Source organism: Amblyomma maculatum, chromosome 5 (assembly GCF_055883805.1).
Source record: "Amblyomma maculatum isolate TAMU_Amacu chromosome 5, ASM5588380v1, whole genome shotgun sequence".
Lineage (NCBI taxonomy): Eukaryota > Metazoa > Arthropoda > Arachnida > Ixodida > Ixodidae > Amblyomma > Amblyomma maculatum.
Window position 1 is genome coordinate 109847783 of NC_139348.1, and position 72089 is coordinate 109919871.

The 72089-nt window shown below is 45.0% G+C and overlaps 1 protein-coding gene across 1 annotated transcript; it reads right to left on the minus strand.

The window, feature by feature from the left end:
• Positions 1 to 7527: 7527 nt before the first annotated feature.
• Positions 7528 to 27533, minus strand: LOC146189232 (transcription factor MafF-like). Its single transcript, XM_084604130.1, has 3 exons — positions 27333 to 27533; positions 18855 to 19057; positions 7528 to 8415 (listed from the first exon to the last, which is right to left on the minus strand). Exons 1-3 carry the CDS (start codon positions 27519 to 27521, stop codon positions 8214 to 8216), a joined length of 594 nt encoding a protein of 197 aa, XP_084460256.1. The 5' UTR covers positions 27522 to 27533; the 3' UTR covers positions 7528 to 8213.
• Between the last annotated feature and the right edge of the window lie 44556 nt (positions 27534 to 72089).

Sequence of the window (72089 nt, forward strand, 5' to 3'; positions counted from 1 at the left end):
AAAAAGCTATGACATTCGTGCAGTATATTTTCAAGTATTACCCATTGTGTCGCTTATGTGCAGCTGACTATTTAGTATTCGGTCAGCTTGGGTGCAGTCTGTTTCTTGTATAAATGTTCTTCCATTACTGTTCGTGTTCATTAAAAAGTTGAGTTACCCTCCCTCCGTTCGTCGTCCATCGCTTTCACGTCTGCAGCCCGTCCGCCTCCAAACCAATGTGCACCTCAAGGAACCGCCGCGGAGGAAAGCTTGAAATTCACTGGTGCTTCGCTTTATTGAGAGTATACATTTAAAACTGCCTAAGGTAATATGTAAGGGATTGCAGGGCACGTTACCACGGGAAAGATACGTGCCTGCATTGAAATGTTATATTTTAAATTGTTCTCTACATTTCCCCGCACCACAGCAGGATGTTTATTTGGAAAGAAGGTATTCCCTTCTGAAAAAAAGAAAAAAGAAAAAGGCCGATAAAGGTCAGTAGACTGTCCCCTGAAAGTCAAGAGCAATGATAATAACCCACCGGTCGAAAATTCGGACCCCTAATTTATCGGACATGTTTGAGTATGCGGACGTTTTCGCAGCACTACGACGCAACGCGACAGATTGCTCAACTTTTTGTATTTCATTCAAATTCGCCGCGGCAGCGCCAATAGCCAAGGCTCCATATAATATGTATATTGTGTAAAGAAGACGAAGAAGAAACAACGCTGCGGCATCGCCATCACCATCGCTGGTCTCCGGCACCCATCTCTCTCGCGCTGAAGCTGTGCCCTGCGGCTGGTATTCCGATCCTGCTGTGCCCGAATTACTGCCAGCGATAGACGTTCCAATCGACTATTAAATCCACATTTCACTTGGTGGAGGTCAAGCTGTGGTTCCCTGTACCCATCTCGCCCTGGAACTTCGCAGCAGAACGTTGACTACCCCAATGACGGAGCCTACTTCATCGCACCTACATCCGCCAGTCACCTGCACATGTGCCCTTCGTCAACGGGACCCCGCTACCTTCAGTGGAAGCAGCGATGACGACGTCGACGATTGGCTGTCCACTTACGAACGGGTCAGCCCTCACAATAACTGGGACGACAATCGTAAGCTCAATAATGTCATCTTTTACTTGAGCGACGTCGCTAATCTGTGGTTTCGAAACCACGAGTCGGACTTTACAACCTGGGCGCATTTCAAGACCAAATTTTCTGATGTCTTTGGCCGCCCCACCGTCCGAAAACTCCGCGCGGAACAGCGTCTTCGATCGCGACTACAGCTGCCCGGTGAAACGTTCACCAGTTACATTGAGGACATTGTTGATTTGCGTCGCCGCGTTGACCCGACCATGACCGAGGCCGTTAAAATACGTCATGTCCTCACAGGAGTTGATGACGGCGCTTTCAACATGCTCGTCGCCAAAGGCCCCACTACGGTCAAGGAAATATACGACCTCTGTCAAAGCTACGACGAACTCCACAAGGAGCGTGTTTTGATTCGCCAGTCTCAAGGATCACTTGCTGAACTAGCCGCGGAGAGGGAGTCATCTAGCCTCTCTGAAGACATCAAGGCTTTTGTACGTCAGGAGGTCGCGCGACAACTGTCTCTGCAGCCATATATTAAGGATTCGACACCAACTGGCCTTGTTCCGGAGCTTCGCCGCGCAATCCAGCAACATGTATCTGAAGTCGTCCCTAATCCTCCTCCTCAATCAGCTCCAGTCGCACCCTAAATGCCATTCCTCACGCCCACAATTTCATCTCCCGGCGTTGCGCCACTGAGCTACGCTCCAGCATTTGCGCCGGCTCCTCCTCAGGTATTGCGTCGCACGTATGCCGAAGTTACTTCAAGTCCACCTCCTGAGCCAGCATATGCCTATGCTTCGCCCCCTATCCGTTCGGCACCAACAGCTTTTGCCCCCTCCTTTTGTCAGACACTATCTCCGTGGCGCACTTCAGACAACAGGCCTATTTGCTACCACTGCGGCATCCCTGGACACACTACACGCTACTGCCGGCGCCGAATAAATATGGCCTTTGCTGCACGGCCTGTGCCACCTTATTTGACCACCCAGTTCCCCGTTCCATCGGGTCCTCCAACAGCATCCCCCGATCCTCCGGACTTCCTGTCTCGTCGTTCGCCATCACCACGTCGCCGCTCCATTTCGCCAATGCGCCGACGACCCCGCTACTCAGCCGGAAAACTAACCGCCGCAGTTCGCGAGGCCCGAACTGCGTATTCGACAGAATTTCAAAGTCCTCGTCTTAATCCCGCGAATGTTACTGCCGTCATCGTTGAAGGTGTTTATACTCTTGCGCTCGTCGACACCGGTGCCGCTGTATCAGTTATCAGCCAAAAACTCTGCCGCTCCCTCCGAAAAGTGACTACGCCCCTCGAGGGACTATCGCTTCGTACCGCATCCGCTAACAGTATACAGCCGACAGCTGTCTGCACTGCTCGCGTCGTCATTGCTGCAGCCTTGTACATCATCGAATTCGTCGTTCTCCCCACATGTTCTCATGACGTCATTCTCGGCTGGGATTTCCTGTCCCAGCATCATGCTATCACTGACTGCGCCAATCCTCAAGTAGAGCTCATTGAACCAATTGATGCACCATCTGATGCCCTGCTCCACGAGTCATGTCCTCGTTTTGCGGCCAAACTCCTCATAGCTCATGACACAACCATCCCACCCGTTAGCGCTGTTCTGGTTCCCCTCACTGCCCCTTTTACCACCGCCGCGACAGTCCTCTTTGTGCCCTCTAACGTTGTCGGCCGCCGCCGCCACTTACCGCTGCCGTTTGCAGTCCTTGACATGAACAACGGCGCTTGCACACTTCTGGTAGCCAATCCTCTTGCGTCTCCCGTTATGTTGATCGAAGGGGAGTGCCTCGGCCGCATCGAGCCCGTGGACCTTCTGTTCGCCTTTGATGATGTGTCAGTCCCTGTTTGCCAAGTTGACGCCTTGACTCTAACTCGTGTGGCTTCAGATCCGCTACAGCGGGACCTTTTTGACCATTCTGTGGACAGCGCTCTAGAGCCGCGCCACCGCGAGCAACTTCTTGACCTTCTACACCAATTCCGCTCCTCCTTCGACATCCCGCAATCTTCCTTGGGCCGCACGACGACTGTTTATCACCTCATTGACACTGGCGCTCACCCACCTCTCCATCAGCGGCCGTATCGGGTGTCCCCGACTGAGCGCCGTGTTATTGCCCAACAAGTCGATGACATGCTGCAACGCGGAGTAATTAGAGAATCATGTAGTCCATGGTCGTCTCCTGTGGTCCTAGTTAAGAAGAAGGATGGCTCCATACGATTTTGTGTTGATTATCACCGCCTCAACAGAATTACTCGTCGTGATGTGTATCCCCTCCCACGAATCGACGATGCCCTAGACTGCTTGCAAGGCGCAGAATTCTTTTCCTCACTCGATTTGCGCTCTGGATATTGGCAGGTGCCCATGGCAGAGGAGCATCGCGCTAAGACCGCCTTTATTACTCCACACGGACTATACGAATTTAATGTTATGCCGTTCGGACTCTAACGCCCCAGCCATATTTGAAAGAATGATGGACACTGTACTACGTGGCCTGAAATGGAACATCTGTTTATGCTACCTCGATGATATCGTCGTCTTTTCAACCGACTTCCCGACCCACTTGACTCGACTTCGCCAGGTCTTCACCTGCCTAACCCGCGCCGGTCTTCAACTGAACCTCAAAAAGTGCCGCTTCGGTGCCCGCCAGCTCACAATACTCAGACATGTTGTGTGCAAAGAAGGTCATCAACTCAGACTTCAAGGGGGCCGAAATTGTGATCAAATAAAGCGAAATTCCAGCTAGAAAAGATCCTATTACAAGCAGAGCTAACATTCCCCATCGGTTCGTTCAGCGCGCGCAAGAGCGCAATTACGGGTTCGTATAATTTGGGAGTGCCCACAATCCCCAGGGATTGGACAAAATATAATAAGTAGAGAAGCCTGGGACACCCTGCTGCGAAGCGCGGGCCCTGCGATGGATGGATGGATGGAATATAGGAGCGTCCCCTTTGAAACGGGGTGGTAGCAGCTGCTATCATGCTCATTTTTCTCCCTATATCTTAATTATTGTTTTACATTGGTTAACTATACCATCATTCTATTTATTAAATTTTTGTTTCTACATTACTAACATTGTCACTTTTATGCTTTTAAGCCGCCAATCTTCATGTCGTTTTTTGCTAGCTTCCACCGCCGGTTTATTCCCCCGGCCACTGGTATCTCTAAACACCAGAGCTTCAGGAAGAGTGACTGCGCCTGCATCGACTTCCGGATGGATACCATTACATTCGAGTATAATATGGTCAATTGTTTCACTGGAGTTACCACATACAGCACATGCGTCATCTTCATTGTTACATTTCTTTTTGTAGCTGCGTGTTCTAAGGCACCCTGCGATCCAGCTACTCACCGTCCATCTGGCGGAAGAAGCCGCAACAAGCCAAGGGCTACCTGCCAGCCTCTAATCTGCGGGCGCACGACTCCCTCTCTTCCCCGGCACGCGTGCTGGGGGCGGGGAAAAGGACGCCCATTTCCAATGGAAATAAAAGCTGTCTAACCAACCAACCAACGAGCTCATACCGTTGTCGGACATCGTCCGCTACCAGAACTTGTACTATCCAGTTCGTAGAACTCCCCTGTGCCGAGTACTTTTTCCTGGATGCAGAAAAGTAACAATTCTGCCTTCAAGGAGCCAATCAGCATGAAAAAGTTATTCACTTGAGGAAAAAAAAAATATCTACAACAATTTTGTAGCGAGCTACAATGGCCACAGTTTTGCCATTTCGCTGTGTCTGTCCGTTCCTGTCTGAAGGGCGAAGAAAGAATAATAATAACAAGTCATGGGAGGTGGTAGCTGGCAGTTGACACGGCCGAGCACTAACTGGACGTAGGGCTTCCAGACATTACGTTTGGCAGGAGCTGCTAACACGGGCCTCTCCTTTAATATGGGAGAGTAATATCCCAATCAGCCTGCCAAAACCCTAGAATTCACGTTATTAATAGGCCACGCAGGTACGGTCATACGGCTCAGTAAAAGCGGGGCTTTATATGATGGCTGGTAGCTTACGCTATCGCGTCATTGCGAAGGTGGGAGTGAAAACAGAGAGAAAGAGGTGCCGTAGTGGAGGGCTTCGGACCACCGCGCGATAGAGGTTTTCGCCTCATCGCACTTTAGTGGTCAAAAGTGCTCCCTACGACATAAAACTGAAACCATAGAGCATACTATGTGCAAAAGCCATATCTTTACTTTCAAGCCGAACCTAAACGTAGCCATGCAGACAGCTCTTGCGTAACTCCAAGTTTAACCGCAAGCTAAACCACAGTTCATTTTGTCGCCGCTTCATTAAGTGCTTTGCTTTGAGCACGCTCTCGGGAATGTCGTAGGATTATTCCAAAAGTGCGAGCACTTCTGTGGTCATTTGCGCAGTGCGACGCAGTAGCTGGACACGGTACCTCTTCAGTTACGGCCCAGCCACATTAGTGAGGATGCTTCATCGCATGGACTGTAAGGACTATGCGGTGAAGCATCTTCAAAACGCGCGGGACCCTTCCACTGTGAGTTCGCTCAGCGAACCCGCAATGGAAGGTTCGCCTTCGCGGTTGTTCTTCGTCTAAGCCCTTGCATTCGACCTGTCGACGGCAGTACAGCCATCGCCGCCTGTCGTGTGTGTACACTGCACGTCGACAGGGTGTCTAGCGAACCTCTTTTTTCAAAATCCCCGACTTTTCCAGGTTTTTCCTGATTATTTCAGTTGAAATTCCCCGACGAGCGAAGAGGCTAAAAAATGTAGTTGCTGATGATAACGAGCATAAAAGAATAATTCACAATGAAAAGTTTGTTATTAATCATAATCTGCAATTTAAAATAGTGAAAAGGCTGTCATTAGTATTATTGGTCGTTAAGAACGCCACAAGTTTGATGAAAATTAAAACTGCATTGAAGCCAGCCCAAGAGCTTGTGAGCCCATCATTGAGAGTCGCCCACCCCACAATCAGCTGAGCCAATCCAATCCAAACCAATATGGCTGCATGTGCATTTGGCAGCACAGCTCACCAATCACTTTCGCGCTGGCCTCTGGCGGCGCGGTTATTCCTGCGCTTTGTAGAGTAATCTCACGCAGCGCTTCCGCATATTTTATTAAGCATCCACCTCAGTTCTATTATGGCAGCTCAGCCATGCGCTGGCGTCAAAGTAATATATCGCGCCGCAGCTAAAAAAAAAAAAAGAAATCTGCATGGATAACATACTTGCTGTGCACCAGCTTGAAATGAAAATGCACTGCAGAATATATCGTGCTATTTTCCCTGAGTTCGCGAAGCTCTGCTGGTTTCCCTGACATTTGACTGATTTTTTCTGACGCATATTTATCTGGCAATTCCCGGTTTTCCCGGTTGCTAGACGCTAGACACCCTGGTTGAGGCAGTCAAGCACCAGAATGCGCATAAACCTTTTTACCACTTCTTCCACCATGATAGTGGCAATTGGAAGTTTGTTATTTGTTCTATAAAATTTGATTTTTCGGACAGTTTCATGCTTTCTAGCGAGTCCGAAAAATTCATCAATTGTAAATGCCTCTCCTTATACTCAGCACAGTTGTCCTGATTGTCCCTATCCATGTCAAGCCCTAGACTAGGCAACAGTTTTCCTTAACAATGAAGGGAATGCAACAGGCACGCTGCATTCGTAGCTGTCCCATTGTAAAGGTGGGCCTGGCTGCCTAGTGCGTTGCTCTTTCAGCAGTTTCCCTACTCCGTAGCTGCTGAATTAAGTGAACTTAATGCAGGGTCTTCTAACTAGCAAATTAACTGCAATCAAGGAATGAAGAGGCCTAACCGGCTCACTTATTCAGCGCTTCACTTCCCCTTGAAGTGTCACGTCACGCGAAGCGGACTATAGTGAATTCGCTACATCGGAGCCAGGGTTTGTGAGGTGTTTTGATGTCTGAAAATCCCCCCCAAATTTTCTCAGCACTGCATCCCCCATTCCTTCTTGCCTTTTTTCTGCTCATGCTATTTGGGTTGGTTTTGCCTATGGGGTTTAGCACCTCAAAGCAACTCAAGCTATGGCAGACGCTATAGTGGAAGGCGCTGGAAATTTCGACCACCTGGGGACCTCTAATATGCACTGACATAGCACCGCACAAGGGCAGCTGCCATGGCTGGTATTCCATCCTTCATCCTTGAGCACAGTAGTCGAGCACCCTAACCCCTGCACCACCATGACGGGGTGCTCATCCAAGTGTTTCATACCTTAAAACCTGGACACATATACCTATGTATGCAACTACACATAATATTAAATTGCTGTGATGACAGTTTACAGCGAGCTGAAACTGTCCCAGTTTTATGCCATGATGTTGGCACGTTGCAATCTACCATGACCTTAATAAAGCAGCTCAGCAAAAGCTAAAATGAGAACAAGAATGTTGCCCTTGCTACCAACCACAAGCTGCCATGCAATTGCGTTTGGACACAAGCTTCACAAGAAAGGAATCAAGGAGCATGATCTAATGTACTTTATTTGCGAATAGATGGTGACAACATGCAATGCCTTCTCAACATCAGACTAAATAAAATATATGAGTGTGTACGTACAGTGACTATAATGTTCACAAAGCATGTACTATAAACATTAGGCACAATGTGTCAAGTTCATTATACCGAGCATCTTTACAACCAGCCCAATTCTCATACACCCACTACCAAATGTCATTTCCGGAGATTGAGTGAAGAAATTGAAAGAGCATAACATTCTGCTGAATAGGCAGAGCTATTAAGGCACATTGATTTCTGAACAGATAACGGCATCCCGTGTAGCAAAAAGCATGCGATAAACCCAACTCATATATAAATACATGTCATGCCGTGTAGAAGATGGGCATAGTTGCAGTTCGCCTTGCTATGATTATCACTTGAGTTTAAGTTACTTCATGGAGTAAAGAGTTACGAAATGCAAACTAAAATCACAAGCTAAGTTTCATACAAAGCTCCTCTTTATGCAAGGCTTGAATTTTCTTTACTTCCACAGCCCCGAAAAGCCAAATGTAACGTACATGTTCCAAGCATTATTAGAAAAGAAGCTTCGTTCGAGCCTAGCTTGTCCTTTTACCCAATAAATCTTGACATTCATTCCTGAAATGTCATGCATATTTTAAGAATGATGCTCGTTCTGGCGAATATTTGTCAGCTAGAAGCCACTGTTCAGGTCATCGGGCAGGCGCACACCATTCTTTCGGGCATACTCCAGCATAGTTGAGTATTTCGAGCGGAGGTCATCCACTTCACCTTCGAGAGCCTTGTTCTCTTCCTCAAGCCGAGAGATCTCTTGGATTACAATGGCTCGTTCCCCTTCCAAGTCGTCCTTCTGCTCCAGTCTCTTGTTTCGACAGCTGAAACAGTTCATATGCACAGTCAAATTGTGTGAATAAGCCCACCCTTCAGAAACCCAACTTCAAATGCTGTCACCACATCAGTTAGCAAAAAAAGAAAAAAAAGACACATTGCCCTAAAAGAACTTGTCTGCTGCACGATTGGGTAACAAGGCATAATATGACCCTGAAAAAATTTGCTTGCGGGCTTCCTTCAATGTTGTTATCTTGCTAAACCACAGAGCCTTCCTTGTCCATGCACTAATACCTTTAAGCACTGCAGGATTTCTTGAATAAAATAACAAATGCATAAATGAATAAATAAATAACTAAATAAATAAATACCATTCAACCCCTCACAGCAAACCATTTTAGTTCTTCGCCAACAAGTGTCACAGGAGCCAATTGAATGTCACTTTCCCTGACTTACAATTGCATTTACAGCCATTACTGAAGCGTCACATGACAAATTTTAGTGACACTTAATATGGAATGCACTAGCCTTGGAGCATGCTTCATATCATGTCATGGCTCTATGCTGATACTTCAGCAATTATAATGGATGTGCTCGAATGTGAGGATGTTGGCATGCTGAAGACCACATCATAAATGTGTTGCTAAAAAGCAATTTATTTTAACAGTGCAACAAGCCTGATAATCCAAACCAATGTACTCAGGTACTTTGTTTGACAGGGTGCCAGATATACTCTATGCTTGTCTCAACTTAGGCTGTGCAAAATACTGTTCACTGTTAGAGAAGAAGGCCACTTTTCTAAGGAAGCATGAGCTCCTTTTAAAAAAAGTGGAATTCTTCGATTGACCAATCTCACGCAGCTGCCAGAAAATTCACTTCTGAGAGGAAGTGGCACCGTGGTTAGATGGGCTGGTGGCCAATGGAACCTGCCAACCAACCGTGATTGTGTTCATGGTGGATGGCGATATAACCATAGTAACACAGTGCAATGCGGGGGATGCCAATGTTACGTCGGTTACATTGTTCACCGATTCACTGCGTGCAGCAGCGTGTCGCTGCAACATGCACGGATGGAGGGAACAGGCTCCTTGGATGCGAGGGAAACAGCACAATGTTATCATGGCCAGTCAAAGACTGAAGAACAAATAGCTGCGCACACTTGGGGATGACGCAACAGTGTGGACTTTGGTGGGCTATGAAGTGTACATGTGAGCTTCGAGAGGTTTTCAAAACCACGCACATGCTTTGAAGTTTTCCATTTCCCACCATATCGAAAGAATTTCACTACTGCTGTTACTTAAATGACATCCTGCGTCTTGGATTTTCATGCCTGTCAGCAAAGTACAGTATGATCGCAGAACTGTACCTCAGCTGTGGCCCCCTGAGTGGGTTATCTACTATGAGCATATATTTGGTGCACTTTGAAACCACGAATACTGAGCGTCAATGTTTTGCTATGCATGGCAGTGCCTTGTTCGGAGAAAAGAGGATCCTGTATGGTTGAGACGACACCCAAGTATAGCCGGTTGCCTGTCGCAACGCATGCATAACCTCGATAAGAATACATCAGTTGGCTGAATGTTTTCTCGTGGAAGCAACAGTACAGCTAATAAAAATTTAGCTGCATACATCTGATTTGAATTCACTACAGCGCATGCCATCTGTGCTAGGCGTGCAGAACAAGCACTCGCATGAAGGTGACAGTCTGGCCTTGCCTGCCAGCATGCATGGCATGGTGACCCACACTGGGAAGACTTTCTCTTTAATGTATCAAGTGAGAGATGATAGTGCATGCATGCAGTGTTTCTAAAATTCTAAAATATTAGAGCATTTTCCAAAGCATGTCCGCTTTACCACTGCGCACAAAAATGAAAGACCACATGCTTTTCTTACAGCAGGCTCCACACACCGACGATGTGCATGCGTTAGTACACATGTCTGAGCACGTACTAGAAGCTCAAATGCATGGCCATGCTCTCCTCGAACAGCATCGTAAAATAAGTCGATACTATGCACTTGACAGATAAAATATATTTTGCAAATCCAGATTGAATGGGTGCCGTATGAAAGATACATCTGCACTTGTAAATGGGAAGAAGAGATATGCTGCCAAATGCATACAAAATAAGTAAACAGCGACAGTTGAAAATGACACTGGAGATTATGTGAACCGTGGACCAGCCAAAACAAGCATCTCGGGATTGAACAAAATGTAACATCAAGCACCATGGTCCTTCTAGTCCACATAAAAATGGCCGCGCACACTCCCCACTTTCATATCACCTCTCCGTCACCTGCTAGCCCAAGCACACCCCATCGCAGCCGGCACAAAATCATCCCAGCGAGTCTAGCCGCTGGGGGCAGCCTGGAACAGCCCAGCCTAAAGACACTGGAAAATTTCAAAGTATTGCATTTCTTTTGCACACACCACAGGCCCGCCTACTGGCTGATGCGGGTCACATGACTTCACGCCACCATATCCCTTTCAAGCATGTAAGTGGAATATGTGTCTGTGTGGATATTCTTTTTTCGACTGTTTGTTGAAGTGTCCACGTGAGAAATTGTAAGGAAGCATGCCTCGCTGCCATGACTTTGGGTGTCACAACAGGACTGAGTCAGAAAAGGTGTTTTCTCTGTTCCTGAACGGAAAAAATTATAGTACCTACAAAGGCTGTCAATGCGGGTTCAATGAAATATTCGCGCCATTAAAGAACACCTGCTTGTGCGAGACATGCTGCATCACTGGTTTCACATTTTGCTCGTTTATCTACAAAATAAGCACTGACAATAATGTGTGCATGGTGCGTGTAATCGGAACAGGTGTTTACAACGCACTGTGCCGCACGCACGGGAGCACACTGCATCCATTTTTCTACCCTCACATTAAGTGAAATATCTAGCCATCCGGTAACAGATACACCTACATTTAGTTGTGCAATGAAAATACTCACTCTTCTCGTGTATGCGTGCGGGCACGTGCTTGCGTGTCAATTGAAGTGTGTCCACATCAATACCTTTTCGTATTTTTATTGTTAAGTGAATGTATCTAAAATTTCTCTGCACATATTTATTACCTCTCTATTTTTAGCTAGACCAGTTGCAAAACATGCAAATCAGCTTTCCTGTAGAGTAGAAATTCCTGCATAATGATGGCAGAGACTTACCGTATTTACTCGAATGTAACGCGAGTTTTTTTTCAAGATTTTTGGCTTTCAAAGTCTACCCCCGCGTTACAATCGAATAATGTGATTCGGTTGGCTAAAGCAGCGCCAGCGTGCAGCCATGTTGAATCCGTCACCACATGGTTTTGGTTTCCGCAGTTTTACAATGCTATGTTGGCAGCATGGGTACCAGGGAAGCCATATCACCAAAATCCCAATCCATCCAAAGTCAAAATGTTGCGCCCTTTCTCGTGGGCTCAGAATCACGTTGTCCCCTTGATCATGCGCTTGTCACATTTTCGCAGTGGATTAGCGTGGTTGCTTCTGTTGTTATCACATTTCGCACGATGGCAACACGCTGTGCACAGTACGACGCTCGTCTCAAAAAGGCTATTGTGATAGCAGAAGAAATCGAAAATTCTGCGGCAGCTCGACGGGTAGACATTACTAATCTACCTTACGCTGGTGGCGTATGCAGCGGGAGGTAATTTTTAAATCTGAGCCTGACAGCAAAGGCTTGCGAATCGTTCGGGAGGACAAGAGTGAAAAGGAAGACTGGGTTTCCAAGAACTTAGCCTCTGATGACGACGGATGAGCATTTTTGATTAGACTGCAATGACCATAATGTCTATTAAAGGTACTTTTTTAAGCTCTTATCTTGTTTTACATTCATGGTTTTATTTTTTTCCATTGGGCAGTATGGGAAGTCGCCCTCCGCGTTACATTCACGGTTGCGTTACATTCGAGTAAATACGGTACTTTAGAGCAATAGTTGGGAGCAGTGCTGGCCAACTGCCTGTCAGGCAGACATGCACGCACTGTTTCTGGCCATACCTTCCTAGCCTCCATTGTGTCAGTGCTTCCTCCTTGCGTCAGAAATGGCCAAAAATCTGTTCTCGCAAAATGGCTTTTGTGAGTGGAAAACATGTGTGAAGCTGCGAAGATTCATGCAATGCACCTAACTATTTTCCCCAAGTCAGATTTTGCCGTCATTGTGCATGAATTTGTACCTCACAGGAAAGCTTATTTGTAGGTTTTGCAACTGGCCTGCTGCTGTTCACAGCAGATCGATGCAGATCAGTATATAATCTTCCATCGACTAGAATAACTCGCCCAACAGAATTCTCACACATCAAAGCACTTTAATATTTTGCTGCCATACTGTTTTTTGACAGTAGATAATGAGCGAGGTTCTACGGCGAAAAAAATCCATTAGTGGCGCTATCTGAGAAATTAAAAGTGCAATATTCCCAATCAATAGATCAAAGAGACGATGTAGCAAACATTATGTTCTTTTTTTTTTTCACAATAAGAATGGGGCAAACAAGCGCCTTACTTTCCCCTCCCTTAGTGACGGTACTGCAAAGGAATGAAGTTCACGCAAACAGATGCGTTCACAGCAATAAAGTTAGCGATGACACCACTGTTGTGCTGTTCTGAATAAACGTCTAAAAATCTACCAGTTCTGCTGATCTTAAACACATTTTCTAAGTCTATGAAAGCAGCCACCCACTGTTAGCCCGATGGCCGTGTCCAGCTGTCTGAAAGGAAAATGGCACCCGCAGGCACCTTTGCGGTACTCTGAAGTTTCTAGTGACTCTAGCCCAGCCAAAGAAAAATGAACACGTTTTGGCAGCAACTGGAAGTGGCCAAAGTGACTCAGGAAAAAACGAACAGCCTCAAGTGACCTGCGGGTTGCCAGGGGTAGATAATCTGTTACCTGTGGATACCTGCAAATACTGTTAAAAAGTTTAACAATTTAAAGAATTTTGATCCCAGATTGAGTGTCTGGTTGACATCAAACAAGAATTAGGAATTTTATTTATCTCTCCCAATAGACTGTGCTTACAGAGTAACACTTTATGAGGCAAAATGCAGTCGCTGAAAGGGATGCTACATATACTTGTGAGAAAGGAATTTAGACAACATCGCTCAGGCATGCTAAAACAAAACAAAACAAAAAAGATATTACTGTATTTACACATATAAAATGCTACAACAAATATAACACGGGAGGGAAGTTTAACACCACAGCAAAATGAAAATGAAAAACTAAAGTGATTTGCACCTGGTCAAGCTAATGACAGCCGCAAGCACAAAAGAACCGTCACAAGAAAAATACAGAGGGAACTAAATCATAACTATTCTCTGAGAGGCAAAATGCATGCAAAATCAACGAGAGCAGCAAATCCTCCAATGCATTAATGGCTGTCATAACCGCTGTGAAACCTTTGCTTCATGTTCTGTGCTGCCCAGAACTGTGCCTGTTCAGCCTTATTTCCTAACTCTACTCTCGTCAACTCCAGGATTGACTTCTTTTTCACGATGGCCTGTGACAGCTTCTTTTCACGTTCGTGACCACTCTAGACTTTCCCCGTGACGTCCCACTGCGTCACGGTCATCTAAAAGCTGGCTTCTCCTAGCAGCTCGCGAGTTCTGTGGTGAGGTCACAGGAGTTTTCTCCAAAAAAAAAAAAATTGCTTTAAATTTGTTGCTGCTTAGTTTTGAATATAACGTGAAATGTGCTTGAGAACCGACACAGTGAGGTCAAAAACCTTGTGTAATACCCATGCAATTTTGCGCACTCTTGATCCAACAAAGCAGAGACATTGGCTTGGCATGTTCAGACCACAACAACAGCAGTTCATTATCTACAAAATGGGGGCTGCTGGAACTTTATAAAATGCTCTTGAATCCCTGCTCTACTTGGTTTTTGAACCTGGTCATATTCTCGTTCATTATTCTCTACAATCAGGCAAAATTAATTGTCAACCCTAATACCAGAAAGTTATCATCAGAACAAAACTTCTTTTCCACAAACTATACCACGCTGGGACATGCTTCCCAAGGCTGCTTCTACACCTAACTCTGCCTGTGTTTCAGCCTTAATCATGTTTCTCATTACTTGGGTTTAACGACTCCTATGGGAGCTTAAAACGAAGTTCTAGCAAATACCATTCTAAGGCAGTCATCTAACTAACAGTATAGACTTATTGATGTGTTGACAGCAACCTTAAATTTACTGGCACGCACCAGCGTATTGGCATGTCAGATGCAAGGCAGTTGACTGTAGCATCACAATATAGGTCGACATTATTGATCGCATGGCTTTCTCTAATGGCCATTGCCAATTCATTATTCAACTGTTCCCAAATATAGTTGTATTCTTTCGAGCCACTGTATTCTTGCATCTCAATTCTTGTAGATGTCTAGCCTATTTCCACTCTTAATTTTTTTTTATAAAGTAGCGTTTGCAATATTGCATAGGAAATCTATATTGGTAGTGAAATAAATGGATAAAATAAAATTAGTGCTTCATGAACATATACATGAAGTCAACTTTGGTGCTTTTCCTTGGTTTTGCACCAGGAGGCAGAAGGTTGCACAGAACCAAATGCCTCATTCAAAATAGCAGTTTTCAATATGTGCTGGCATTTTTTAGCTTACAAAAGCTCTGTTTAAAAAAAAAATGTGGGTTTCTGTCTTTAGATTGTCAGAATCTATCAGTACAAACAAACTATTTTGCCAGTAAAGCATATGACAAAGTTCAAACTCTGGCCCCTGGACCAATGTGGTTATTGCAAATATTATGACCATGTAGACATCTCATCAAAAATGAAACAGTGCCAAAAACGACCAATACACCATCAAAAAAGAAAGAAAAGAGCCCGAACAAGTATAACACTAGGATATGCTCCTTTATACTGAGCTCCGCTGTTCTTAAAATTGGTAAACTGGTTTATACAAAAGGAAAGTTACAGTATATGCCACACTTCCCTGTGGACACATTGTCAGCACTGTAAGGGAAGGGAAGAAGCTGGAAGTGAAAGAAAAAGAGAGAGTAAGAGATGCCTTTTGTAGCTCAACTTTGTTTTTAGCATATTTATCCATGAGTTCAAATTATCATCCACGAGTTCAAATTATCATGTAACCAATGAATATTTTTACACGTTCTTGTGAATGACAAGCAGCTAGTATGAACGTTCTACTGTTACGAATATGCCAACAACCAAACAGCCCAGAATGATGTGGATACCACTTGAATGCATGGAGTGCAGTACTTGATATGCAGTGATTTTCTGATGTAAAAGCATCAAGTGATTGTGCAATTGTTTTTAGGAAAGTATTTACAAGCTCTTCCGGATAATGTTTTCTACGATAATGTAGTGGTTTCACAGCTAGGGCTGCTCATGGTAGATAAGCAAAGTAAAGATGTGTATTGCAGAAAATTTTGCTGAGGAGGTCAGATACTAGTGCTCATACAAGTCCCACGTCAGCTAAGAACCAACAAACTGTTTGTACAGCCAACTGCACAGTACAGTTAGGTAAGCAAAAACTTTACGAAAGCTCCACAGTGGTCATGAAAATTCAATACAGGGGAAAAAGAGCACACCATGAAATGAAACCACAGATGCAAGCAAACAACTCAAAAGTGCCAACTCAATCCGAGAGCAAAGCAAAGCAATCCAACCCGGCCATCTTTCATGCTTAAAAAAAAAATCATGTTTGCTACAGTACTTTCTTGTTTATTTTACAATGGGAAAACAGAGCTTCTGAAACCCTCTTCTTTTTCATACAGAAGACACCACTATAGCAAAATGACACATAGTGAAAACACGGTTACAGTTAAAATGAAACTGCCCCATTTACATTTTCATAGATGGCTGCACATTTTTTTTTCTTTTTACAGTAAGGACCACTTTTAATGGGTTATAATAAATAGCATCTGGCCATGATGACCTATCCTGTACAAAACCATGAAACCAAGGCATGCACACAGTCTGTAACCATGGCACAAAAACACACACCGAAAAGAGCAATTACAAGGCCAGCAGATAAAGCAGACAATAAAATGGCGCTCTTTGAGATGGCGCGGCCACCAGGCTAGAGAGCCGCGAGCAGAAGCAAATATTTAGAATTTGGAGTCATAAGGCAAGGTGCTTGGTACTCATGAAAAAAAATAAAAAAAGCGAAAGGTAGACGGTGCGGGCCATTGAGAAAAGGAAGGCCGCAAAAGGGAAACGGGGAACGGTAAAATGAGGAGTGGACAGTTGCAGCATTGGCAAGTGCAAAGCATCAAGCACAGCTGGCAAGGAGTGGAGAAAAGGCACACGACGTGGGAGGGTTTGCAGCACTTTATTGTGCCGCGCGAATTTCTTAACACATTGCTCCGTAAATGACACTATAGGGCCGCAGAAGATGACACGTGCTGTTACAACGGCTCCATTATTACACGGAGTCAAGCTTACTCTTTGTGTTTGTGAATGGCAACATTACATTGATGCAAATGCAGCATTCCTATGGGACAGTGAAAACCATCAAAAAAATGACAAAACGCAAACTAAAAGCTGAAAATTACCCACAGTACCTAATGAGATGACTATAGCATCTGTGCTTTCTCATTTCTAAGCAACCAAAAAGCATGCTAGAAAGTGGTAAGTAGCAAAATTATCTGACTCAAGGCATCCAGCAACAAACATCCTTAACAACTGATGCACTAAAGGCACTGATAAAGTAAAGATCCTCACTAGCATGAGCAACCTTAGTATATAGGGATCTAACTGTATGCACTATGTTTTCCCACAGTATTTGTCAAGATATAAATGATTATACATACCCACTAAAAATAAGGTGGTTATGTAAACTATTTTGTGAGAACAGATTGATGCCTTCTTAAAAATCGGAAAACAAAATAAAGAAGACGGATTTTCAAACTGCAAAGACAGCTGTATCTAACTGGTGCTAAAAAGAAAATCTGAGCACCAATTATACCACACAACCATTCCTCAGACGTTCAATTTTTCAATTTCAGACCCCCACCCACTTCCGCCCTTCACAACACATTATCCCATTAGCTGACAATAGCAGGCCTCCCCCTCTTCGCTTTGGCAGATGTACTGCTTGATAATGAAGGAATGCTAATGGTAAGGTACAATTTGGAGCAATTCATGGCACGCTTTGCAGCAATTTAGGAGCAGTCTGGAGCATGTAGCTTATAATTTCCAAATGTCTTATGATGGCAAACAACGCTGAAAAGGTTTAAGTGTGATGCAATGGCATCCAACACAATTAGGTTTACCATCATTCCCAAAAGTGTCACATCTGTTGGGTTTTCAATTCTAAGTTTCGTGCTGCATAACTGCTGCATAAGTTTTGTTCTGCATTCTTTATAAATTACGCCGCACAATGTCTACTTAAAGAGCCTATACTCTGCATATTCTTTGTAGCACAATAGCTAAAATGGTTGGTTTGTGGGGTTTAACGTCCCAAAGCAGCTCAGGCTATGAGAGACGCCGTAGTGGAGGACTCCGGAAATTTCGACCACCTGGGGTTCTTTAACGTGCACTGACATCGCACAGCACACGGGCGCCTTGCTTTTCGCCTCCATCGAAAAGCTGCCGCCGAGGCCGGGATTCGATCCCGCGTCTTTGGGAACAAATAGCTAAAATGAATGCACCAATATGTGACTACCCACAGCTCTTCAGAAAGTTTGAAAAGTGTTATTCAATCTCCCCAACATTAAAACATTACTAGTTTTTCCCCTACATCAGCCTGTTGTGTCAACTTTTTTCACACACCTGCACTTGCCTCACCCAGAAGCAATTAATCAGACACCATTACATCCTTGTAAGCCGGACCATACCCGATTATAATCCCTGTGCTGACTGGAGCATCATCTTCACCAATTCTTCCCAGAGTACACACGACGTCTACACTAGCCCTGAGTGATGTACAGCACTTCATTTTATTTTTAATTAAAGGAGCATGAAGTCCCCATGCTACATAAATAGCGTTACTAGTAAAGCATAAATGCAGCAACTTCATGCAGTTGCACCAATTTATAACACCAGCTTAGTATAAATGAGGTCAATCCAGCAGCCAAAATGCACATTACGGTGGTAGCACTGTCTCGAACAAAGTGATCATCCATAGGCAGGCAACATTGGCTAAGCCCCTGTGCCCAACAATGTTACGGCACTGTCTCTAATAAAGTGAATTTCCACAGACGCGGCAATAGGACAAGGCACTGTGGCCAATAATGCATGCTGCTACGCATATCCGTCCACAAATATTTCATCAGTTTGTTTTTGTCTCATCTTCTATAGCTCTAATGATTTGGATTTGCCGGGAAAGAAAAATTTATTCGAAATATGCAGAGTTAAGTTTGATGACAGCTTTTTCAGCCCATTCGACGTTACCAGTGCCAACAATTCAGAGAAAAACTGGCTGATTCCAAACTGCTACCATTCCAAAATGGTTTTTTTGAATGACAAAACACCCTTGCTTTTCCTTACCACGAATGGACTAAACAAAGTGGCACATACCTGGCAGCATAGCCACGATTCTTGAGTGTCCTCCTTCTCTGCTTCATCTTGACGATCTCGGAGCGGGTCAGCCCGGATGCTTTCAGCTGCCGGTTCAAGTCGCGTACGGACAAGTGAACCAGCTCCTCATCTGACATGCTGATTTTGCTGCTGATGGCCAGGGGTAGGTCTTCGAGCACCTCGGGTGGCGCCGACAAGTGCAGCTGGAAGGAAACAGGTCAGTGAGCTTTGTTCCCTTTGTTGCTCCCACCCATGCCATAAAACAAATGCTTCTCAAATTAGGTTGTGAATTCCTAGTGCAAGGTTTCTCAAATGGGATCCTGAGGGATCTGTAAAGCAATTTTTGGGGGTCCGCAAAACCCACGCCCATACGTGCAAAAACAATGGTCGCGCAATAGCTGTGGCTAGGCTAGACAGCTTTGCAGGGTTAAAGGCACGGAGATTCAAAGCTAAATTTAGTTTCTTAACACGAAAGAAACGGGAGAGGAGTGCAGAAACTGAGAGCGCACGTGACAAAGAAAAAGATAGATCTAGGGCATTTGTTGATGTCAGCATCGGTGAACATCGAGCTCTGGCTGCACTTTGGATAGGGCTGCAATGTAAAGTGTCTCAGATGCCTGACGAGTGAGCAGCGCGGTGTTGAGAGGAATCGAATCTCTTCTAGTGGCATACATACTCATGAACCAGCGTACACACAGGGGGAACAGGCTCCTGAGCATGCGCCTAGTGTGAGTGTATAAATTTTGTTACGTGTGCATTAAACGTCACTTGAAGTCTAGCGTGCTGTCCCGTCGGTACCTATTTGTCGCTGCCCTTTGTGTTTTTCCATGCTTGTTGCAATGTCGCAGTCATTAACGAATACACACCAACTAGCCCAACTGTCTTCCAAGAGTATACTCGTGACGACACGTTGCCTCTTCCCCACATCTTCTGCAGGCTGTGGTGCACTGGCTTATCAACTGTGCGTTTTTAGAGGCCAGGTAAGCCTTGACTTAATTCCAATTCCATGAACTGGGGACAAATTACTTGCGAATCACATCACAAAAGCTCACAAGCCTGCCACTCAACCCTCGCTTCTAATGGTCAGGAGGTTCGCCAGGTTGAATATTCCAATTGGAGCGGGCTAGCCGATCAGTTTGCAACAGATTCTGCGATGTGATCAGAGCGCAATCCAGTCCCTGCTTTCACAAGTGTGAAAGCCGTCCGCACAAGATTGCTCCCTCCCCCCTTTCCCCAGTTTTGAGGCCTTTCTTGGATGATGATGAAAACATCACATGCGCGAGATCTCATTCCGAGAACTGTTCGTGAGATTTGTCCACAAGATTCTGCAATATGTGTCCGCATTGTCTAACATTGACTGTATTTTTCAATAAGCAAAAATTATAAATATTAAAGCTAAGAGGCGTCCGTGTACTGTGCGATGTCAACATCTCACAGCCACTCACTCACACACTTATAACCACCCATTAAAAATGACATTTGTTAATGTGAGTGAATGGATATGAGTGCACAAACCTATGATGCTGCATAATCATCTAATAACCACATAATCACACAATATGGATAGACAGACTGCACACACACACACGCACACCCTAAGCATTCAGACCCAACCAGATAACTACTTATACCAGTCTCCTAAAATTTGTCTGGTCATACAAACAATTCTCAGGCCTGGTGGCCAAGTTTTGATTGAGGTGAATCGTAAGGTGCCTATACATTGCATAATGTTAGCACACGTTATAGAACTCCAGGTGGTAGAAACTATCGAGAGTAATCCGGTAACAGGTCCCTCATGGCTTGCGTTGCTTTTTTTCATTCAAGTGTACAAACCTATAAACCAAACTGAAACGCGGCGGCACATTCAGCGATGCCTTCTCTCAGCTCACTGTGTTTATCCAGCAGTATGTGTGCTATCATCCATTCAAAATAACCCACAACTGCTCACATCTACTGATAACCACTCTCTCAGACTCACATCCACTCACACTTGTCCCCACTCACCCACATTCATGTCCACTCACACTCACAGCCACCATTCCAGCTCACGTCTACTTACTCAAACTGAGAATTATGAGTGATTGGATATGAGTGCACTCATGAGTGAGTGCGTCGAGTAATGATTATAAGTCCCTTTAGTCCTAAAGTTCTGTATGTATACTGACTGGTATAATCAGTTCACAAACAGAGAATGGCAGAAAATATTATAAAGTAGAACCTCTTTATAGTAAAGTCACTAGGACTGGCGAAAACCTTTACTATATCAGGGTCTTCAATATCTCAGATGCTGGTGATGACATGGTCCTGAAGATGTTGTCTGATAATTAAATGGCTACTTACTCGACATCTTACTGCTAAATGAAAAAGCTCTAAAATACTTTCCATCTCTTTTGATGTCTCTTCGTGCCATTTTTCTTTCTTCAGTTATAACCTTTTTTGCTTGCATCTTGCGGAAGTACCTCTTAAGCATGAGGGCAATGTGGCTATGAAAGCAACCCAGTTTGATTTCATGTGAAAACCAAAGCTTTGCATAAGCACGGAGTCATCCTCCACTGTTTCTGTCTTCTAACAAGCAATAGATGAGAAATGCGAGCGACAGTCAACCGCACATGCCGTGCCTCCACTTCTTTCCACTACTGCCTAATGCTGCACAGTGCTGTGAATGTTTGGCTGCTTCTTCCCTTCCCTTTTTCTTGCTGCACTTTTACTCTCTTATACTTTTCAAACGAACTGGCCGCCTTCTTTAATTATTTGTAGACAGCTTTACCTTTTTTTTTCCTACGCACTGCACGCTTTCCCTCATGACTCCAAGGCCTACATACAGTTGGCTTCTCCTGAGTACTGCTAAGTCAGGTAGTAAAGCCATTTAAAAACACTTGGTGTTGTAATCTTTCTTTCTTTCTTTTTTTTTTTCTTTTCAAGAAAAGAGGTTTGCCTCATGACCCTAGGTAGCGCACGTGCGGCGGTGTCATTTCGTGAGAAGTCATCGCCGCGACCAGACGCACTTTCAGTTCAGTTCAGTCGTGTCCGACTCTTCGTGACCCTATGGACCATGTGCACTTTACTATAACCAATTTTTAACAATAATGTATTTACTATAAAGGGGAAAGAATGCACACTCATCTATGGAAGATGAACTGGGACTTCAGTTTTACTTTACTATATCCGAGCTGTTACTATATCAGAGTACTATAGCAGGTTGCCACTGAGTTATACATGTCAAAGCATGCAAAAGGCAAATGATTGAGGTTAATTTCAAGCACTTAGCAGGTCTTAATGGGTGGACGAAAGTTTCAGGAAAAATGTTGGATCAGAAATGACATCGAGACAATGAATAAAAAAATGTCGTTTTTCATAAGATCTCAACCAAACTGAAATTTTGTGCAAAAAAATGGTTAACGTCTTTTAATAGTACTAAAGCTTATTCGATCCCTTTCCATTGCAGGCAATTGTACACTCCACCTAAATATGTTCTTTTTGGTTCAGAAGTGTGTGTCCATTTCTTCCTGTAAGTACTTGGGCATTACACTGCCTCAAAATTTAACATGATATAGATTCATATCATGAACATCTAATGAGACTAACCGTACAATCGAACTTATACACCAGAATGTGTTTTGCCATGCCACCTATCAAATCATTAGCCTACCTAACCTTTGTCCGTCCTTAACTGGAACATGCATCTTTACTACACCACACCAGCCTCACCTCTCTTTAATTTAAAATATATATATATATATATATATATTACTTTGTGTCTAATTATCTTTCCCCTAAAACAGATTACATTACTAATTTCTGTGATTATCCAAGTAAACATTAAAAAAAAAAAAAAAAAAAGACAAAATACCATCCCCAACGCTTTCCTTGGCATCGCCGACTGTTGGCTTCTTTCCTTCTTGTATTACAACGAGCACCCTCATTTCCCCTTAATTGATCTGCATATATATATATATATATATATATATATATATATATATACATATATATAAAACCATGCCATTTGATCCATTTATTCAAAATATTCATATTATAGTAGCGTGTCTACTTAGAAAACCAGGGCTAACTTACCTAGCCTCGAAATGCAAATCAAAATTGCTCAATTGTGCCTTTTTCATATGTTTTGCCATTCATATTTAGAAGCATCAGTCATATGCTTCTGTTGAATCAACCCTCTCCCCCACCTCCCCCCCCCCCCCCCCCAAAGCTTATTAAACCACTGCCACAAGAACTAACACTCATTCCAGGTCATTTTACACCATGACATCTAAACACTGGTATGATATACCACAGGATGCAATGCATCACATCAACGCCATTTTTTTAAAGAATGAAATCAAAAACATCTTCAACTGTCATGCCTACCCCTGTGTAATGCCCTATACCAAGGGCCTTTATGGTGTTGAATAATAATAACGATAATAAAAAGCTAGCCTACAGCACCTGATAACCAAACCCTAATTATACATTAAACAAGGATTCCAAGAGTGTAAAAAGGCAAAAAAATACGAAATAAAGGTGTCCCCACCAAAGGCCCAATTTCACACTGATAGGAAAATAATTTTACTTCATACGGTTGAGGATGGTGTGGGTTATCTCACACCATCACCTACTTTCAGCCAGCAATCACACAGACCCCGATGCTCCCAATGTAATCACTCTCATCAGTTTGAAACTGCATGAGGAAAAATATTCCATTTTTCTATCTCTAGAGACATCTCCAAATCCATGTCCCAGATGCATGCGTTTCAGATCTGGTGGGGAAATCATGTGGCTTCCGACAGTGTGGCGAGGAAGGTGCGACACATACCAAGGCATATCTAATAGGGGCAAGAAAGGTGGCGTGGAAATGCTGGACACTTACAAAACAGGCTAAGAGGTGAAAATGGCCAATTTTTAACAATGGACTACGCCACTTTAACATTCTGTTGTTTAAACCAAGCAGAGGTCTACTCTTAGCTACAAACACTTCCTGTGCTGCTGAACAAATGTAAACACAGCCAAGAAAAGCCAGGCCACCAAATTTTACTGAGAACGACAACTGCGTGAATCTGGACTTCAGCACCCACTGAAACCACCACCTCTGCTTCTCGACTTCTTTAGGGCAAATAAATGGCTTCAGACATGCCACGCAATGTCTTGTGTGGCCCAGCCTAAAAATACAGTTCTGCTGCTGCTTTTAATGCACTGCATTTGAATAGTTCAAAGGCTCTGGAGGAGAAACAGTTTATAAAGTGAGAAAATAAGTAGGAGATCCACATTATAACCAAACTTCTAAGCATACAGAAGGTTATAAAAGCAAAAAAAAAAAAAACAAATATTATTGCAATGACAGCATTAACAGAAGATAAAAAAACTGCAAGAAAATAGACGTGAGGAGGCAATATCTCATGCTTATGGAATCAGCAGTCAAGCAAATGTTTGCCATTCGGAATGTGGACAAGGTGCAAAAGCTGGCATCCACGGGTAAAAATATAGAGGAAAAAATAAGTTCATTATGACTACTGGTGCTGATTTGGATTTATCGACACTACAAAGATGGAGGCTTAAGACGTATGCAACAATATGCTCTCAAAAATTTGTCGCTGATATAATGCGAACGGTGTAAGTTTCATGTGACAACTGTAGAAATTAGTGCAGAGCAATACAGATAAGGCAAGAATTGGCAAGGTTTCTCTGCTTATCCAGAAGGAAGACAGCAGTCGATTATCAAGTTAGGTGAAATCTGTCAAAGATAAGTACAATGAGCTTAGCACTTGATTCTGCAGTTATGAATGATTTCAATCTTGCCAATGAGATACTGTTGCTGTGGGTTCCAGATGCGGCAACGCTTTCTAGACTAAGGTGGATGAGTAATGAACAGACAAGCATTTGGCAGAAATTTCAAAACAAAGCCAAGCCATTGCAGCTGACACAGGTTAACATTCACAGACCATGAATGAGCATAATTTAAAGGGCAACTCCAAGGCCTTTTCGTATTGTATTCTCTGAAGTGCCTCATCTACAGCAGAAGCCATTGTTCTATATAATAAGTAGAGCTATTTTAAGACGGCAAACTTAAACCGAACATGGAAACAATGTTCCATTTGATGTAGCGATGATGTTGCAAATATTATTAGAAAAACCCTCAAACAATCACTGAATGTCAAAACCAACAACTGGAATGACTGAGTTAAAGAAAAGCCAAAGGCTACCTAACAGAAGCCAGGAAGATTTATTTTCAGGAAGGCAGTTGGCAAAAATGTGAGATTAATATTTGTGACATTGCAAATGCAGTGTTCTCGCAAAATCCCCAGAACAGATGCCAAGGAAATGGGAAAGTCTAAAACTGATTTGTGCAGATATTAAAGACCGCATTGCTATCAAACATGATAGAAATATTCCAGATAGAGAGAGAAGAAACCCAAATTAAAATATTCATTAGAATATGCAAATCTAAAAAAAATACCTAAGTTGCCCTTTAATTAAATCCCGAGGCACTTGCACGTGTTAGCCAACTGTAATAAAAAGCCCCAATACATATAAAACTGGAGACAAGTTCAAAATTAGATGTCATGGCAACTCGAGCAATTATTATTTCCCACCAGTCTGATACTTATGAGTTTGGCAGCAAATATACTGCATATATAAACACCACACTCTAGGGGCAAACGTGAAATAAGGCACAAAATCGCTGACCTCTATCTTGTCTTTTCATGCAGTACCCTTTTATTTGCATTTTTTAACAATCAAACTAAGCTTCCAGCCCTTTTTCATCAACCAAAAGAGTCAACTTTCACTTCAAATTCCTAAGCTCACAGCAGTCACCGAGCCTTGCAAACAGTAAACTGTGCAAACCCCACACTATGTTTAAGATACTGGAGAACTAAATCCTTATGTGCCAAAGCTATACTTAGACAAGAATGCACTCAGCAGAGGACTCCAAATTAATTCTGACTGCCTCGATATAATAGCAAGCTTGTAAGTCTGAGTACAGAGGAGCTACATCCCTTCATCGGGATTTGGCTGCCCTTAAATGTTGTTTGCAGTAAACAACTGTTTCTCGAAGATCAAGGAAACACATTTTTAAGTCAGAAGCACAAAGTCATAGCCACTGTGCTACAGACGTTAAAAATTCAGACTAAACAAAAATCAGGTGAATTCACTGTAGTTTTCTTTGGACAAATTTTGAAACTACTCTGGTTATCCATAATAAATTAAGAATAATGATCTGGCTCATAAATTTACGATTCCTCTTTAAAGAATGCAAAAATGACAGCATACAAAAAGAACAATACAGTACATCAAAAGGTGCTCTAGTCTGACTTTTTCAGAGCCGTGTATACATGAATCTTAGCCATTCAGCTGGCATTCTCTTAAGCATAAATATTACATCTGTTATCCACGGTGCTGCAAAGATACTGCGGCCAGTGACTGAAGATAGATCATCAGGGTGAAGTTCAGGGCATACAAGACACTGCTACAGAATGCAATGCTTTTATTTGACGTTAAATGGAATGGCGCCGAGGTCACATGTCAATTCAGCACTTGCACTAGAAATACATTGTATAATATCAAAGCAGCGTAAAGAAATTTCAGAAATGGTTGATGATAGGCAAACTTATTTTGTGCAGACTTTACCTCGCCTCGCACAAAGAAGGTTCTGTGTGTGCTGTACATTATGCCGTCGAAGCTGTTTCCATCAGCTGACTTGCTACGCGGAGCAATCACAAACATTGCAGGCCTACACGAAAAGACTTCAAGAACGAACGATCTGAACTATTACGAACGCAATTTGTTTAGTGCTGTACTCGCCTATCCAGAAGAAACAAGTGATGCTAAAACAGAAACTAGCACAATTATTACGGAACAGCATGGGGGAAATGAGGCCACGCACAATGTGACTACTGCCCGAGTAATCAAAATTTTGCTTCGATCGTTCGTTTTCCTTCTATGTGAGCTCGAGTTTAATTAAAGCATAATACACCTGGGGCAACCGGGTAGTTTGAAGTCGACACACGAGAATATCTGCGCAACTAGAAAACGGAAAACCACCACGCATGGCATTTTAAGGACGCAATTTTGCATTGCTGCAGGAGTTTAACAGCCCTTGTAAGCGAGATCACGTAGTGAGTGTAGGTGACGACCTGGTTTTAATTAACTATAAGACGTCGAAAATGCAAGGTATGCGAGAGAATTATTGAGACGAAACGGCAAATACAAATGCGTCCAGTGACATGTCAGGAAATGGCCCGGTGTGCCAGCCGAGCAGCTTTTCGCGTCAGGGGTCAATGACAAGCTGTAGCCTTCGGCAGCGACCGACTGCAGTTTTGTAGCGACCCCATAGCGTTGAAAGAATTCGCGACGTATTTCGCGTAACGCATAAATGAAACGACATTACCTGCTGATCACAGTATCCCATCATCATCTTACAAAAACAATCCAAAGGCGAGCTACGCGCAGTGCCGTCAGTCCACAACGATGGCTTGTGCAAGTTACCTTGTCGGCGCGACTGGGCGCATCCTTCGTCTTTACTTTCAGCGTTCTTTTCTTCATGCCTGGGTTGTCGCGACGGCGGGTCGTTCCAGTCCCGTTATCACAGATCTGCTGAGTCAGCCTCGTGAGAGTAAGAGAGCGTCTACTTCCAAGCACAGCTGAGAGATCCGAAACAGCAGCGCGCGCTGCCATCTTAACCTCTCCTAGGAGCCAGCCGCGACTTCAATCTTCTTTAGCAGAGCTAACAAGAGATGGCGCTAGTAACAAGCTAAAAAAAATGCAACTTTGTTGCTTAGATAAGCGGGAAATTTTGAAAATGATAAGAACACGAAGATATGTAAGAAGCAAGAAAATCTTTTTTTTTTTTGTGCGTGTATAGCTGCAGTTAACCGAGAAGTCAGGAAGGCATTAACAAGCAGTAAATTAAATCTGGCGTTTCCGAAATAGTAGCCCTCTTTTCCGTTATCGCATTCGGTCAGTTACTTGTGCAAAGCAGAATCTCAATTTAGGCGGAGATAACGAGGGCGATCATTCCTTCTTCCAAGTGAGCAGTTTTTCACGATAAAACAATACTAAATGTGCCTATAAAATTCGTGTATGGTGGGCATGTACAAGGCTATGAATATAGTGTATGATATATAACTATTTACCAGCCTACCAGAGCCCCAGATAAATTTATACTTCTGTATATAGATTACATTGGAAATGAAATTATCTTAAATATAATAGTGAACCCCATTTCTGATAGGAAAAAAAATGGAGAAATGACAGATTCAAATGAGAGCATCCAGAGCACCCACATACCTAACCTCAAGCTGTAGGCCAATAGTTTGACCATATTTCTTCGGCTCTCATAAGACATAAGAAGCTGCTTGTGTATATCATTCTGCTCCTGACTCAAACTTACATATTTTGGTCTCTTAGCGATGTAACAAACAATCAAGCCGAAGTGATATTCACTAACATATTGCGCAGAGAACACGCCTTAATTTTTGAGCCCGTGCCTCGAGAGACGTTAACCATTGACCCGTTCTCTATTGACGAAGGAATGTTGCCAAACCGGACACACACCCCCCGCCAAACTAAAAAAAAAAAAAAAAGCGATTTATTGCTAAAAATACTAAAATCACGTCAGCTGCTTCCGCTGCAAAGTTATGTTTATCGGCCACACCCTGTACATAGAAAAGAAACAAAGGACGCAGCGTCGTTGCTGCTGTCTGTAAGGGGTTGCCGGAGTCGTTTTTCTTTCAGCTCGGAGGAGAGTGCCTCGCCACGCGAAGGGCGCACGCGGTGGTGACAGGAACGCCCATATTGATCTCGAAGCCTGTGCGAAGACCGCCGCCATCACTCTTATTATGTACGGCATGCTTGTAGCAGACGACGACCGGGAGGACTTCTGATGAAGCCAAGGCACGCAAGCCACGCGAGACGGCACGAAAAGCAGGCCTCTTCATTCCTCTACAATTGTATGGTGCTAGCTTCCGCCGCAAGGTGTCGACAGGTGCACACCGTCCCCGAGAACGAGGTTTCTGTTTCACCTTTTTTCCTTGTTCATTTACGTTCTGACAACGGTTTCTCCGGTCGTTATCGGGGCGTTGCTTTCACGGAAAGACGAGAGAAACTTTAAATCTTTCACGAGTTGCGTTTCTTGAAACTTGGACGCGGAGTAAGAGGAAGCCGCTGAAGGCGCGCTTGATTTCATATGAAACAGTTCATGTCAGCGTTCAACACCATAAAATACTATAACAGTGCAATAAATTGAAGCTCCGTTGCTGCCCCGTAAGCTTGCGACCCACTCGTTAAGCAAGAAAAGCTCGTTTCTTGCACTGTGGGAATAAATACAATTTTCAGGCAGTAAAGGGCAAAAATTTGCATGGTCATAAACTTATATACCCAGAGATAAAAAAAAAATGGCTTTGCGAAATTCGTTGTTATCTGATATGCAAGAGAAGATGATTCTGAAGGTGATGGGGAACAAAGGGGATGGGGAAGGTGATGAATGAGCCATGAAAACATTTTGTGTGACAACATGGGGCCCCATCTTTATGGCAGTGATCAATAGGTGTCAATATGTTCTGTAGTGAGCGTTCATATAGATTCCTAATTTCTTTTTCCGGCGCTATCCGTCCATATTTGACAGAAATAGGGACTGGATGAAACGTTTAAAACGCACCAATAGTTACAATCGCCTCGTTGTGCACTAACCTGGTCTTTGCACATACAGCAGTGACAACTTATAACGAACTTAAACAAATTTCGTTAATTGTACCAGGCTTTAGTAGTAAGTCGACTTGCCCTATTCGAACCAAAAAATGCTGCATGCGATGTTCGATTAGTAAAGTGGAAATTATTTCATTAAAATATATCTTGTGAACGCCTGTTTTACAAAGTAGACATTATCAAATCAGATTCTAAGCTCTCCAGCTCGCATATGCTACTGCCCGGGAAACTTTCTGGGGGCCAGGTGCTTAAGGAGCGTGATACCAGCGATCGGAATCTAAGCATTCACATCGTCACGTGGTATGCCACCAACCACGTCTTCAATTCTCGGCAAGGAAGCAAAGGCGAGCTGCCAGAGCCCATGCTGGCGCAGGATGTACTACACATGTTTGCAGTCTGCGCTATGCCTTCACGCAGTAGCAGCGCAGAAGCTTCAGATCCGAATGAGGTACTGGAGGATGACACACGCCATGGACCTGAGCAAGGCATAGGATTTCAGGACTTCAAGCCTGAAATCGATGAGAATGTTTGATCGCTGATCTTGTGCAGCAGTTTTCCTTTTAACGCTACCCTGTAGCTGTTGCAGCGGTGGCGTAGCGGTAGAACATCCCCCTCGCATGCAAGAGGACCGGGGCTCAAATCCCGGTGCCGCGCAATTCTCCACCGGATAAAAAAAAAAAAAGAAAAAAATCCGCGTGTCGATGGAATTGCATAAACAGGTTTGGGGTGCGACCTGATGCCGGTGAACACCTCCGGCAACGCGCTCCCTCACCAGAACAGGAGTTGGCCACCCTGGTGCAGTAATTGGCCGCAACCTCCTATGATAAGCTCCATAAAACCCCGTCCCTCAGTCACCAGCGGCTACGGAACAACTGACCACGGCGGCGGTCAGACCTGTGACGCAGCAGGGGGTGCTAAGAAAGCCTGGCTCCGCTGGACAGGCCGCCATTGGAAACTGACCTTGGCAACGTTTAATGCTAGAACCCTAGCTAGTGAAGCTAGTTTAGCAGTACTCTTAGAGGAACTAGAGGGCGTGAAAGGGGATGTCATAGGGCTTAGTGAGGCTAGGAGGCCGAATGAGGCATATACTATACTGAAGGATGGGCATGTACTGTGTTATCGAGGTTTACCAGAGAGGCGCCAACTAGGAGTAGGTTTCCTTGTCAATAAGTATATAGCGGGCAATATAGATGAATTCTATAGTATTACTGAGAGGGTTGCAGGCATCGTAATTAGGCTTAATAAGCGGTATAAACTGAAGGTTGTACAGGCCTATGCACCTACATGTAGTTATGATGACCAGGCAGTTGAAAGCTTCTATGAAGATGTAGAATCGGCAATGCGAAAAGTAAAGACGCAGTATACAGTACTAATGGGCGACTTCAATGCCAAGGTAGGGAAAAAACAGGCAGGAGACCAGGCAGTAGGTGACTATGGCATTGGTTCTAGGAATAGCAGGGGGGAGTTACTAGTTGAGTTTGCAGAGCGCAATAACTTAAGAATCATGAATACCTTCTTCAGCAAACGGAAGAACCGGAAATGGACATGGAAAAGTCCTAACGGGGAGACTAATTGGGCATAGGCAAAAACCAGATGTATGCGATAAGGGACAAGGCGGGCAACGTCATCACTAATATGGAAAAGATAGTCAAAGTAGCCGAGGAGTTCTATACAGATCTCTACAGTAGCCAAAGTAGTCAGGACCGTAATGAGATTAGCGGTAAGGAAAAACAGTCAGACGTTCCACCAGTGACGAAGGACGAGGTCAAAAAAGCACTAGAAACTATGAAAAGGGGGAAATCAGCTGGAGAGGATCAGATAACTACAGATTTGCTCAAGGACGGGGGGGATATCGTGCTAGAAAAACTGGCCACCCTGTATACGCAGTGCCTAGTGTCATCGACGGTACCGGAACCATGGAAGAATGCAAACATTATCCTCATTGACAAGAAAGGGGACTCTAAGGACCTTAAAAATTACAGACCAATCAGCTTACTGTCTGTTACGTATAAGGTATTTACTAAGGTAATCGCGAATAGAATCAGGACAACCTTAGACTGCAATCAAGCAAAGGATCAAGCAGGGTTTCGGAAACGGTACTCTACTATCGATCATATCCATACCATCAACCAGGTGATAGAAAAATGTTCGGAATATAAGGAGCCCTTATGCATAGCATTCACTGATTACGAAAAAGCATTTGTCTAAGTTGAAACCTCGGCGGTGATGCAGACATTGCGAAATCAGGGGGTAGACGAGCCGTACGTGAAAGTGCTGGAAGATATATACAGTGGCTGCACAGCAACCATAGTTCTGCATAAAGAAAGTAACAAAATTCCCATAAAGAAAGGTGTTAGGCAAGGAGACACAATCTCCCCAGTACTATATCACAGCTTGTTTAGAGGAAGTATTCAGAGAGTTGGAATGGGAACAGTTAGGGATAAGGGTAGATGGAGAATACCTCAGTAATCTGCGATTTGCTGATGACATTGCCTTGCTAAGCAACTCGGGGGATGAACTGCAAATAATGATTGATGACCTAGACAGGAAAAGTTGAAAGGTAGGCTTGAAAATAAATATGCAGAAGACTAAGGTAATGTTCAACAGCCTCGGGAAGGAACAGCAGTTTACATTAGGTAGCGAAATACTGGAAGTAGTAGGCGAATATGTCTACTTAGGACAGGTAGTAACTGCAGATCCGGACCACGAAAAGGAAATAACAAGAAGAATAAGATTGGGATGGAGCGCATTTGGCAAGCACTCGCAGATTATGAGTAGCAGCTTACCGGTATCGCTCAAGAGGAAAGTATACAACAGTTGCACCTTGCCTGTACTCACCTATGGGGCTGAAACGTGGAGGCTAACCAAGAGAGTTCTACTTAAGTTGAGGACAACCCAGAGGGCTATGGAACGAAAAATGGTAGGGGTAACATTAAGAGATAGAAAGCGTGCAGAGTGGGTCAGAGAAATAACTCAAGTTACCTACATTCTAGTAGAAATTAAGGAGAAGAAATGGACATGGGCAGGACATGTAGTGCGAAGAGAGGATAACCGATGGTCGCTGAGGGTAACAAACTGGATTCCAATTGAAGGAAAGCGTAGCAGGGGGCGGCAGAAAGTTAGGTGGGCGGATAAGATTAAGAAGTTCGCAGGGGTCAAGTGGATGCAGCTAGCACAGAACCGGGTTAAGTGGAGAAATATGGGAGAGGCCTTCGCCCTGCAGTGGGTATAATCAGGCTGATGATGATGATGATGATGATGATGATGATGATGATGATGATGTAGCTCGCTCAATCTGGAAGCTTTGTCCAGAAGCTCACACACCGATTGGCCTTGAGGCATATCATGTGCGCTTCGCCATCTGTTAACTGAAATTTCAATACTGCATTTTTTTTTTGTTTCATGGGTGTCGACACTTTATTTGAAAGTGGTTACAGGGCGTGGGAATATTTCCCTTAAGAAGGTGCTCGCATTCGCGGTAAGCGCGCGTCTTTTGACTGCGGCGGAGAGTCTGCGGTTTCCCCGTTCTTTACAACCGAGTAGGGCGGCCCCAATTGTTTCCTTTTTCAGAGACGCAGTTCAATGCCCCAATATGTATTCTGATGGTAGCACCACTATTGTTTGTAATAAGCGAGTGCTCGTTATAAGTGCCACCGCTATAAGTGACAGTAAGAAGAAAAAAAAAGATTAAGTGAACAGCTTTTTTTCAACCTACGTCTAAATCAAATCCATCAAACGATAAAAAATGTCTGTCTTGAAAGATAAAAGGGACAAGGTTCGTTTAAGCGAAATATTTTGAGCTGAAAGATCTGAATATTAGTAAGAACATTGGCGTATTACTAGTACGGCTATTTATTTTTGTCTGAATTTTAACGACCTGGCATTCTTTCTGTTTTAGTAAAATGTGTATATGTGTCTCGAAGCTTCGTTATGATAAATTGCTGAAAAATGTTTAGCCATTTTCTGAAGTTGACTGCATGAAGGCGCTGCTGCGCTACTGTTTTGTGAACGTATAAGACTCCGATTGAAGCACATTTTGCAAACAACACCTCCCCAGCAACTTGGAAAGCAATCGCATGATGTTCCTCTTCCGTAAACATATTTCATTACCTCACAGTTATGCAAAGTCCTTAAAAGTTATATGTCACTAAATATGTTCTAGTAGAATGCTTTCGTAAGCCAGAATGGAAGGTTTGACGAGTTGGTGATGGTTTTCTTGCCACCTAGCGGTAAAAAGACAGTGCAGTGCGCTAAACAGTGAGTAAGGCCACACGAGCCTCTACTACATGGTCCAGGAATACACATAGTACCCTCCAGTTTCCAGTCACCTACACATTAGGAGTCTCATGAGAAAACTGGAGATACGCATGGCCGGACACCACCTTCTGCTGGTCTGCCGTCTGCAGAAGATCAAAGCCAGTCCTGGTCTACTGTGATAACAATCGTACCAACCTCGCTGTTAGAAAAAATAAAATAAAGAAAGCTAGCGAAGTTTTCTTTCCTCCCGTAACGGCTAGCTGAAGAAGAAGAGCGGAAAAACAGGTCTCCGTTTTTTGAGTGCCAAAGTCGGATATAACACAACAACGATATAGTCCCTCGAAGGAAGCCCCTCAGACAAAAGCGTCTACCGCGATGTCCATGACGACGATGTTATCCGTGGCTGATCCTCTTTACTGCCCGTATGACAAGAAGTTAGCCACGCATTAACCTAACTTGGCGGAGGATTAACAATGTATAAACCGGGACGTCATTCTGTTCGTTCGACACCCGTTTTAGGCTTTGTCGTCGGGGTAGTATTTTTAACGATGTTGTCATATCCGACTGTGTTCTCTTGCCGCACGCTTCTGTCCTAGCCCGTGTGCTAGGGGGTCAAGGATTTTCAAGCTATTCACACAGCTTTTTCCTGTCCTCCTCGCAGCATCTTTTTGTTGTGGAATAAAATTTCAATTTCAATTTCAATTCAATAGTAGTCGTTATCCTCTCATCCGCATGCACCGCTTCGAAGCAAAAAGAACATTGCTGCCTTGGGCTGGCCATCCGCAGTAAGAACTCCGACTTGTACTGTATCTATAGGCCCCCAACGTAGGCTCCTAACAAAGACCGCGATAGTACACTTTCCCTCCGTCACAAATCTTCCCAACCACGTGTCCGACTGTTTGTGCTTGGTCCGTGACGGCAGAGAGCGAAGTAATTGTTTCTTTAACCATTTAATAAACCGGTTAACCATGATCAGTCGACGGGATCTATAAGGGCAAGCGGCTGTAAATTTTTTATTTTTTTTGCTCCCTTTCGATGAGAAAATGACACCACTTACTTTGTATACCCTCTCCTCCAACAATAGCTGCTCTCCAGTATGTCAGTAGGGGGTCGAGCGGCTGCTTGCGCAGTCATACAAAATTATGAGCTAGTAGCGGCCTTGTCCGGGCGAAAAGACTGCTGTCTGTACAGGGCTTCAGCGGGTTCTTCGTGCGGGTCCTCATGGCGTGAGTTTGGGCAGCGATTTCAATAGAACAACAAGTGCACCAACTCGCTCAAATCGCTCTACGTCTACAACATCAAGTGGGTGTTTGGCTATACAAGAGAACAAATGGGAGGTCGTTGCTGAAACCACGCGGTACCTCAGTGCCAGTTAGATAAACTGCAGGTTAATGCCTGAGCGCGGAAGTCGAGAGATTGCTTTCAGCTTCGGTGATGTAAATGAACATGTACGGCTGGCTGATCAATATCTAATTATTGACAATAGAGAAGCAGCTGACGACTAAAAAGAATGGAAAACACGATATTGCTTATCCTCTTTTCTTTCAGAAGCTACTGCCGCCTCACCTTTTTCTTGCGCCTAAATGCGATCTGCCAAAATTGCCCCGAAAGAGTATCAATTGAATGATAACTTGAAATGATCGATTTATTCTCGCTCAGTAGATTGTCATCATGTTGACATATCTGCCTGGCTGGTCAAGTACATATGTGCCCTTTCATTTGCGAGCTTGTAGCCGCTTTCTAGCCTAATTTCACGTTCGTTCAAATTTCCTCAGCTCTGGAGATGCGGTGTCTGGCTGATTCACAAGTATTTTACGCTCAACACTGAGGGTTTTTATTTTTTTTTATTGGTATCATCAGGGTAAAACATTAGAGAGGGGAGCGGGGATTACAACAACATTTGGGACATACAAAACGTACAGCAATGAGATAAATAGTAAGGGTTGCATTCGTTTGCCATGGTGGTGCTGATGGAATGCTTGATGGTGTTGATGGACTCGGCTAATTATGGTCTTCTTTTATATTCTAGGGCAGATAGGCAGTATATTGGACCAAACTCTCTAGAGGCCACACGAAGCAGATGTGCATTCATTTTAAATTCCAACATTAAAATAAGGATTTACCGCCGCGGTAGTGCAGTGGTTAGGGCGGTCGATTGCTGAGCTCAATGATGCGGTATGGAATCCTAGCCACGGTGGCTGCTTTTCGATGGAGGCGAAAAGCAGGGCGCCCGTGTACTGTGCGATGTCAGTAAAGAACTCCAGATGGTCGAAATATCCGGAGTCAACCACTACGCCCTCTATCATGGCCTTAGTGACTTTGTAACGTTAAACCTCTAAACCAAACAAATAATGGCATCTCCTTGGTCAATTTGACACTGTTCTTTTTGGACCATAAGCATTTCTGATATGATTTTAAGCGCTTGTCGTGAAATAGTTTGCGAGATCTGCTCCCGCTCTTCTAGCGAGCTAGGAATTGAAATACACGCTTGGGAGGCAACATATATTGCCGCGAACCATTCAAATCTTTATTTTTGTTTTCCAAGAGCCTCCAGCATGCGGTCTTATCACTGTGATTCGCACGGAACGATTTGTTTGTTCATGCTCGTTATCACGAGATGCGGCTTAATTGTGGGCGATTCCTCTGCCCGAGGGATGCGCACGACAAATACACAGCGGGCCGTGTAACAAGACATCTTTATTCTCCCAGGGGGTCGTCCAAGACGGTGCGGGGTCGTCGTCCGGGAGGGCAGGGGGTCGTCTCCGTGGAGAAGCGCCAGGAGCGAAGAAGCAGGAACGAAGAGCAGGAGCGAAGAGGGCGAGATGGCGGCGCGTGCCTTCCTTTATAGCCCCCACGCGCGGGACCGGTTATCCCCGAACGAGAGGGGAGAGGGAAACAGGCAGCGCGCAGGGAGCATTGGGAAGTGACGCGGCCTTGGAATGCGCGGCGTGCCACGGGCCCTACAGATATGTGGCGCTGGGCCTCACAGGCTTTATCATTGTCTTGTCACGCAAGATGCGCTGGGATATATCTCGAACGGCTCCAGGCACTCGTGGCCGTTCCCACAATGTTCCAGGTTGTTCAGGCCATCTTTTGTGTCTTGATCTAGGTGCTTCTTCACGGGATTTAAGTTGAGCGCTGACGAGTGCAACTGGCGCTCACAGTTGGACGACCGCCAGGCACGCTTGCTGCTATTGCTGCCCCCGAATCGCTTAGTTCTGTGGGCGCAAGTCAGCCAGGCCCAATAAGGAGATTATTTCAGTGAAACCTTAGTCCCTTCGATTGTTACCTACGGCCCTGTGACTACCACGTGAGAATATAGACAAATGGGAAATGAATGTCCTATTGTCAGGCGCTATTTGAGTGGCTTTTTATCAGACTGCCATACTAGAAACCAAGGGCTGATTACTTTCTAGCAAAAATATTTCACTACTCTACAGCTTTTCAGACTAACTGTAGTTACTAAGCTACACAGCAAAAGGCAGGCGTCGAATATTCAAAAGTAATCTTTTGGAATGTTTCATTATCACCAAGCGGCTCATGTGAAGGCAAATCTACATAACAGATATGTAAATGCCAATCACGAACCGCGGCAATCAATTTCGTCTAACAGAATACTGATTAGCTAAAAACTTGTTAGCTTCAGTTATCAGTAAAAAAAAAAAGAATGTAGCTACATATACAATCAGCTCCTCGGCTTAGGCATATGTTGTCGGCGACTCTCGTCAGCGGCAAAAAACCATGCGATGTGGACCGCATATATCGCGCCTGTTACAGTGTGAAAGTGCTGTCATTGTGAGTCTCTTCCCTGCGCTTTCTCTCCCAAATTTTAGGTTTCCAGGGCAGCCACGAGCAGAAAACGGTACATCGGTTGCAGTTGTAGTGACAGCCTCCTATACGGATCAAACCGCTGCTTCAGGCCGACTTTCGGCAGCGTCTCCAGAGGCAGTTCTTCATTCATTCATCACCATCACACGCCTCTCTCTCTCTCTCTCTCTCTCTCTCACGTCTCTCGCAATTAACACTATCCTGTGTCGACCGTTGCCACCTTATTCCCAGGAACGTCCCAATCTTCCCATCTTTCCTTACCCTATAACGCCTACCCCCCCCCCCCCCCCGCCCCCCAACTCAGAATCCAGTTTGTACCCGTAGCGCTCATTTTGTTATCTTGCCTTTGCAATACGAGTCCTACCATTTCGTCTGGTTTTCAAGCGATATCGTCCTTAACTGGCGCTCTTATTGTTCACCTCCACTCTGCTCTAGACGTCTCATTTCCCTTTCCACAGCTCTCGAAGTTGTCCTCAATTAACCAAATTAAATTAATCATCATCATCACCAGCCTGACTATACCCACTGCAGGGCGAAGGACTCTCCCATATTTCTCCACTTAACCCGGTTCTGTGCTAGCTGCATCCACTTGTCCCCTGCGAACTTCTTAACCTCATCCGCCCACCTAACTTTCTGCCGCCCCCTGCTACGCTTTCCTTCCCTTGGAATCATGAATTGTCAAATACGGCTCTCTTGGTGATAATGGAAGTGACCGACGACCACACCCGGACGCCTCTATATGACTAGGCATGTGACTTCGCCATCCTGAACATGATTCCCCACAGGAGCTGGCTACAATGAAGAATCTGCCTATCCCTTTGTCTCTCACCAGAGTGGTCTTGAGTATTTCTGTCCCCAATCAATGGACCCTCAATTTGACTCCCTAGACGCGATTCTACTCTGCCCTGCTTAGGGTCGCTTGAAAGCATTTTTATTCTTATAGATATAAAGGAGAAGAAGTGAAACCAATTCAGCGCACGACGAAAGACCCACCTTCTTGAGGAGAGCGACCACGCTGGCATGTTCTGCAGCGTCGAAGGAATTACGCTCCCTTCAATAAAACAAACCGCGCCTTCACGTCTCTCTGGCTTCTCGGCAAGCAAAACAGGTGAGGCACGGCAAACCACGAATACGTGCGTGAATGGCAGTGCGCGTGGGCTTAAGCTTGGAGGACACGGAGGGCAAGAAACGCGACAGTCTATGCGCGCGCCTGCCCTTGGAGAGTATATGCAAGCGTATCAGTCGGTGTGCCGAAGGCGGCTTTCGATTGGTGTGGCCAAGGGCTTTTTTTGTATTTTTTTTTTTGCTTAACCGAGCCTCCCGCTTATCGGTAGGAATGCTCGCGATGGCATTCTTTGTACACAATTCAGTCTAATGAAGAGAACAGTGTTTCTTCTTCTTTTTTTTTTTTTTTTTGCACTCGTTCAAATATGCGACACGCCTGGGCGAGCTCGTAGAGAGGTGAGGCACGCATGCTAATCCGGCTGACTTTTTCGGACGCTCCCCGCCGCTGAGTCGTGTGGGACTCCGAGTTATTGCAGTTTTTTTTTTTAGAAAGGTCGACAGGACAAGAAGCTAGACGAAGAACAGAAAAAAAAGAAAAGAAAGGAAAGGGCTCGCGTAATGAATTCGCGTTCCAAAGGGAAAACCCTCGTGTTCCGTCGAGACAGATTTTTTTAACGCAAGGCCGTATGCCTGTGAATGCGGTTACCGCCCTTCAGTTTTTCTTTTTATTGCTATTTCTTGCGAGTGTACTGTAAGGATAACGGCAACTGTTTGAGCAGTGTTCTAGCTATACTAGGATACCGCTTACGCTAGTATACCGCCCACACTGTTCCCACACATGGTTAATTCAATGGCGTATAGTTACATTAGCCTTGTAATACTCAAGCAGAGAAAAATAGCAATAAATGTTTTCAACTCAGGTATTCCGCAGTCGCAGTGATTTCGAGTACACTACTGCCCTATTAGTGACACACCAATGACACTAGTAACCATCTAATACTTAGGCAACTAAAGCGTTTGGTAAAACGTTTTTATCGTGAGCATTGTCTCCACTATTAGCTGTTACTCTCTAAAAATGCAATATTTGCAGCGTTAGCATTGTCTGACTATTAGCTGTTATCCTTCAAAAATGCACAAAACTGGCAGCTGTGCTGAAAAAAAAATATTATTCTGGAAATAAATAAATAACCAAGTTTACCAATATCTAGCATAGAATGCGTGGTGTACGTTTGGCTCAATATAGACCCTATTCACTATCAGGTTTAGCAGGCTGGCAACCCTGTATTGCGGAGACGCCATAACATTGGGCGGTTCGAAACTAAAAAGCGTCTACCAGCGTCCTCCCTGCGGCGCGTAGCTCATTTGTCGGAGACTTGCAGGCCCCCCCCCCCCCCTCTCTCTCTCTCTCTCTCTCTCTCTCTCTCTCTCTCTCTCTCTCTCTCTCTCTCTCTCTCATGTTGCGTTATGCGTTCCATGGTTGCCAGGAAGGCTGCAATGACGTCACGTGAATAAGCTCTATACCGAAACTGAGCATGCGCAATGAGGGACACCTTAGTGAAGGTTTCGACACAATTTGGACGATCATCTTGCGCCCATATATCATGCAACTCACGGAGGTTTTTCTTCTCCGCTTCCTTCGTATGCAATTCCTGCCGCCGGGATTTGATCTAGCAAACCTGGCATCAGGAGGTGAACGCCAGCGCCACTCAACCGCAGCTTAGGGCGAATAACGATAAAGCCACGTGCACATGCAAGAACACGCGGTAGTCAGATCAGGCAAACTCCAATAACCATTAAACATACTCAGGCGTTTACAATTAATTGTAATTCCTGGAAACCTGCAGAAATTGTTTAGTCGGAACTCTAGCGATGCAGTGACTGATCAGGCATAATGCATTCTGTATTCGTGAAAGTGGACATTTCCACATTTTCGTTCGAATGAGGCTTAGGGGTGAGGCTTACAATATGATGCGAGGATTTAGCACAGCATGCCCGTATGCAGTCTATATCTTACGAGGAACTCACAGCTTGAAAGATTCGAAAGATGTCTGTTCCTAGTAAAAGTAAGCTGTATGACTCGTTCTAGCTGGTTGGTTTGTGGGGTTTAACGTCCCAAAGCAACTCAGGCTATGAGAGACGCCGTAGGGGAGGACTCCGGAAATTTCGACCACCTGGGGTTCTTTAACGTGCACTGACATCGCACAGCACACGGGCGTCTTGCTTTTCACCTCCATAGAAAAGCTGCCGCCGAGGCCGGGATTCGATCCCGAGTCCTTGGGAACAGTAGTAGAGCGTCGTAACCCCTGCGCCACCCCGGCGGGGTAACTCGTTCTAGCTACGCTGGCGTTTGTTCAGCAGAAATTTTTTTTTTTCAATTTCCAGAAAATTGAATTTCATTAAAACTTCTTTTCTTGCTCGCTATTTTGTTCAAATATACGATGTCCTGATTGAAACGGATAACATGACTGCTACTCAGAGACGTGCGATTCAAGAGCCCCGAAGTTCCCACCTCTTCCTCTTTTCCTTTTTTCATTCCCTCATTACCCACTGGGCGGTGCAGCTGCCCGCCTAGAAGTAGGACACCGCGTCGTTTTAGGGTTGCGCGAGTATTTCAAATGTTCAAATAACGAATCAAATGTGACCTTGCTCGATTTAGTGAACAGAAGAAACAGCGCGCTTTTTATATCATTTTAAATACGTTGAATACGAATTAACACAAGAGATTATGCGGTGTCTAAAGTTATGATAACCCGACATACTTGCCTAATCTTAATTACAATTATAATTTATATATTATAATTATAATAAATACTAATTATAATTTATGTTTGATAACTAATGCATAACTGATTTTATGCCGCTATCCCTCATGTAATACCCCACTCGTGGGGCCTCTGAGGTGTTTTCTAAATTAATAAATAAATAAATAATCTCTTGGTTGTATGTGCTTTTACCAAAAGTGACCTTGTTGTATAAAATTGCACGCAATCGTGCTCTCGTTTACGCCAATGCATTACCGGGCTCATGTTTCCATGCAGCCACATTTTAAACATTGTATAATGGCTTCCCTGAGTTGAAGTGTATTCTTTTCAGGAATTCTCACTATTAATACCGTGACGTTTATTGCCATAGTCTTTGCTCTTACGCTTTGTAACTTCCTTCATATGCCCCACTTCAGTTCAGTTCAGGCGTTCAGTCGTGTCCGACTCTTCGTGACCCTATGGACCATGTCACGCCACGCTCTCCGGTCTCTCATTATCTTCCTAACATCACATAACTTCATCTGCAATGCCTCGAGAATGCCATTTAACCATCGCGTTCGCTGCCTACACCTTCTCCGGCGACCCTTAACCTTTCCCAACATCAAATCTTTCTCCAGCGACTCCTCTCTTCTCATCAGATGACCAAAGTAGCTGAGCTTTAACTTTAGAATTTGACCCTCCAATGAGCAGTCAGGGTTTATGGTCGACAATATCGACTGATTTGATCTTCTGGCAGTCCATGGAACTCTTAAGAGTCTTCGCCAGCACCACAATTCAAACGCGTCAATTCTTCGGCGGTCAGCCTTTTTCACAGTCCAACTCTCGCATCCATACATCACAACTGGAAAGACCATAGCATGGGTTATACGGATCTTGGTTGGTAGACTAATGTCTCTGCTCTTTACTAGACGGTCAAGGCTAACCATTGCTCTCTTTCCCAGAAGCAGGCGTCTCCTAATTTCATGGCTGCAGTCTCCTTCCGAGGTAATCTTGGCGCCCAAGAACAGAAAATCTGTCACAGCTTCCACTTCTTGTCCATTGATGCTCCAGGACTTGATAGGGCAAGACGCCATGATCTTCGTCTTTTTAATGTTCAGTTTGAGCCCAAACTTCTCTCTTCTTGTACGCGCATCAGAAGTCTCTTGAGTTCCACTTCACTTTCTCTCATTAAAGTGGTATCATCCGCATATCTAAGGTTGTTGATACGTTTTCCAGCAATCTTCACTCCAGCTGAAGACTCGTCCAGACCGGCCTTCCTCATGATGCACTCTGCATATAGGTTAAATAGGCAGGGCGACAGTATGCAGCCTTGCCTCACCCCTTTCTCAATCGGAAACCAATCAGTAAGGCCATGCCCAGTTCTGACTGTGGCCTCTTGCCCTTCATAAAGGTTCCTGAGGAGACAGATGAGGTGAATTGGAACTCCCATCTCTTGGAGAGTTTGCCACAATCTGCTGTGATCTACGCAGTCAAACGCTTTAGCATAATCAATAAAGCAGAAGTAAATTGGTTTCTGGAACTCTCTTGCTTTTTCCACGATCCAGCGAAGGCTGGCAATTTGATCTCTAGTTCCTCTGCCCTTGCGAAACCCAGCTTGCACGTCCGGAAGCTCCCGATCCACATACTGCTGCAGCCTACCTTGGAGGATTTTCAACATCACCTTGCTAGCACGCGAAATAAGCGCGATCGTGCGGTAGTTGGAACAATCTTTGGCACTGCCTTTCTTTGGAATGGGGATGTAAACTGACCTCCTCCAATCCTGTGGCCACTGCAGGGTTGTCCAAATCTTCTGAAATAATGTATGCAGAATGTTAACAGCGTCATGGTTGAGGTTTTGAAGCAACTCAGCTGGAATGCCATCAATTCCGCTAGCTTTGTTCTTAGCAGGGCTGGCTAAGGCCCATTCAACTTCACTCTTCAGGATGCCCGGCTCGAGATCAGTAATCACAACCGTCTTATGTTGGGTTTGCCCATTCGGGGCCTTCTTGTACAGTTCTTCTGTGTATTCCTGCCACCTCTTCTTTATCTCTGAGGCTTCAGTGAGGTCCTTGCCTCGTTTGTCCTTTATCACGCCTAGCTTAGCACAGAAGCTTCCTTTGATATCTTTGATTGTCTTATACAGAGCTCTTGTGTTCCTTAATTGGCTGTTGTCCTCAGCTGCTTGGCACTGTATGTTCAGGAAGGCATTCTTATCTCTCCTTGCTATTTTCTGAAAATCCGCATTGAGAACCTTGTATCTTTCTCTTTCCCCCATAACTTTTCCATCCTCCTTTCCTCAGCTATTTGCAAAGCCTCTTCAGATAACCAGTTTGCTTTTTTGCATTTCTTTTGCTTTGGAACTACCTTAGTAGCAACTTCTTGTATTATATCACGAACATCAGTCCACATCTCTTCGGGCTCTTTGTCTTCTAGATCTAATTCTTGAAATCGATTCCTCACTTCCACAGCATATTCTAATGGAATCTGATCCAGATCATACCTGAAAGGCCTTCTAGTTTTCTGCGTTTTCCTCAATCGAAGCTTAATTTTGGCAACAAGAAGCTGATGATCGGTGCCACAATCGGCCCCAGGCCTTGTTTTTACTGCTTGTATAGCGCTTCTCCATCTCTGCCGGCAAATAATATAATCGATCTGATTCCTGTACAGACCATCCGGTGAAATCCATGTGTACAGGCGCCTCTTGTGCTGTTGAAAATGAGTATTCGCTATGGTCAGGTTGTTTTCTTGACAGAACTCTACTAGCCTCTGCCCAGCTTCATTTGGCTCACCAAGACCGAACTTGCCTGTAATTCCGGATATTTCTTCACTCCCGACCTTAGAATTCCAGTCTCCTATGAGAAAAACGACGTGTTATGATGGGGTGCGGTCTAAAAGGCATTGTAGGTCCGCATAAAATCTCTCAACGTCAGCTTCTTCAGCAGCAGTGGTCGGTGCATAGACTTGGATAACTGTTATGTTGAAATGGTGACCTTGGATCCGAAGTGAAATCATTCGGTCGTTTTTGGGGTTGTACCCTAGCACTGCTTTGCCCATTCTTCTGTTTACTATGAGAGCGACCCCATTCCTTCTCTTGGATTCGTGCCCACAATAAAAGACATAATGGTCGCCGGAGTTAAATTCTCCCATTCCAGTCCACTTGAGCTCGCTGATACCCAAGATATCAATGTTCAATCTGTCCATTTCTCGCTTGACGATATCAAGTTTACCTTGCGTCATAGATCTTACATTCCATGTTGCTATGTGATATATCTCCTTGCAACATCGGACTTTCCGGTCGCTTCCCGACACATCCACAACTGAGCGTCCTTTTGGCTTTAGCCCAGCCGCTTCATTCGTCCTGGAGCTACTAGGAATCGCCCTTTGTTCATCCCCAGTAACATGTGGGACGCCTTCCAACCTGGGGGGCTCATCTTCCGGCGCCATATCGATAATGGTATTGTGACTGGCCATAGGGTTTTCTTGGCAGGCAATACTGGAGTGGGTTGCCATTACCTTCTCCAGTGAATCACATTTTGTCAGAACTCTCTGCCGTGACCTGTCTATCTTGGGTGGCCCTACACAGCAGAGCTCACGACTTCATCGAGTTTCGCAAGCCCCTCCGCCACGACAAGGCAGTGATCCATGAAGGGGATGCCCCACTTACCCAATGCTGTATCTAAAATAAAGCGTGTGAGTTATACGAATAAAAATCACGTCCTTTTCCACAATGTAGAGTAGATTTAATAATCGAATTCGGTTATTACCACCGTAGCCCATCGGACACCACGCCTATGCATCTACCGCCGCGCTTTCATATTCTCGTGTGTGTATAGTTTAGGGTTTCGGTTTTAGAGCGGTCGCCTCGCTCGTCTATATAGTGCCGCTAAGAATGCGCATGCGCCGACCGTGGTGCAAAGCTGAGCGTGGGTTGGTTCGCGCCAATTCCTGGCTTTGATTATAGCACGGGTCTAGGAAAACACTCGTTGAAGCATGCGAGCTGCTCCAGTCGAACTTCGAAACAAAACTGCGCTTAGGTTGCCCTTCATGCACTTGTTATAATTTAATTTCTTTCATTTCTTTGACTTCGTCGGCGCCGACATCGACATCTCGGGACTCATCTCTGAAACATTCGAGAATTAAGGCCTAACTATATACCGAAAGCGAAAATTATGTCGAGTTCACTTGCAACGTCTCACGGACACATATTAAGAAATGTCGCGAACGCGAGACTTCCACCATGAGCATATAGAAAGGCTTTGGTTGGTTGGTTGGTTTGTGGGGTTTAACGTCCCAAAGCGACTCAGGCTATGAGAGACGCCGTAGTGGAGGACTCCGGAAATTTCCACCACCTGGGGTTCTTTAACGTGCACTGACATCGCACAGCACACGGGCGCCTTGCTTTTCGCCTCCATCGAAAAGCGGCCGCCGAGGCAGGGATTCGATCCCGCGTCCTTGGGAACAGTAGTCGAGCGCCGTAACCACTGCGCCACCCCGGCGGGCACCTTAAAACAAGGCCTACGCCGAACTCGGACAGCATGTTTTTGCGACTGGTCTGCGTATTCAATGCTTCAACGCGATCCATTCGTGTAGTGACGTTCACAACGGTCGTACATACGGCTTCCAGCAATGATTGAGTCAAGTTAAGTGAACAGCCCTTTCATGCTGAATATCGGAGACTATGGCGAAAACTTCCAACTACTCATCTTGTACTTCTTTGTTGTTCGTTCCTATAATGTGTTTCCAACCGCCAGCTGGGGAATATGGTAGGTGCTTTCTGGTGCGAGGGTTTCCCTCGCATATGCCCATATATGGGTCATCATCGGCGATAAGGTTTTTGTCACATTTGGCAAACAGGATTAACCTCCCCTTTCGCAATTACCGCCATTCGACCAGGGCACATAGCAGTTTTTATCTAAGCTCTGCTAGGCCCAACTACTACAACAAAAGGCCTAATAAAGATTAATCCTCGTCCTCTCTTATCAACTGAAAATTGAACTGGTTGTTTCGACGTCGTCGCCAGTAGTGGTGTGATAAGGGTTCGGGGGCTTAGGTTTCATCTCAGCGGAGCCGAGATGAAGGAGTAGGAGCAGCCAGGGGGGAGAAGCAAAGATGAAACGTTTTAAACAAATTTTTACATATTGGGATATGTACAAATTGAAGGAAGAAAAACGGAGCTCTCAGTGGGGACAATTTCCGCCTTAATTATGGTCGGTTATCCACAGTTCCCTAGCTGGGAAAGCAGAGTTCGATATGTACAGTCCAATCAGTTGGGCACAAGCGATGACTTGAGGTGCCGCTCCCTGCCCAGGGTGGGCTCGAACCTCCTCGCACATCTTTCGGGGGCTCGGGCCACCTTCTCCGATGCCGATGACAATCTTGTGCTGACTGTTGAGATTCTTCACCAAGACGAATCACACTGAGAAGTCGACCGTTGGCGGAGGTGTATTGCCCGGCGGTGCTTCTCAGAAGGTCACCCGCATATCTCGATAAGTCAGCGAGCAGGGTCAGTGCTGTTCGGCGACGCACCTTCAATACTTTCAATAGGTCAGGTTCCTTGATGTCGCCGCCGTGGGCGCCAAGGGGGATTAAGGCCTGAAGGAGTAGCTCGCCTCCGTACCGAAAAGGGGGAAAGGGGGGGGGGGGGGGGGCTTGGCCGCTGCAGCAAGAGACAAAGGGTCACTCCGCCGCCGTCGCCGCCGCTTCGGTGATTTTGGTCGCGGTCATTGGCCGGCGTCCGCTGGGACCGTATACCAGTTTTCAGCTGCTGGAGAATCTGCATGGGCTCGGCCAGAACCCCCAGTCACAACGGTAGCAAAAGGTGACTTTATTACGCATGTGATAGACATGAAGGTTCAATAGTTAATAAAGACACCCTACATACACTAGGTGCTACCAAGACAGGTTGGCGTGAAGCGTCACCACCAAGTAGTCACTTTTGAGTTAACAGGAGGCGCCAGAAGGCGATACGTCGCACGCTATAGGCAGCGGAGTGGAGAATCGGCGGACTGGCTGCTGTTTCTGCTGTTTAGAGGGGCTACCTAGAGTTCTAAAAACAGTGATGTTCATTTATTATTATGTTGCAACCTGGATAGGGACCCCACTACTAGTTGAAGCGGTTCACTGTAGGAAAATGCATTCCACGAGGAAAAAACAAAATAGGGGCACCGCATTGCAATGCGTGCTAAGCTTTAAGTTTGTTTTCTTTATGCCACAACACTGTTGAAAACCATGTTTTTCATTATTTTTTTTTTCTGCGTGTATGCTCTTCGAGATACCAATTATATCTAGTATCGAAGTATCGCCGTTCTGGTTTCATGACGACCGATGTTTTAGCGCTGCTATAGCTGTGAGTGCCGCACTGCCATGCCAGGAGCGATTAGTCTCACTGTGGTTGCTACCCTGTGCGTTCAAGTCTACATGTTCAACTGACTTAAGGGGACAATAAAAAAATATGCGAATATCACATCGCCTTCATGCTCCGCAGTTGGAATCTTTTGTCGTTGCTCGTATCCGTTGTCGTTGCTCGTAAAAAGTTACGAACACGACGTACGACAAGTAATTCAAAATGTGGAGCGTTCAGGTGTCACATTGTTCGCATTTATTGCTTCAATAGAAATAGCCTTGAGAGTGGAGCATTCTTTCTTGGCGCATACGGAATCCGAAACAGCCGCAGGATCCTGAAAAGGCTGGAGCCCCATCATTTCAGCAAGTAAATCGATCTTGATAGTTTACTATTATTAACGCGACATGTTACCTTTAAGTGCGTGCGAAAAGCGTTGATTTCGGTCATGTGCTGATGCTTTATGAGGACATAAGAGGCCCTTTCACTAACATGCTCAACTTCAAACAAACTCGTCGCTAAACGAAATCACCCTTTCTGATATCTATTACTGTCTACAGTTATTCTTAATGCCTTTTGAATGTCAAAAAAAAAAGCAGGAGGAAACGCTTAGCCGTGATATCTCTGAAAATGGCACCGAATTAAATTTTCACAATGTGCACCTCTCGTGAGAGGTTTCTGTGAAATATATTTCCCCTGCATTTGGTTTGCTTAACGCAGCATTGAGATGGTTCTCCTCAATGCTGGAATGGTTTTAGTCATTTCGAGCACAAACTCGGCTTAACTAAACCGGGTACACGGGGATAAATACCAGCAGTGCGTGTGAGGCAAGGATATCGGTACATTACACCCAGGCGCACGCAAGTATTTGTGCGTCGGCGAATGACTAAATAAAAATTGCAGGACGACGCTTAAGTCAGCTTAATAGCAAAAATGGCGGAAACCACTTTACAGGATTGCTTTCACTAACTGTACCGTCATTTTCATCCATACTATCACCGTTATCATCGCCATCATCATAATCATCAACATCGTCACTATCACTGCTATCCTCATTATTGCACCGCCATTGTCATCGGTACATACCATAGCATTATCACTAACTTCAGCGTCATTATCATCGCTACTATCATCATTGTTGTTATCAGTATAATTACATCGTCATTATCAAAGTCGACAATTTTAGGGATTGCGCGGCGCTGAATGCGAGCGACACTTTTGGTGTACTTTTGAAGGTTTTCAACTCTCTTTTGAGAGAGAGAGAGAGAGAGAGAAAGAGAACTTTCATTCGTCCAACAGAGTGACTATCCCACTCTCCGGGGGTTAGACCCGGAAGGTGGGACAGTCGCCTTAGTTGCAGGCCGGTAGTTTTTGGACTCCGGCGGCATCTTCGGCCAGTCGAACAATTTCTCTTTGGGCTCTTGCGTCTTAGCCTCGCAGAAGGGTCTCCCAGGTGTCTTTAGTTATATTTTTAGCCCTGCCTGGTGACTTCGCACATTCCCATATTATGTGATCTAGTGATCCCCTTTCCTTACATAATGAACATAGGTCTGATGGTATTTCTGGCCATATATGGTTGACAAGAACTGGGTTCGGGTATGTATTTGTCTGTAGCTTTCTCCATGCTACTGCTTCCTCTTTGCCTAACGTGGGGTCTGGTGGTGGTAGGACCATCCTGCTCCAAGCGGTGGTGCCTTTCGCCCCGGTAGAAGCGGTTATCCTCTTCACGCTAGAAAAGAAGAATTACGATCGATTTCTCGCGAGCCCAGCGTGGAGGAGTAGTTTGCGCGCTCGGCTAGGGATCGGGGAGATATTGGTTTGATAATACTCGGTGGCGACAGATATTGATTTTATAGCGATAGCAATACTGCGCCAGGTTTCGAGCCGTCACGTGGTCCCGGCGGAGGCCATGCTTGACCTTGAACAGCCGAGGAAGAGGAGGAGCAGAAGAAGAAGATATTGATTTTATAGATATTGGTATTTCGTTAATATTTTAACATATTGGTTTCGAGTCATTGCGTGGTCCCGGCGGAGGCCATGCTTGACCTTGAATAGCCGAGGAGGAGGAGGAGGAGGAGGAGGAGGAGGAGGAGGAGGAGAAGAAGAAGAAGAAGAAGAAGAAGAAGAAGAAGAAGAAGAAGAAGAAGAAGAAGAAGAAGAAGAAGAAGAAGAAGAAGAAGAAGAAGAAGAAGAAGAAGAAGAAGAAGAAAAAGAAGAAGAAGGCTGGTAACTTACGTTCTCGCGTCATACTCTTAAAGGATGAGCTTAAGTGTCCCCAATAATATAGCACCTTACACTGATAGGGCGTGATAGGGGAATAATGTAGCAGGCAAAAGAAGCTTCCGCCGTTGCTATCACAATTCAACTGGCGTTAACCAGAGTTAAACCACAACAAATATTTTTTTTAAGTGTCGGCTCATGAGGACATTTCCTGCGGATATTTTCGCAGCCTGTCAATCAAGAAAGGTTTTTCTCTTCAAAATAACATTTGAAATCTTTGTGCCAGGAGGGTTCCTCTGCTGGGTGTCGCACATACAACACACCGGTTTGTGTCATTTGGATGCCGACTCAATGCGACGCAAGCGGACCAGAAAATACCTGAGCTATGCAGGGTGCCTATATTGACTTGGCGTCACGGGCACTATATTGGACATAACTCTGAGTTACTTGGACAGCTTTGTTTAACTCCCTGAACTATATCTCCATCGCCGTACACTTCGTTCTTTCATTCGACTTGGCGTCCCGGGCCCTATATTGGACATAACTCTTAGTTACTTGGACAGCTTTGTTTAACTCCATGAACTATATAGCTTCGTCGCTGTGCGCTTCGTTCTTTCGCATGAACCTTAATTTTGGGTCGGATACTCGTAGATGTAGCAAAAAGTCACACACAGGCTCGATTGCTATTGCATTCGGTTGTTTCAGTTTTCGATTGGCATTAGATTAAATTTTTAACTAAACAAATAGTACTGTATTTGACACTAAATACAGATTATTTGTGTTAGATCGGGTTTCAAAAGTTACAATTCGCCTTCCATCTAGTTGCCTTTTGCCTATTTGTACTATTTCCCTCTTTTTTTTCTTGTGCTCATTCGAAACGTTTAGCAGCAGTCCTGTTGAGATGGGAGTTCAGCGGCGTTCTTTCCAGCTCCCCACCACCCCGAAAAAATTGGCGTGGTTTAGCTCAGGTTAAATTCAGCGTGTCGCGAAAGCTTGTACGCACGGTTACACATAGTAAAGCTCTTTATTGTTCTCCCTCGTTCATCTGAAGAACAAACGTTTCTCATCCTCTTTTTATAAGTGGCCGAGTAATGACATCCGTAGGTACTGCGCATGCGCGACGCTCACAGCGAGCCTGTGGAGTCGGCGGCGGCGCAACTGTGACGTCACGCACGGCGCATCTGTAGCTCCTGCGCATGTGCAGTAGCGGCTCTGGCTCCGTACGGCGACCTTGGCTTTACATAGCGTAGTCAAAAAGAGAGTAGTGATGATTGTGATTTCATTTAAATGGCACATTGAAGACCTGCGTGCAAGCAGAGCTAAATATGGCGGAAATGTCTGCAAGGTCAGACATACACACATATGTTCCGTTTCTATGACATGGAGCACCTGACCGTTGCAAATCATGTGCCCAGGCCTAAGTAGGTCATCAGAAATAAAGTCCCCGAAGCTAAAAGTAGCTTTGAAAATTAAATCAGTGCCATGGACGCTCAAAGGGGCTCTGAAGACAAATCGAAGCTGGCTGTAATAGTCAAGGTTTCGCGCACTAATCTCAAACCGACCCCTTTAAAGAATGCAAAGCTTTTTTGAGCCGAAATAGAACGACCTCAAAATACAGGTGCCTCTAAGGGAGGGGGGGGGGGGGGGGGGGAGAGGCATCACTGGCCCATCTCGAAAAAAGAAAAAAACGTATTGGTCGATATCGATATTTGAGTGCTGATCCCAGAGGCAACCTGGCTCGGCCATTCACTTCGAAATTTTCACAATCTCATATTTTTCGTTATGGGAGTCTCGAGTTTAAATCGAACAGCAGGGAGAGCTTTAAATTTATATTTCGACTATAAATTTGTCTTTTAACACCAGACAAACGGCAGCAATACCCAGGGAGAGACGGAGAATAATTTTTTTTTTTTACTGAGAACAATAACAGCATGAATGTATCTCCGATGCCCCATATTTATTTAATAATTCATTTATAAATAATTCATTCATTCATTTCCGTAAACATTGGCCATACGAAAATCGGAGAGGCTGGTCTGTACATAAGCAGCGAGAACGCGAAGTTGTCAGGTATGGTTGTCGTATGTCAGAAAACAGAACTACAAATTCGATTCATGCGATGCTTGGTCAATATATGGAAAATAAGGGGTGAATAGCTAAGATACGCATGGCGTGAACAGGATTAGTACTCGCACGTACGAGTTTCTGGCTGGACAGCCAGAGAGCTTTAGCACAGCTCTACACTGCTGCGCAGAGCATCCACGTCTCTGTCATCGCGCATGCGCTGTTGGAGACTGACGGTCTCCTTGGCTATTATTGCTCAGTAGAAAAACAGAATAGTACACCCGAACATAGGAACAATCTAATCATACATAGGTCCTACATGCGAAATGACTTCTTTCGCCACTAATTTGCATACACAGATCAAGGTCGTGACAAGAGCCGTAGAAATCGCCGAGCGCCATGAGCTCATGAACACTTGATGTACGTGGCTAAACCATCACTATTGTCTTCTATTTGTTGTCGATGAAAATAAAATTTATCTTCTTCCTCCTGCAGACACCACTCCGGTTAGGTATTGAGACTGTCTTTTATGGAGCCGGTGTAGTGTAGCAAGCTTCCATTACAAGCTTTCCTCGGTAATAATCTTGCAACTCGTTTAAAAACCGAACAAAAAGCAATTGAAAAAAAAAACGGGAATTTGGCAATGCATTGCGGAACACCGTACTGCAAACGGAATTAAGCCGGAGAGAGAGGAGGGTGGTGCGTTTAAAATGCGAACAGCGCTCTCTCTGAGCGGAGGCGATCGCTTTTTTTTTTTTTCCATTTTTTCCGTGTCTGTTTTTTTTTTCTTAGCTGACGTAGCCGCTAGTAGAGTTAGACGGCGTCCTTCGATGGACCTCTAGGTCACGACTGGCCTCACGACCGGCGCGTTGGGCAGGTGGAGAAACCGAAAAGAACCATGAAGCAGGAAACATACAAGAAAGCTTGCGAGAAAAGAGAAGAGATAGTGGCAAGAGAGAGAGAGAGAGACAGGCACACTCCACGTTTTCTCTCTGAGGCACGCGTTGCGCTCGCATAGTTTGCCGGCAGGTCGAAATAGGTGGTCGCGGAAATGGTTAGCAACAATGATAACGCAACGCGCTGCGAAGAAGCAGGAAATGTCGCGTGGTTGTTTGGGGCACGATATACGCAAGGTGTGTCAGGGCGCAGATACTGTACGCGTGAAGAAGGCCAAAACAAGTGAAAGAGATTTGAAACTTACTAGATCGCCACCATCTGTGAACACAAAATAAATTTTGGGAACACTGGAGCGCCGCCTTGAGGGTATAACGCGATATCGTTAATGGAACCTTTCAGCGGCCTGTGCTCCTTCTTTGCGTATCACTTGGCAGACTAGGACACTTCTTATTTTATTGGTTCCGTTGAATTTTTCTATTCACGTAAGACACCAAATGCATTGTTTTCAGAGAAGTCTGTCGAATAGGTTTCGATGGTTCTGGCGTCGCTTGTCTTATTCGCCACCCAAAGGTCCCGACCTCGTTTTTCATCTCTTACGTCGTAGTGACGTTTCATTCATTTTAAGACCTTAGAATAACAGTTTGTCTAGTATTTTACTCAATTTCATGGGACATAACGATCATCAGCCACTGACACATTGTGTAGTTATGTCTTCGCATCTGCGTTATGTGATCATAATAGCCCTATATTTACATGAACCCGCCACTGCGAGTCGAGTTGAAGAGCTGAGTTGACTTTAGTGGACTCGACATTAGCAAGTTTACATGAACCTGACACTACGAGCGCAGAACAGACTCTGGGCGAGCGGCAATTACGGCGGCCCCTCGCATCGAGGCGAAGAACTAGCAGAAGGCATCCGATTCCGGTTTTCCCCCCGCGCGTTTCTAGGGTTTTTCGCCCTTTTCTCTCCCACTGTGCCCCGACTCAACTGGACAGCGTTTACATGCTTCCGTCAGCGGGGCCGAATCCAGTCAACCCAACCCCTGCGCCGGAGCTGACTCGACTCGACCCCTCGACTTCTCGACCCAACCCGACAGCGTTTGCATAAACCCAGGTTTTCGATCCGATAACTCAACTCTATCCGCTCCTGTTGGGTCCATCTAAATGCCGACTTGAATCAACCATGATTCTGCGTGTGGTTGTGACATCACGACCTTCTAGACCAGGGCGTAATTTTGTGGCAGTTCGCAACGGGTTTTCTCTGAATGTCTTGGACCAAACAATGTGGACAAAACAAAAAGTGCTGCGCAATAAAAATGCACCACTTTTTGTTTTGGTCCACTCACAGTAACAGAGGCGCGTGCCATAACCCCAGAGAGAAGCGCGAAAATTCTTCCGCTAACACGTGATTAAAATTCACGCCGAATCCCGGTAAGCTAGCGATTGCTAGAAATCTCTGGTATATGTTGCGATCGTGGGAAGTTAAGGCGCTACCATTTCTCACCCCCATCGTCGCTAGATATCGCGTTGAATCGTTTTCCCGACCCAGAGTTTCGTCAGAAAGAACGAAGAGGCCCGGCCCCGTTATTTCGTGCCGATTGCTCTCTTTTCTAGCGGTAAACAAACGTTTTTCAATCTCGGAAAAAAATCTCCTTTCGGACCACCTTGCCTTTTAAAATGCGTAGCGCGCAGCCGCGCAGAATAGTCATATACAGCAGGCCGTTGAATTGGGATAATACGATGGGAGACGCTTTGTGAGAATGTATTTGTTCGGGGGACGCACCGCACAGACGAAGCTAGCGTCGTCTTTACGGTGCGATTATCCCCTCATAATACCAACCATAATGACGCTGTACACGGATAAGATGCTCAGCAGAATTCAAGGTGCACGTGCTACGTCTCGTGCGCTTGGTGCTAGCTCGGCATCGCCCATACTGCGCATTTGCTCCGAGTCGTTGATATTAACATCAATAGATAAGAAAACTTGACAACTCTGCAGATAGCGGATGAACAAGCAGAACGATATGAGGTTTTTTATTTCATTTTTTTTTTGGGGGGGGAAGCTTTCAAGGACTCGTACGTTTATCGTTTTACATAAAAAAGTGTTCATCAGGATTGTTTAGTGCCGAATACTGGAAAGTGCAAAGATAAAGATAAGTATCGTGGCAACTTCCAAGGAAGCCAAATTAACGAATATGGACAGGAACCTGCAAATGATGGTTTGTGGCTCTTACCGCCACATGGAGTAGCGATGAATCGTGCAAAACAAGTTATGCTGCGTATTTATTGAAATTTATTGAAAAATATCAACAGAAAACTTCCATATTTCTGTGTAGAGGTTACGGAAGGTTTGTACACTCCTTTAATATTCTTTCAGCCCTGAAATGGAGTTCAATAACAGACACACACACACACACACACACACACACACACACAAACACACACACACACACACACACACACACACACACACACACACACACACACACACACACACACACACACACACACACACACACACACACACACACACACACACACACACACACACACACACACACACACACACACACACACACACACACACACACACACACACACACACACACACACACACACACACGCACGCACGCACACGCACACGCGCACGCACGCACACGCACACACGCACACGCACACACACGCACGCACGCACAGACGGGATGCTGTACGGGGATTCAAGGATATCCAGGTATTTCACTGTCCTGTCAGACAATAAGCGGTAGCGTTGGGAATTAAGGTGTAGAGAGTTTACCGACATGAGCGACCTTTCCATTTTATTAAGAAGAAAAACGTGCTGTACTGCGTTACAAGATTACGCTCTTAGCCTCATTGAACACCTGTTTTCTTTTGATGCTCCCGACTGCTAATTCTGATCTTAATAGAATGTTTCTTCCATGATTTTGATGGGAAGGAAGATAATTTATTACCATCTAATTGACGCTCTGCGCAACCTCGAGGTAGTTGTTGCTTTGACGAATGTACCGGGTTCGATCCCCGGTGCCGTCGATTAACCGCGGGTCTTCCAATGGTTGCAAGATGTTCCCTTAACCCAGTGCCCTGCTTTTTTGAGACACCGCAGGTACAGGGCCTTCGACAAAACTGTTCTGCTGTCAAACAACCTAAACCCGCATCCCTACGGTAAATGATTAATTATTTCAAGGACCTTAAGAATGCATCGTAACCAACTAGCCGAACAGCAAGTTCTCTTAAATGTGGGGTAACTCCCATTTGAGGTATCCCCCTCTCCCCCCCCCCCCTCTTTTTTTTTTTTTTTTTGCAAAGTCAGGTAGCCATAATTCATAGACTTGCCAAGGATTGCAGAGATTCTCTGAAAAGGGGATTTCATCGGTGACAAACATTTACGACTGGCGATACACGTGTACTAGACAGTACGGACATAAACTTCATAGCTTAAAATCAGGCATGGAGCACGACACCTCGGACACCGTTTGCAGGTTTAGGTATCTCCTGGATTCGTATCTATCGGTGGGAGTCCGGCGATTGCATTCGAAGCCGAGGCGGACTCTCAAGCACCATAGATGTGACGGAAGGCGAACAAAGAGCCAAGCAATGTGCGAGATGCTGACGCGACCCCGGTATTCCAAAACGTTCGTTTGCAAAAGCCGAGCTTTTTATCCAACTCTTCGCTTAGCCTACCTGTTCAGAAATGTCGCGAAAAAGAGCAATATTAAAAAGTTAATAACAACTAGCAATGTGTGGGTGTCTCCGCTTTCGCTATTATGGAGCATCAAGTAGCTGGTTCTTTACACGTCACTAGATTTAGACCTAATAACTCGTCCTCATACAAGATGTGCACACAAATCGTGTTTTCACGTCGGAGTCGCCTCTTCACAGGCGTCTTGCGCGTGACAGGAACCTGTTCATATAGCAGCTTTTTGATCGCGCCAACTTGGAAGCAATCTACAGAGTCCATGTACTGCATTTCCGTGGTTTTACTCGTGTAAAAGTACGAGATTAACAGACTGGCGCCAAACCTGCCGGCAATAATGTAAACTGTGTTCAAGTCACGAACACCAAGATGATCGATGAAGGCACTAGCGCCTGTCAAAAAATAAATGAAGCGGACGCACTGAAGAAGAAGCATTGAAATAACAGTCCAGGGTATACGGACTATGACATAAAACAAACAACGCTGTCCATTGGTGACGTATGGCGACAGGTTTTATTTGCTGCTCGTACCTTGCGCATCCGTCTACTAGATCCGACAAGGCTCGGTCAAGGATTGAAGCGGTTGTTTGCAACTGATATGGCCAAGGACCTTTGGTTACTCCTTCGAGCGGACTGTGTTCTTGAGGGAAATTCTCATTAGGTCCCGCAAACCTATTTTCACAGTCTTCTTAGCAGTCCAATACAAGGCAAGGCCCATAGCTTTCTTTCTTCGTTACGACACTTTTTTTTACTCGATTGTTGATGCAAAGAAAGACCCTTCACAGAATGGATATTCTTGAAAGAAGTGAAGGCGAAGTCAACGCAGGCCATCATAAACCTGAGGCGCAGGACGAACAGGTTTCAGTATCTGCAATCTCTCAACGGCTCGATCTCACATCGACCGATCCTCGACGCGTCGTCTGCTCGGAATCCCAAGCAGACGACGACGCGAAAGGGAGCGCTGTAGCGGGGCTACGTGCGGGAAGGTGGTACTGAGTGTTACGGAGACTATAGGATGACCAAAAAAGGCAATATATTCACTAAAACAAAAAAAAAACGACAATAAATCGATTCCTCTTTAATGCAGTGCTTTGCCAGGGTTTTATTTTTTATAACGGTTGCGCGCGCGGGGGAACTGATAATGCGCCCAGTTCGGCTCTTGGATCGTTGCCCTAGGGCAGCTCCCGAGCGCATCGGGATCGAATTCGTGAACACCGTTATGTCGCAGTCGGAAGAAGAGGAATAATATATACGGCAAATGTGAAGTGCCTGATCTCTTTCGACGTAAGACAGAGGCTGGACCAGTCGACCTTGTGTTTTTCTTCCTCTGGCGCAGGACCTTGAGTAGCTACTGCCTGTTAATTGGGCAATCCTGGCTTGTCTCGACTGCGAGAGCGCAGTAGCCGCGTCTTTTTCCGGATTCTTTAACTTTGCGCGCGTGCTGCCTCTCGCAGAAGATATTCTCGACTGCACCTGAAAATCGCCCTCACGTACTGAGGTCGGGCTCTAATTTGTCTTCAGTCAGCATACGCTCCGCAACGGGTCCAAGAGAGCTTGCAAAAGACTGCGTACGAATTTTGGCTTTCAATTTAGTATGAAGTAATGTGGCAGTGCTCGAAGACGACCATAATTCATCACGGCATCTCGGAAATAAAAGCAGACGACTACAATCGTGGATTGTAAAAGTTGAAATCTCCGTGCATTGATGAATTCTGATTCGCTCGCCCGTCAAAAATCAGCTTTGATTATTATGCGCGATACAATTCGTGCCGACGAAAAGTGAACGGCGTCCCTCAATGGAATGCGAAGTGGGCAGACGATCTTAACGAAAGCCGGAGACGCAGTGTCGCAAAAGAACCAGACGATCGAGTACCGCCTACTTATTTAAAATGTGCTGCGACGTTGTGAAGTCTACAAGTGCACAAATATGTTCATCTTATTTTTCCTAATTACGCTACTTTCCATTTGCAGTCTCAGGCATTCCAATCGATTGGCTTTCTGGATGCGCTGGCATCCTGTGCAACTCCTCAGACCACGAAAAAGGTCCTTCGGCGTTATCAGAAGACCGCATGCCTTGACACCGATCATGTTCGTTTTTCAGCTTATGCAAAACGACAGCTGGAATTGCGTGAATTTCTTTCGCGGTGGCCATCATTTTTCGCCGACGTGAAGGACTTGCGGCAACACCCATAGGCATTTCTCGTCCTACTTTCCAACGAGCCGGGAACATATCGTTGCATACCACAGGGTACGGGGCATTCCCTGCACTTAATAAGGCATGTCGTCTCTTCTTTTCCCCCTGGTCGAACACCAGCAGCAAACGCGCGTTCGACGACGAAGAGGAATTTATGCATTAAATGTAGTTAGTATGCTAAAGAGGCGAAGGGGTCTAGAAGACGCGATGATTATTCAGAAGACGTTTACTTAACGCGGATGCGGTCGATACTGCAAGAGGGTGCACTTACGGGCTGGAACGTGGTGGCCTGCAGAGCACAGCAGCCAACTGCGACGGCAAGAAGCCGATTGTTATTCAACTGAAGCTACTGAGTCCCCGAGGACAACGCCATTGTCTGCATAAGAAGTGCGCGAATTACACCTGTCTCACAGTGGTCGCTTATTCCACTTCATGCAATGCCTGACGGACCTGTCGAGGGTATAATAATTGACTGAGTTGTTGAAGATATCCTTTCTGGGCAATCTTTCAAATTATTGGCTTCCCAAGCTGTTCATTCTCAGTGTGAAGAAAAAAAAATACAAGTGCAACTATTGTATTCAGTGCGCCGTTTAATAGTTTCGGACTTGTGTCATACATGCCGATTTTTGACTGTGATAATTATTCGCTCATACTAGCATTGCTGGCTTGAATTAAGGTATTGATTTGGTTCTTGAACCCCAGGAACTGAGCGTTCAAGAGCAGTATCCCTGGTGGGCTGCCAACAAAACGTCCCTGTGCTGCGCCCGTTTAGTTTAGTTTTAGCATGGTGTGGTTGTGGCTGCCATTTTCAGCAAACTAATGCGAACATCGTTCCGAAACCACGGTTAACCCGAAGTCGAATGCAATGATGAACACCAAGCATAATAGCCTGCACAAAAAAACCAAATTTTACTCCCGACTTGTACGGGCACGATTCCAACCAAGCTGCGCTGGTGTAAACAGAGTATATCTTCGCTTCCAGAACCATTTTACAGTATTACAATGACAATAAAATTGCTGAACAATGGTAGTGGTCGTTTTTCATTTGTGCATGCACAGCGCGCGCATGCTCAACAGTATTTTATTTGTGCATGACCGAAACTGTTCTATAGAAATTGCGTTGTACATATGCAATGTTTTATGCGAGAGCTATACAGCTCGTTCAGTTGAAAAGCTGTCGCCGTAATCCAGTTTGGGCTCGCATGTTGTCGGATGTTGTCGGAAGTTGTCGGATGCTGTCGGACTTTGTCGGATCTTGTCGGAAGTGTTCGGAACGCGGGCAAGGAAATTGTAGGGAGTTGTCGGCATGGAAGTGTTTAGTTAAGGCGCTGTCTTTTTCCTAACTACAAGTTTTAGGTATGCGCCAAGAAGTGTGACGGATACTGCGCCCTTCTTTACTATAAATTCATTCACGAATGACCTATCGCGTCTACTGTTAAGGCGAAGCTCGCGCGTCCCGCAAATTTTGTAACACGATAGTATAAAGGACCAGTTCTTTATACAATCCGGTGCCGGCGTCGACATCGGCGGCATAGTCGTTATTTTGGTGTTGCGGGCAAATGGACCGAGCATATGGCGCTGGCAGGCGATAGCTGACAGCCGACATGGCCGAACAGTGACCGGACGTAGGGTAGGGACGTAGATTGATCCTGCCGATCGCCCACTTGTTTTGGATAGAAGGACCACCCTAAATCTTTTTATCTGAACTCACCAGTCAGACATTTATTAGTAATTTTATGATTATGTACCATTTGCAGATATCATCCTTATTTTGCCAAAATGGTAGTAAAGTATTCAGCAGGTATAACGCTCCCTGTTCCGGACCGAAAATTTGGCGCCGCGCCTGCCCGCTGGGCAGCCGTTTTTTTCTTTTAATTTCGTAATAGTATTTTCACTCATGGAGAGTGGAACTATTACTACTCTCCTGCGACTCTAAAGAAAGAACGGATGGGATACAGGACGAGTGTACACTACAGCTAAAGGCGTTCCTGCACTCCTTCAATTCCGAGGCCACATTGCCTAGACGCGTATGCAGCTTGCCTACTCACTGATAAGGTTAACGTCTCGATCCCAACTCGCACATTGCTTGTTGAAATAGAAGTCTTTCAATCTAACTTGATGCTTCTCTGGCATTGAGCACTTCGGCATAGTTCAATACAGCATCTACGAAAGCATGAAATGTCCTAATACACTCACATAATACACAGATATTCTAGACATGTGCATTCTTTAATTGCAACAATAAGTAATTTATGGGAACGCTTCTTTATAGCATATTGTGGTGCCGCACCGTAGCAATCAATAAAACCTCGGATCGACTCCCGATACACTTGTATATGCATGCTATTTAGTGTGAAAGTCTCATCCCCTCTTTTTCTGCACCCTTAATTACTCTGAGTCAACCCAGGGAAAAACTGGGAAGTTACATTGTGGTACACATCGGAAGACTGCAACATTCTCGACAGTGTGTTCATAACAATATATTACAGTGGTATCATGTTCCGTCATAACTAAAAGCAACTTTTAAGAAAGCTGTTTCTGAAAGGCTAACTGTCTCTGCCGAATTACATAACGCATGAGTAGGGATTTTAATATGACAGCTTGCCTGTATAAATTAGGCACTGCATTTTATATAATTAACGCCGAATGATCGGACTGATTGTATGTAGATTCCTTGTCCTGACTCGGCCATATCCTCCTAGACGGTGACCTGACCCCCTTGGAACCGGTCGGCATGATCAGAAAGTAGGATTAATCCTTTCTGGATCTCAGCAAGTGTTTCAGCTTAACAAAAGAGTCTGCCAAAATTCTTATGTTTTTACACCTTTTTTATATCTTGGATTTCGGGAAGAAGCAAAATTTTATGGTCGACTAAATCAATTGATGTGTTGCGGTAAATGCGAAATGGTATGTATATTCGACTGCGCTCATGTGGCATTAAGGTGCGCAGTAAATACATTCTAGGCAACTTTATCAGATTCTTCGGTGTAACACTGCCCGTATCATATTATATACAAGGCTACTGGGCCGGAGTACCCAGGTTTGAACCCTACCGTGCCGGCCACTTTTAGATAGAAGCATAACGCAGTAGGCATCCCTGTGCTGCGCGATGTCAGTGCACGTTAAAGACACCCAGGTGGTCGAAATCACTCCACAGCCGTCCATCACGGCACCCTTTTTTCCCCTTCTTTCTCCCCCACCTTCACTTCATCGCTTCCCTCATGGTGCTTTTGAGGTGTCCATCAAGTGGTAAGACAGTTACAGCGGCTTTCATTTGCTCAAAGGAAATTTTATTTTTTATACAGGTGGCGCCATCTACAGCCCTGTCTTCATCTACTGCACGGCGTGAATCTTAGTCATCTTTAAGTTTGCTGAGTCATTGGTAGTCACCTTGAGCATAGCAGAATCATTTTCGGTCGTCTTTAATTTTCCTGTCGAAATAAGCCGCAACTACACTGAATCTGAAATTTTACCAAGTCATTCTCAGTCATGCTTCATTTTGCTTAATCATGCTTGGCGATCTTTATTTTGAAAAGTCATAACTAGCCAAGTCATGACTTATACTATCATTTATGACGAGTCTTGAGTAATAGCCGCCTTATCTACCACCAGTCACCTACCGTTACTACTACCTCCATTTCAGTACCTCCCGTTCAGGGTATACCTTAGCATCGGGCGAGGATGATGTTTAAACTCCTCCTCTGTGGGCTGTTGTATACATGTTCCGCTGTCGCTATCATCGATCTAGCGAAACGTGCCCACAACAAGCCCACCCAGCAATGTAGCGGCACCCAGGGAGCCTTTGTTGCGAATGTTTATACAGGCATTCACACTAGGCGCCCTAATTTACACTCGTTATCAACGCCCCCTCACGGTGGCTAAATCATTAGGGCGCTTGACAACTTAGCAGTGGGACCCTTGTACAAACATAACCCCAGCGGGCGCGCATTTGGATGGAGGTGAAAAGCGAGGCTCCATTGTGCTCTGCGATGACACGCAAGTTAAAGAACCCCAGGTGGTTTAAATTTTAAATTATCTAGAGCCTTCCACACCGGGTCTATTACAGCCTGAGTTACCTTGCAAAGTTGCAACTCCTTAACCACCCAACTAACGCATTATCTACGCAGACATCACACACACGACGCACAGTTTTGCCTACTCGACACTCCTAATGCTTTCACAATAAAAACTTCGATTATTAGATCAACCCGCCACCCGTGCAATTCTTTCTTGTGCCTGCATTTTTTCTGGCTGGTACTTACCTCTTCTGGAAAATGTGAAAAAAAGGTGTCCGTTGCTCTTTTAGCATTTCATTCGGCATGCCTATTACGCGATGGCAGCAAGTGACAGATTACATAAATCACAAATGGTATCCATGCCGAGAATAGCCATCGACACTCGCAGCAATGCCGGCTCGTGATGCCACCCGGCCGATAAGAACCAGTGAGTTCAAATGCATGCAGAAACAGACCTGACTGTGTTCTAAAACAATCTTTACGTTCCATAGTCTTTGTTATGATTATGACGAAGACGCTTCTGATTCTACCCCGTTTCAAGGAATCTATCCATTCAGCAATAGCTCTTCACAGCTACTGCTACATGAACCAAAGTTGCTTCTGCTTCTGTTACTACCGATGCGGTTTCTATCGTTACCATGCTGCATACCGCTACTGCCAATGCATAGATTGGTCCGGTCGATATATAGCAGTAGACAGCTATATATTATTTTGTGGGCATTTACACTTATGGATGCATGCATGCAGGTGACTTGGGGGTCTAATTATGCGCTCTGTGAGCGCATTGTACAAGGCATACGAGGACAACCAAAAGGGAAACGACGGGGCTAAAAAGGAGGAAATGTGTTTTTGCTAGTCTCTCCTGTCCTTCCAATCCTTTACTGGTTAGCCATGTACTGAACACTACATGGCATGTATCGTTCAGGCTGATAGGTGTTCAAACTGATATCTGCTTAGGCTAATTAATAGCTGTGATTATTGATTTGATTTGATTGAATGACTCAAGAATATCTAAAATATAAACAATTGACAGTGCAATTTCACTGTTCATTCCTTGTGTGTAGATCACCATCAAGAAACTATTCAAGCACTGCATTGAAATTCGTGCTTGTTGTAAGAATTCCTGTCCTAAAGCCACCGAGCTTTTCCCGGGGCCAATTTGTTGTAATTTTTCTAATGATATATCTAACATCCTCCTCTAGCATCACCGTTTATTAACATTTTAGGACCACTAGAAAGTTTTAGGGGGGAAAAAGCAGGAAAGAATGTGCATAGTCATATATTTTTATACAATGAAAAACAAACATAAAGGCATGGTAACGTTGGACGTTTCTATGGAACCATCAGAACTGAACAATGCAAAACCCAAACGAACAAGAGCACCAATGCATTAAGGTCGGCATAGGCTTACATAATATTTAAAGTTGTTTATCAAGCAGAATACACAAAAACTAGTATGCAGAACTAGTATAAGCTTAGAGTTTGGGGCATGAGCACAGAAGTGAAGAAATCGCTTGCTTCGCTTCCTTTCCCCCTCACTTTCCACGATGTGATGATCGCAGGTCGTATGGCGCAAGACATATATAGCGTCCTAATACTAGCCTGGAAGGAGCACATATCGATTCGATTTATTGGTCCCCTCGACCTGGCTGCCGCCTCAGCAATTGTTTTGGTATGACCGACCAGGTGTCGGCAGCTCGCTGCGCATCTTTAGTGAGTTAAAGTGTTGAGTGGTGCTGCAAGAAGTGTTGCTGCAAAAGAGAGTCTTTGTCATAGTCTACTTTGCACCAGAAGCTCAGGCGGCCATTGATTCGTTGTTGCTACACTTCGAAGCTGCAGTCGATCGAAACGTTGCAGCCAACTCCCGTGGAGTGCAGGGGTGCACTCTTTATACTGAAAAACAAATTGAAATTAAGAAATTAACACACTCTCTGAAATCGCGCCGCGAATTAAACAGAATCGAGCAGATGTTATATTACCAGCATGGAAGATGTAAACTGCTGCTCGTTCAAAGGTTTTCCAGCAGATCGCGTTAGTCTGCGTTACTTACAAGCGAATCGCCGGCGGGGAATGTGCGGTTCGAGTTGTTGGCGTTCGAAATAACGTCCCGGGTCATTAGGTGGCTAAAAAGGTGCCGTAGAGTGACGACGTAGTTTGTGTCATTGCCATCAGCAGCCAAGATACTTTCACTACTGTAGAAAAGCTCGTCTTATTGATCTCCTGATGGATCCTGGTTTCTACCAACCCCGGTTGATCTGTCCCTGGAAACTTACTGATCTCAAGCGTTCGAGTTTTTGAGTCGATTTGTTGCCTTTGACTCCAACCCATTTCTCTTAAAAACCATCGGACTGTTTTTAGCATCACTTGTGAAGCACCTATCCATACCAACTTCTTAATAGCCAGAACACCATTCAGATCGGTCACATAACCCCCTATATGCTCTATTCTTGCGTGTTTAAGTAAGCGTTCTGAAATAGCACCCTCTTGAGAACCGCCATGGTGTATCGGGGCACAGAAGAGAGACTGCGGCCTGCAATAGACCCAGACTCCCCCTTCCCCCTTCCCCCCTCGCCCCCCCCCCCTTTCCTCCATTTCACCACCGCCTTGACCCAGGAGATAAAAAAAACGACTTTACTGAACAATGCACGCTTTTAAGCCCCCGTAAGAATGCAGTCTATAGGACCCACATTCACCACACAACGCGACAGAAGATGCATATGCGAATGCATGGATTTTTTTAGTCAATCCAGACGAAATCATAAAAACACCCCTGAAATATATGTACTCTTTTAGGAACGGCATGTCATGGCAGAAAGGAGGACGATGATGACGTTATTGAATGCAGTTTAAAGATGCAGCTACCGTTGCAGCTTTCCGTTAAGCTTCTGCCTGTAATAAAGTTTGTGTACGACATTACACCTTGGCCAATCCATCATAGCTTATAGGTGGCATTTTCAAGAGGCCTACAACAACAACAGCATTGGATTTTTCATACCTTTTCAAGTTCTTGTATACTGCCAGTCGAATACTACAAAGATTGCACAGCTGACATCCAGATCACCTTAAGACTACATTGTCGTTGTTCGCACATTGTCGTTACACACTCGTTTCATCGCTAAATCCAGAACAATTAGCCATGAATTCTCATGTAAACATTCCTTGCAGGTGCGTCTAGGACTCGATGAATTGTTCGCGCCACCCACTACGTCACCCCATGTCCGCGAGGACGCTCTGTACATTTTTTTGTTCCACACTCTTTGGACAGACAGCCGACGGCGAAACTGATGTGACATTGCCTGAACTCATTTTAATATTTTTTTCACTTACTCTATCCCTCTTATGTAGTAGCCCGCGAAAGGTTCTTGAAGGGAAATAACCGACCAAGAATTAAAAAAAAAGTCATTCACGCCAAGAAAAGAGGGCGTATATAGTTAGTTCATCGATCGGTATACGCGTGGGCTTCGTGCGTCGGTTGCAGCATCATCCCCCGCGTCCTTGGCGTCTTCCCCAGGATGCGGCGAAGGACAACGTCCGGCCCAGGGCGTATACACGCAACAGCGCGCCTGCTTTCGATGTTCGCGATGCACCTCGTTGGGATTCACTGCGGGCTTCCCTCAGCTGACCGTCGCGGGTCGCCGACCCGACGGCCGAGGTGTAGAATAAAGACCGCCCAGACATGCACCCTCCACGTGCTCAGCATTTACTGCTCGACAATGAGACTAAAGAAAGAAGGAAGAAAGCAAAATTAGCTTTGAGCTCGTGGATGTATGCACTTTTTGTCGTACCTTCCCTGGAGTATCGATGATGCAATATGCAGTTCATCTGTTTCGAAACTCGGACAACTGAATATGCTGTTTTAGACATCTTCGAAAATGTAGCTTTGAAGGCTTGATATTATATTACTAAACTTGATATTGTATTACTAAACGCGTGGAAGTGACAACTACTAATAAATTGCCCCCTTATATGTTTGCAACGACACCTCGTTTAGTTGTCCATTGCATCACGGCTTAGTCTGATCTGTCAAGCACCAGCAGTGAAACAGTTGAAATTATGTGTCCGTTTATTCAGAAGTTTCTGTTATTGTAGATAGCGAGATAATTGGCAAGCAGACCTGGCATCTCGTTGAACTATTGTTTAGGATATTTATCAAATGGATGAATGTCAGACTGATTGGTTCATTGTTAGGGCATTTTATTGACCAGGACTGGCTAAACCGGCATGAGTCTGCTCGTTGTGTGCAGACATTATGGCGCTACGTTAACGACAGTTTGGACTGTTGAGTGAAAATAAGCCCATTAATTGTTCGCGGCTGTTGTGTTTTACTTACCCATACTGAATATTTTCAATTTGCATATTTCCTATTTTCTATTGAACATGAACGCCTGCTTACGTGGCGCTACAACAACATCGATTTTCATCAACCTGCCAGAATTTCCATTCTTTTGAATGCGCCTGGCGTGCGTTACGACTCTTCCAAGGAAGCACAGTTTCCAGACCTTATCGCTGCTGAAAATACCTAAAGACCAAATAAGGTGGCAGACGCGTAATTATAGGGTTGTCATGGACTGATTTTTTTTTTCTCGTAGAAACGGTTTTATGGCGAAAGCCTCAAAGGCTCATCAGTGTCCGTCCGCGAGAAGTGCCACACTTCATCGCGAGATTCCGCGGGATACTGCGAGATTATGACGTCATCAAGTGGTTACATCATTGGTCATGACCGGCCGTGACGACATAAATGGATGTGACGCCATCATGACGTCACATCCAGCCATCTCTAATAACCAAAACTGACGTCGTCATCATGTCACTTTCGGTCATAACCGATGACATCACCAGCCGATTAACTCATATAAGAAGCTGACCGCGCCGGGCGTCCGATCCAGGCGTCCCTGGTGCGCCTTTAACTTGGCGCTTCCTCGAACGCTGCACCACATACGATAAGAAGAAGGCGCAGTAAGGCGACGTTTGAAACAAAGGCTTTCGCCCTATCGCACTTTAGTAATCCAAAGCGCCTTGAAAACATCTGTTCGTGTCAGAGGAACAAAAGATTTGAACCTATATGTATTTCTTCAGCAGCTGTAATGATTTAGTCCTTAAAAATAAGGCTGCTCTTGAGGTCGCAAAAGATTATAGAGCCTTGGCAAAGCCTTTTATTCTGCTGATGCCTTCCAAGCTGCAGCAAATGCATCAGCGCTAGCGACAGCAGCAACAAGAAATGACATCGCGAGCGTGATTGCCCGCTCACTGCGACAATCTAAAACTATCTAACTCAAATACGGTCCACTTCAACGAAAGGTGTCCGATTTCATGGCGTCCAAAGCACACACAGGAGCGCTAAGTAAACGTTGGATGTCTACGATGGCTTGAAAGTACGAAAAGCGGGCTACCACACCACACAGACGTCGAACAGTTCGCTTTGACCAAGACACAACAAACGTGAAGCGTGTCTAGCAAACAGACCCAGACCTGCTCCATCCAATCCGTCCAGAAGCGGGTGAGTGCGTGACCGAAGAAAGACCTGTCCCTATTTTTTCTTTCTTAATTTTTCCTTTATTGATGTCCCCATATTGCACCGAGATTGGACGGAGTTTCAAGAAACTGCCGCTGAGAGCTTCGGGTGATCGAGCGGTTTACCTTCAAGTTTCGTAAATATTTGCTCAGCGTCTCGCGAAAGGGCTTTTTGTTTTCAGATAATTTCTTTAGCTTTGGGGGGAGGGGGGGGGGATCTTTATAGCGATTTCTTGTCTGTTTCCTTTTAGTTGCGGTTACTGTGCGAAATCTTTTCTGGAGCGAATAGAATAGACCGCCACAGAATACGACTAAACAAATGGAGCTTCATTTACACCGTTCAAGGCACGTTTGCCGGTTTTGCGGCGTAGTCATAACACGGTGGCGAGCTGGTTGGACAGCGTGCTTTGACGTCATGCTTACGTCATGGCGAAATGCCATCTGAGTGGTTCGACCACAATGACGCCATGATTAACGGACCAGTAACGTCAATCGTACTTTGCCGGAGAGGAAGATGAATAGTAATGAACAAACAACCTGATATTCAATCACGCAATCAGCTTTACGGGGTACCACATTACACACTGGTAATTGTCCCGTGAGCTTCCTTTCGTGCTCGCTCTTTGTTTACACTCATTCGATTTCCCTTTGCGATGCGAATCTTCTGACTCTCCTTTGACCGGACTGTACGTTGTACTCTAAAGGCCCGTTCACACTTGCGACTCGCAGCGTTCGCGCGACCGCTTTGGTCGAAAAGCGACAGTCGCAAATGGTCGCATCGGTCGAAAAGCGACTGCCGCGAGCCGTTCGGACACTGCTCGATTTCCAGTCGCGCGGCTGCTGGTCGCAAACCGTTAAACCAATCAGCGGCTCAGCTGACGTGTACGTAAGTTAGCTTTACTCTATGTGGTGAACAGTCGAGGCAGACACGATGTGGAAAGCAACCCGCAAGTCGCATTCGCAAGTGTGAACATCGGTTGCTCTCTGGTCGCATGCGACTGCCGGTCGCGCGTCCTTCGCGAGTCGCAAGTGTGAATAGACCTTAAGCCTGCTCAAAGAGTCGAGGTATGAAGGAGGCGTCATACCCATAAATTTCGGATATTTTGCCGGAAAGTCCTGTTGAACGTAATTTTTCACGTATGCTTGAACTTCCCGACAACAATCAAAATATCAGCAGATCCTCCCTCAGTGGGCTCCTAGTTATTTGCTATTAATTTCTAAAAACGGGCCTTGTTGGTTCTGCATGGAGGCTTGGACCATTTCTGTTGATAAGTAAATAAAAGTATCGCTCTTTTTCTTATACTTCCCTTAAAATTATTGGAAAACGCATTCTTGACTTTCTCGTCACAGACTTCATTACTAAGTGTGATTGCGCAAGACAAACTGTGAAAGAAACATTTTGCTACGCATATAGAGCATAGACCACTGATACAAATATTTTTGCAAAAAATTGTTTTACAAATATTTCGAAAAACGGCCTGGGTTGATTATCTACGGCAGCTTTATCTACTCCATGAGAGCGCAGGAAAAACTTTAGGAGAAACTTTTAGCCTCGTATCGTAAGTTTAGACCACTCTTATCAATTTGTGCATAACAGTATCCTGTTATATCTCACAATTTTTGTCACAATTAAAATGTGTCTCGAAATTCTAGACCTGTACCGCACAGAAAATTATGGACTGACCGACTGATCGACTGGCTGAAGTATTTGGGGACTGGCTCACATATCTGGAGATTTATTGGCGAGCTGACTGACTCGATTAATTAAAACCAAATAAGGAAATGAACAAATGAAGGAGAAAATAGATGAATGAATGAATGAATGAATACAAGGTTTCCGAGACTGACGCCGTCGCAGTCCTCTAGGCGGCGAAAGTGGGCCCGCCAGCACACTCGCAGTGTGGCTCGTTCTCGCTACTTTCCATTCATCACAATTATATCTTCCGCCGCCCCTTCCGCTTATCTCCGCTACACACATAGTTGCGCAGCTAAGCTCTTCGCCAAGGAGCTCTCCGCAGCTTTCATCGGGAGACGATCGGTGCTCGCGACGGCAACGGCGAGTCGCCAACGCCAGCCGCCCACACAGTATCCGGGCAGCCTTGGAGGTCGCCTGTCGGGTTCGATGCTTCGATATTCGGATCGACTGTTTTTGCGCAGGGACGGAGAACCGACGCTGGCACGCCCACTACGCACTTCTCGTTAGCTTCGCTCGTCGCTTTCTTTCTTCCACATTGTTCCCTGCTTTCTATTCCGAGCACACAGTAAACAGATAGAAGAGCAGTATTGGCAACCTATCCGTAGGCTTGTGTTTGTGTGTGCACGCGCATGCATGCGTAATGTGCCTTGAGAATGGGTTTGAAAATACAAAGTCGACATCATCCCAGTTGTGGCCCTCTTTTTGTGACTGCAGCAGTGGCGTAGTGACGTCACCCCACGCTTTGTAAGGCGCGAGGATCTGGGTTCGATTACCATTGCCAAGGACAACATTGGGTGCGTGATAGTGGTCTCCTTGAATCTAGGAAACGAAAAATAATGTCAATCGCACTTACTTATTCACCCTCATTGTTTGTCTCTCGATCCATCGTACTTTCTATTCTGGGCACATAATAAACAGAGGCGGAATCGAAAGCACGTGTTTGGCTCAGTGTTTTTGCCCACATGTACGTAGGTCCATGTCTGTTCATTGTGAGTGCGAGTGTCTGTGTGCTATGTGTTTGTAGGGTTTTCTCCAATAGAGCTTCTGTTTTAGAATGACCGACTACAATAGCAGGCGAACGGAGAGATTATATTCGATGTGACTTTTGGCAAAGCAATGACCTTACAGACTGGCGTAGTGCGGGCGATTCCCTCTGTTCCTAGTAGCGTATAAAATTTCGCTTAGTTCGCTTATGAAGCTTCTCCAGGCCCAATGTATATTGTTCTAAAATACGGCTGGTTGCACGCACGGCAGAGCGATGACCCGGATGCCAGTGCAGTCGGAAAAATTTAGTGGAATAGCGTTATTTTCCTGCACCGGTTACTTCGGCAAAAATTCAAAAAAAAAAGAAAAAAGAATGTGACATTTACGCGAGTGTGTGTGGTGTGTGATAATAATCAGCTCACTCAACTTGGCGTCTTAACTGGAATGACCGTTCATTAAATATATATGACATCTTGCATACTGCTTCTTTAGTTACTAGATTTATATCATATTTGCCCGGGGTCATCCTTTTGTTGCTGACATCAGAACTTTCTCTCTTGTGTAAATCTGCAAGGACCCAACTAATGAGCAAGGTTACGCCGGTTGCTGTTCTGTTTCAGTTTTACACAAAAAGCTAAACAAGAAGACGTGGGAAGAGCAGCGACATGGGAGCTGATTAACAATGAGGTCGTTAGCGTTCCTTGTTTGTCTTTCTCGGAAACCAGTGGACAAAGCTCAACTCTTTGCGTGTACACCAAGGCCGTGCGGAACTACAAAGGTTGGTAAAACAATAACGACGCCGATAAGTATCAAGACTGAATTCAGTGCGGTTATCTTGAAGGTAAGAACTGATAAGTGCGTTGGCCTTCTTAACCGAGGCCGTATGCTAGAGGCCTAAGAAGGTTCCAATTTTAAGGGGCTTCCTCAAGTACTACGTTATGCAGTGCCAGTGTGCAGGTTCATATTTTAACTACGCGGCTTAATCATCGGCCTCATTGAAGAATGCGTTCGTGATGAGACTTCGCCAGATTCAAAATAGCTTCGCCATTGTTAGTGAACAGTATCAGCAGAAGAGC

Bases quoted from the DNA above. Each gene is read 5' to 3' on its own strand.
- LOC146189232 (XM_084604130.1), bottom strand. From the start codon at position 27,521: ATGGCAGCGCGCGCTGCTGTTTCGGATCTCTCAGCTGTGCTTGGAAGT. The intron at 19,058-27,332 runs GTAACTTGCACA...GTTTCCTTCCAG, and splicing joins CGCCCAGTCGCGCCGACAAG to CTGCACTTGTCGGCGCCACC. The intron at 8,416-18,854 runs GTATGTGCCACT...GAACTGTTTCAG, and splicing joins AATCGTGGCTATGCTGCCAG to CTGTCGAAACAAGAGACTGG.